This window comes from Schistocerca piceifrons, chromosome 4 (assembly GCF_021461385.2).
Source record: "Schistocerca piceifrons isolate TAMUIC-IGC-003096 chromosome 4, iqSchPice1.1, whole genome shotgun sequence".
Taxonomy (NCBI): Eukaryota; Metazoa; Arthropoda; class Insecta; order Orthoptera; family Acrididae; genus Schistocerca; species Schistocerca piceifrons.
Genome location: NC_060141.1, coordinates 299,454,454 through 299,526,542, shown reverse-complemented (window position 1 = coordinate 299,526,542; position 72,089 = coordinate 299,454,454).

Genomic DNA, 72,089 nt, shown 5'->3' with positions numbered 1-72,089 from the left:
TTGAACGGTATTTTGCATCGGCGAGTGCGCGTGTTAAGTTTCTGATTGCATTTAAATGATTTTATTACAATCCTAGTACAATTATTGTGAGGCATGCATGAGCCTTCGTGTAGTAAACAAGCCAGTCAAAAGCTGTGGAGAAAAAAGTTTCTGGAGGAAATATTGCAGAGTGAAAAGAAAAAGTCTTCTAATTATAATGTGGTATCAGTAGATGAATATGCAGATTTTGTTAAACGAGTAGAAGACGCGCAAAAGTTGGAAAAAAGAACATCATTACAAAAAAGAAGAGTGAAATGATTTGCTGTTTTGAATATTGCTGATGTGAGAAACTCATTGAACCGTGTGAATCATCATCATCATCATCATCATTTAAGACTGATTATGCCTTTCACCGTTCTGTCTGGAGCATAGTCCCCCTTATAAAATTCCTCCATGATCCCCTATTCAGTGCTAACATTGGTGCCTCTTCTGATGTTAAGCCTATTACATCAAAATCATTCTTAACCGAATCCAGGTACCTTCTCCTTGGTCTGCCCCGACTCCTCCTACCCTCTACTGCTGAACCCATGAATTTCTTGGGTAACCTTGCTTCTCCCATGTGTGTAACATGACCCCACCATCTCAGCCTGTTCGCCCTGACTGCTACATCTATAGAGTTCATTCCCAGTTTTTCTTTGATTTCCTCATTGTGGACACCCTCCTGCCATTGTTCCCATCTACTAGTACCTGCAATCATCCTAGCTACTTTCATATCCGTAACCTCAACCTTGTTGATAAGGTAACCTGAATCCACCCAGCTTTCGCTCCCATACAACAAAGCTGGTCGAAAGATTGAACGGTGCACAGATAACTTAATCTTGGTACTGACTTCCTTCTTGCAGAAAAGAGTAGATCGTAGCTGAGCGCTCACTGCATTAGCTTTGCTACACCTCGCTTCCAGTTCTTTCACTATGTTGCCATCCTGTGAGAATATGCATCCTAAGTACTTGAAACCATCCACCTGTTCTAACTTTGTTCCTCCTAATTGGCACTCAATTCGTTTATATCTCTTTCCCACTGACATTGCTTTCGTTTTGGAGATGCTAATCTTCATACCATAGTCTTTACATTTCTGATCTAGCTTTGAAATATTACTTTGCAAACTTTCAATCGAATCTGCCATCACAACTAAGTCATCGGCATATGCAAGACTGCTTATTTTGTGTTCACATATCTTAATCTCACCCAGCCAGTCTATTGTTTTCAACATATGATCCATCAATAATATGAACAACAGAGGAGACAGGTTGCAGCCTTGTCTTACCCCTGAAACTACTCTGAACCATGAACTCAATTCACCGTCAACTCTAACTGCTGCCTGACTATCCATGTAAAGACCTTTAATTGCTTGCAAAAGTTTGCCTCCTATTCCATAATCTCGTAGAACAGACAATAACTTCCTCCTAGGAACCCGGTCATATGCCTTTTCTAGATCTATAAGGCATAGATACAATTCCCTGTTCCACTCATAACACTTCTCCATTATTTGCCGAAAGCTAAAGATCTGGTCCTGACAACCTCTAAGAGCCCTAAAACCACAATGATTTTCATCCAATTGGTCCCCAACTGATACTCGCACTTTCCTTTCAACAATACCTGAGAAGATTTTACCCACAACGCTGATTAAAGAGATACCTCTGTAGTTGTTACAATCTTTTCTGTTTCCATGTTTAAAGATTGGTGTGATTACTGCTTTTGTCCAGTCTGATGGAACCTGTCCCGACTCCCAGGCCATTTCAATTATCCTGTGCAACCATTTAAGATCTGACATTCCACTGTATTTGATAAGTTCCGACTTAATTTCATCCACCCCAGCTGCTTTATTGCACTGCAATCTATTGACCATTTTCTCCACTTCCTCAAATGTGATCCTATTTCCCTCATCATTCCTGTCCCATTGTACCTCGAAATCTGAAACATTACTGATCGTATTTTCACATACATTGAGCAACTCCTCAAAATATTCCCTCCATCTGGCCAAGGAATCCACAGGATTCACCAGCAGTTTTTCTGACCTGTCCAAAATACTTGTCATTTCCTTCTTACCTCCATTTCGAAGACTGCTAATTACACTCCAGAATGGTTTTCCAGTAGCTTGACCCAAAGTCTCCAACCTGTTTCTAAAGTCTTCCCAAGATTTCTTCTTGGATGCTGCCATTATCTGTTTGGCTTTGTTTCAAAATACCTTTCTCTGTCTACCTGAGTTCTATCATGTAGCCATTTTTGATACGCCTTCTTTTTCCTTTTACAGGCTGCCTTGACTGTGTCATTCCACCAAGCTGTTTGCTTCATCCTACCTTTACACACTACTGTTCCAAGACATTCTTTAGCCACTTCTAGTACTGTGTCCCTGTACCTTGTCCATTCCTTTTCCAATGCTTTTCCAATGACTGTAATATGACTACATTCAACTAACTGGTACCTTTCTGAGATCATTGTTATGTACTTGTGTCTGATTTCCTTATCCTGAAGTTTCTCCACTCTTATCCTCCTACATATGGCCCTGACCTCCTGCACCTTCGGCCTCACAGTCCCAGTTTCACTGCAGATTAAATAAAGATCAGCGTCATCAAAGAATCCCCTGAATACACGTGTGTCCCTCACAGCCTTCCTGAATTCCTGATCTGTTACTATGTAGTCAATGACAGGTCTGGTTCCCCTGCCTTCCCAAGTATACCGGTGAATGTTCTTATGTTTAAAAAAGGAGTTTGTGATTACTAAGCCCATACTGGCACAGCAATCCAAGAGTTGTTTCCCGTTCCTGTTGACCTCCATATCCTCTCCAAATTTACCCATAACCTTTTCATACCCTTCTGTTCGATTTCCAATCCAGGCGTTAAAATCACCCATGAGCAGAACACTGTCCTTGTCCTTTACTCTAACAACTACATCACTGAGTGCCTCATAAAAACTATCCATCTTATCTTGATCTGTCCCTTCACAGTGCGAATATGCTGACACAATCCTAATTTTCTTGCTAGACACTGTCAAATCTATCCACATCAGTCGTTCGTTTACATACCTTATTGCAACTACGCTGGGTTCCATTTCTTTCCTGATGTAAAGCCCTACACCCCATTGTGCTATTCCTGCTTTGACTCCTGACAGGTAGACCTAGTATTCTCCCACTTCCTCTTCTTTCTCACCCCTTACCCGAATGTCACTAACAGCTAAAACGTCCAGCCCCATCTTACTCGCAGCCTCTGCCAGCTCTACCTTCTTCCCAGAGTAGCCCCCATTGATATTAATAGCTCCCCATCTCATTACCATTTGTTTGCCAAGTCGTATCTTAGGAGTCTCTGGTTTGTCAGTTAGAGGTGGGACTCCGTCACCTCCAAAGGTCCGAGGCATTTTGCTCTGATTGTTGGTAGCATCATATCTAAAGTACCAGGGAAGCAGGTTGCTAGTCTTACTTGCCCCGAGTCCCGTTGAGTTTTACCCCTAACGGTTGAGGCACTAACCGGTGGATTTGGTAGTCTTTGCCGTATGAGCACAAAGATGACCACGACTCAGAATAGATCCGAGATGCCCAGCCTTATTCCAAAGTAACTGGTATCCCGACTGTCGGGACCACTTACTTGGCCACTCATAGGTTGCCCGTGGTTCATGAACTACGACATGACTACAGGAACCCACACCATGAACCACTAACATGTGAAAGGAATATAAAATACTTTGTTCCAGCTGTTGAATTTTATGATGTGATTGGCGCAACTCATGTAGCTGTGTGTCATGTTGGTCGCGATAGGATGCTAGATGAGACATAAAAAAAAATCCATTATCACAAAGGAAACGATATGCCTCTATTTACCAACGTGAGATGCTGCCAACAAAAGAAGACAAAAAGAAAAGAGAGCTAGTTTCAAAACCAATTATTCATTCGGAAATGAATAGCAGATGTCAAGTCGATCTGATTGATTTCCAAACACAACCAGCCGGGAATTTAAAATTCATTCTAGTTTGCCAAGACCATCTCACAAAATTTGTTCTCCTTCGTGCGTTAACATCAAAGAGGGCTGAAGAAGTGGCTTATCATTTGACTGACATATTCATAACTGTAGGGGTGCCGTGCATTCTTCAATCTGATAATGGCAGAGGGTTTGTCAATACTGTTATAAGTGAACTCGCAAAGCTTTGGTCACAACTGGAAATTATGCATGGAAAACCAAGGCACAGCCAAAGTCAGAGTTCTGTTGAACGTGCCGACCAAGACATTGAAAATATGATAAGTCTTTGGTTAAAGGACAACAATTCGACGAAGTGGTCGGAAAGATTAAGGTATGTCCAATTCACGAAAAATGGAGCTTACCACTCTGGCATAAAACAATCACCTTGCACAGCATTATTCGGAAACGAACGTAGAGTAGGACTTTCCACTTCCTTGTTGCCTCAAGAAATGATAAATGATATTCAGGATGAAGATGACCTAAAGAAGGCAATCGAAGATAACAGAACAGTACGAAGACAGCAATGACGATAACATTGTGAAAATCGACACAATCGAGATTCAAAATGGTAGAAAAATTGCGACAGAAAATTGAAAAAGCCAAGTTAAAAGAATAAAAGCGTTCTCTGATAATCGCATCCACTAGATGACATCGAGACAATGTAACCATATATATTCCAGAAGTAGCTAAAAGCACAGGTGACCTTCGAAACATAATTGGGGTAATACTTAAAAAGACTGATGCAAAGGGCCTCTGCAAAGTTGGCACCAAACATGGCGTACTTCAAAAACATTATTGCAGGTATAATTTTATAAAAATTTTCCATAATTTTTGTATTAAAATACTAAAAAATATTTGTTTTAAATTATTTTTATTTTTTTAGAACTGATTTCGACGTCTGCAACAGAAGTTTTTAGATATGGGAGGAATTAACTTTTAGGATATTGAAATATCTTTAAGGACTGCAGCCACAAAATATTCTGTTGGAGCAGGGCAATACTTAGTGAAATGCAGTTTGCAACGGTACTTTCGCGTTCTCATCAATACTGTACCAGAACGCTTAAGATCCGCGATTCGGAATGTCAGAACTGTGTAGTAAGTAGCGGCAGGAAGACCACCACAAAATGTCACAGCACTAACACTCCAAACCATCGACTTTTGGATAGAGATTTTAACCGTGTTCAACCTAATGGTAAAGTATCGAACTATTTTTCTCCGAATCATACAGTTTGGGGGAAAAGCAGTGAGAATAATTATTTTTGGAAACCTTTTATCAGACAAAGCCTGTTATAAAAATAAACTGTTTCGCTTAATAAAACGGTCGCCAGCCCAAATCGGGCACAGTGTCTACACAAAAAGATGAAGTCAATTTTCGACACTGAATAAATAACTACTTTCGCTTACTACGGTCGCTTGGCAGTAAGTACTATTAATCCCACTTTCTGTTACTTATGAAATTTACCACTATACTTTAATAATTATTTAAAGAAGACACACATATGTTTCAACAAGGATACAGAAAAAAATATTAACTTATAGCTATTACTCATATCACCAAAACTATTATTTAACACGACTAAATTTCATTTCTTTTGGACTGTTATTTGTTAACGTTTTACTAACATCAATATTTGTCTGGCTTTCTTTGACATGGAGAAGCAACACGAACAATTACTGTTAAGATTATTGCAGTTAAACAATTATGTTACTTTACGTTCAGAAATACTATTGAAAACTTATCCTCATGGCCACGCAAAGCGGTGGCCCTTAAACTGATACGTGCAAACTTTAGTATTTAATAATGATTTTCAGAATTTACTACCAAAACAGTACTCTTGCCAGTAATTTACTATTATTCGAGCTTCAATAAACATCAGGATACTCGGAATAAATTCGTTTAGGTAAAGACCCTACTGAGGTAAATGACATATGAAAATCACGGTTAAACACAAAGGTACATTTAACACTTATATTCCACTGATTGAAGGTGGATGGTTTACACTGTGATACACTTCTAAATAGAGTACTTTGCCTGTTACTGATGTCGAAGGTGGCGTGAGGCGGTGCTGTGTAGTAACATTGCGCAGGTACGGCTCTTGATGTACATAGCTCTGTCTTCCTCTTGGTGGCGACGATAAAATTGCAAATTTCTGAGCTATTAATTTATTGCCGTACTGCGCCAATCATGTAGAACACGTCCGAGACCAAAAACCCAGTCTTGCAGGTAAATTCGGGGACTCTAGTACTTGACCACCGTGATGCGTGTTCATCACTTGCAGGGCAGCTACCGACTATATGAGCCACTTGCGCGCCAAATCTCACTCACGCGACCCACCATCTTTTCCATTCCACCACAGAACGGAGTTCCGTTCTACCTATGATCCCTACACCCTTCTGCTTATAAAAACCCTAAGTATGAACCATCTACAATTGCATGACAGCATATACATACAAAATTGACATAATTAATTACTGTTGTACTTGAAATATTACATAATTATTTACAAAATATATTTGAATACGTTTATTCCACCTACGTCAAAGAGGTTATTTTAAGTAGATAAACTACACTTAACAAAAGCTTACTCTCGTTATAGTAGTTTCTTGATTTTTCAAAATTATTATGGAACAAATAAATTGCAGTATTATATTTACAATAGCTTTACAAGTTGCACGAAAAACTGTACAACAAACAAATGCAATTGTAAGAAAAACAAAGTACTCTGCAATTCTAAGTGCCACCAAAGTAAACCATGCACAAATAAGTAAATGAGCAAATTGTAGATAAGGTGATTTTTTAGGATGGGTATATGTAAGATCATTTAGTGATAAATGTGAAATTACTGATTAGTGAATAAATAATTTTAATGAACCATATTGACTATTTTATTTCTACACCTTTATTCAGTTTACTTGGAAAAGCTTGTAGAAGATACAAACTAGGTGAATTTAGTTCAGACTAGGTCGTACCTGTTTATACGAAAGCATGTATATTCTAACTAGGATAAACCGATTGGTCCTAGGCTAAACTGTTTTATCCTATCGGCAACAGGATGAACAAGTTTGAGCTAGGCGAAACTAGTTCATCCTAAAATCGGGTATGGCCACTAACATACAGGGTGGTCAGAAAATGTCTGAAACGCTTGTAATGATGTTGTAGGGAAAGTTATACTGAGACATAAAGATTAAGACAAAAATTCGATACGTTGCGCCGTTTCCGAGTTATTTAGCATTGAAGTTAGCCAATCAGATTGTCGCACGCGTAAAATCAAGTTCCAGCTAACGAGACAAAGCACTCGTTGGGCAACACCGCCCCTGGCAGGCCGCTTGAGTGTGAGCGCGCCACGCCCCAATTGGCTAAATTCTATGCCAAATAACTCGGAAACGGCGCAACGTACCGCATTTTTTTCTTAACATATATGTCTCAGTACAATCTGCCCTACAACATCACGACAAGCGTTTCAGACATTTTCTGACCACTCTGTATACACTCCTGGAAATGGAAAAAAGAACACATTGACACCGGTGTGTCAGACCCACCATACTTGCTCCGGACACTGCGAGAGGGCTGTACAAGCAATGATCACACGCACGGCACAGCGGACACACCAGGAACCGCGGTGTTGGCCGTCGAATGGCGCTAGCTGCGCAGCATTTGTGCACCGCCGCCGTCAGTGTCAGCCAATTTGCCGTGGCATACGGAGCTCCATCGCAGTCTTTAACACTGGTAGCATGCCGCGACAGCGTGGACGTGAACCGTATGTGCAGTTGACGGACTTTGAGCGAGGGCGTATAGTGGACATGCGGGAGGCCGGGTGAACGTACCGCCGAATTGCTCAACACGTGCGGCGTGAGGTCTCCACAGTACATCGATGTTGTCGCCAGTGGTCGGCGGAAGGTGCACGTGCCCGTCGACCTGGGACCGGACCGCAGCGACGCACGGATGCACGCCAAGACCGTAGGATCCTACGCAGTGCCGTAGGGGATCGCACCGCCACTTCCCAGCAAATTAGGGACACTGTTGCTCCTGGGGTATCGGCGAGGACCATTCGCAACCGTCTCCATGAAGCTGGGCTACGGTCCCGCACACCGTTAGGCCGTCTTCCGCTCACGCCCCAACATCGTGCAGCCCGCCTCCAGTGGTGTCGCGACAGGCGTGAATGGAGGGACGAATGGAGACGTGTCGTCTTCAGCGATGAGAGTCGCTTCTGCCTTGGTGCCAATGATGGTCGTATACGTGTTTGGCGCCGTGCAGGTGAGCGCCACAATCAGGACTGCATACGACCGAGGCACACAGGGCCAACACCCGGCATCATGGTGTGGGGAGCGATCTCCTACACTGGCCGTACACCACTGGTGATCGTCGAGGGGACACTGAATAGTGCACGGTACATCCGAACCGTCATCGAACCCATCGTTCTACCATTCCTAGACCGGCAAGGGAACTTGCTGTTCCAACAGGACAATGCACGTCCGCATGTATTCCGTGCCACCCAACGTGCTCTAGAAGGTGTAAGTCAACTACCCTGGCCAGCAAGATCTCCGGATCTGTCCCCCATTGAGCATGTTTGGAACTGGATGAAGCGTCGTCTCACGCGGTCTGCACGTCCAGCACGAACGCTGGTCCAACTGAGGCGCCAGGTGGAAATGGCATGGCAAGCCGTTCCACAGGACTACATCCAGCATCTCTACGATCGTCTCCATGGGAGAATAGCAGCCTGCATTGCTGCGAAAGGTGGATATACACTGTACTAGTGCCGACATTGTGCATGCTCTGTTGCCTGTGTCTATGTGCCTGTGGTTCTGTCAGTGTGATCATGTGATGTATCTGACCCCAGGAATGTGTCAATAAAGTTTCCCCTTCCTGGGACAATGAATTCACGGTGTTCTTATTTCAATTTCCAGGAGTGTATATCAATTTATCATTAAACTAAAACATAGAGAGGGGACAAGTCACGTTCCAACTCGGTAGCATAAGGAACATAAGGCAGAAGCAACAAGGTTTTAAATCCACAACACTTTATTACAAAGGCTTTAAATTAACGAAATAGTTGTACCTGAAAACATCATTATTTACAAGACTGTTCAACCAGCTGTTACAAGAGACGGAAACAACATCCCCAGACTCCGTATTGCTATGACAGCTGCCGTCTACAGAACATGGTCGGTTTACAGGGTAGATCAGGCGACATCTAAAACAAGAAACGATAATTTAAAGCGTACACTATCAGGGATCAAAACCCGCCCAGAGCTCAGGAATCGGAATGAAAAAATAAGGGACCATATTCTAGCAGTTGTTAATAAAGAATGTCTCGTGCACAATAAGAAGCTTTACATTTCCTTAAATCAACGCTTTAAATTGAAATACACGACAGCTACTAAATGGTGCCCCAATAACTAATCATATAAATTACTCTTTGGGGTGGACATCCAAACTTTTCCTAAAATTTTTCATGATTAATAAATCCGCTCCAGCTGTACTTGCCAGATCCTTTAATTCGATAAAATCGTGGCACTGGTTGACTAAAAGCACCTTGTCACGCTTCACCCACATGGGATCTCGCATGCTACTTGATAAGTTTGGTAGATTTTTTTATGTGGCTGGAAATATTTTCTCGCACGCAAGCATCTTATGACCTGAAGCTCACATTTAAGAAATCAAGCTCTAGTGGTAACCATCCACTACCAAAAATGTTACGGACGATCACAGACATCAATTAATGTGCAAATGTTTGCAAATTCAGAAATTTATTGACAGTCTCTTTATTAAACACCGGTATCGTTAGATATAATAGGGGTCAGTGAAATGAAATCGAAAACAGACAGGGATTTCTGATCTGATGAGTATAGAGCAATATCAACAGCAGCAGAAAATGATATAACAGGAGTAGGATTCGGTATCAGTAGAAGGGTAGGGCAAAGAGTGTGCTGCTGTGAACAGTTCAGTGATAGAGTTGTTTTTTATCAGAACCGATAACAAACCAACACCGACAACGATATTTCAGGTATACATGCCAACATCGCAAGCTGAAGATGAAGAGACAGAGAAAGTATATGAGGATGTTGAAAGGGCAATACAGGAATCTAATAGTCGTGCGGGACTGGAGTGCAATTGTAGGGGGAAGGAGGAGGAAAAGTGTTACAGGAGAACATGGGCTTGAGACAAGGAATAAGAGAGGGGAAAGGCTAATTGATTTCTGTAATAAATTTCAGCTAGTAGTAGTGAATGTTCAAGAATCATAAGAGGAGGCAGTGTACTTGGAAAAGATCGGGTGATAAGAAAGGATTTCAGTTAGATTACATCATGGTCAGACAGAGATTACGAAATCAGATACTGGATTATAAGGCATACCCAGGAGCAGATATAGACTCAGAACACAGTAGTGATGTAGAGCTGGCTGAAGTCAAAGAGATTAATAAGGAAGAATCAATAAGCAAAGAAATGGGATACGGAAGTGCTAAGGGATGACGAGACACGCTCGAAGCTCTCTAAGGCAAAAGATACAGCAATAAAGAATAGATCAGTAGGCAGTACAGTTGAAGAGGACTGGACTTGTCTAAGAAGGGCAATCACAGAATTTGGAAAGAAAAACACAGATACAAAGGAGGTAACTGCGAAGAAACCAAGGGTGGCAGAAGAAATACTTCAGTTGATCGATGAAAGAATGGAAGAACAAAAATGTCAGGTATAGTCGGGAATACAGAAACACAAGTCACTGAGGAATAAAATAATTCGGAAGTGCAGGGAACTAAGACGAAATGGAAGCTTGAAAAATGTGAAGAAATCGAAAAAGAGGTGGTTGTTGAAAGGGCTCACTTACCACATAAGAAAGTCAAAACAATCTTCGGTAACATTAAAAGCAAGGATGGTAGCATAAATAGTGCAATGGGAATTCCACTGTTAAATGCAGAGGAGAGGGCGGATAGATGGAAAGAGTACACTGAAGACCTCTATGAGGGGGAAGATTTGTCTGATGTGATAGAAGAAGAAATAGGAGTAGATTTAGAAGAGATGGAGGACCCAGTATTATAATCATAATTTAAGAGAGCTTTGGAGGACTTAAGGTCAAACAACTCTTCAAATTTGTGTGTAGAATGTATGAGTCTGGCGACATACCATCTGACTTTCGGAAAAATTTCACGCATTTCCAAAGACTGCAAGAGCTGACAAGTACGAGAATTATCGCATAATTAGTTTCACAGCTCATGCATCTAAGTTGCAATTTGCACCTCAAATTGCCTGCATAATGTGAAAAGCATTCCAGTGATTGAGCCCAGTAAAATGATCTTGCCTTCCCCTCATCCCAACTTGGGCCTTCTGAAGAACTTTGCAAAACCTATGGATGGAGGAGGTTGGAAATACAGAAGAATGGAAAAGAAAATTGTAGATGTGCTAAATGACAATCAGTTCGACCTTCGAAAAAATAAAGACACCCGAGAGGTTATTCTGACATTGCGGTTGATAATGGAAGCATCAGGATCTGTCGACCTGGAAAAAGCATTCAGCAATGTAAAATGGTACAAGATGTTCAAAATACTGAGAAAAATAGGAGTAAGATACAGGGAGAGACGGGTAATGTACACCATATGCAAGAGCCAAGAGAGAATAATACGAGTGGGCGACCAAGAAAGGCAACTTGCAAAGTCGTCGTTGCCCAAACGACCCTGACAGCTGTGTGTGTGTAAAGCTCATCCTAAAATTTCAGAGAATACCAGTCTCTGATAGTACAAAAAGACGTATATACTGTATTTTGATTGTTCTGTTGGAGATCAAGGTAAAAAATTTGCATCTCAAATTGCCTGCATAATGTGAAAAACATTCCAGTGGTTGAGCCCAGTAAAATGATTTTGTCTTTCCCTCATCCTAACTTGGGCTTTATGAAGAACTTTGCAAAACCCATGGATGGAGGAGGTCGGAAGTTCAGTCATTTGAAAGAAAAGTTTCCTAAACTGAGTAAAAAAAACTGCAAACAGGTTTACTTTTTTGACCACAAATAGGAAAATTAGTGAAAAATGCAACCTTTGATTTCGAACTCATAAATACCGAATTAGCTCCTTGGCAATTGTGAAGGGCTTTCTGGGCAATATAAGAGATGTCACTATTCAGTTTTCACTTACCCAACTTGAAAATTCTTTTCGGAAAATTTGGGAGCCGGAAGGACTGAACAATGTGAAAGCTTTCACCAAGACATCCGTACCGTGGGACACCATTATAAGGTCAGTGAAAGCTTTCAATAACGAGCGACTAGTGTTGGGTTGTTGTGAAGAAGAGTGATGACAAAATAAGAAAAACGATTGTCATAATTTCCGAGGGACAAAGAAGATCAAAGAAAATATTTATGAAATTATTTAGATTTTCTACTAGCGTCATGTCCAAGTGTAAATACATATTAAATAGTATGGGATGTAAAGTACTGACTAAGTATGTCAGCGTTCACCAGTACTGTTTTTTATTCTACTCTGTGTGTGTGTGTGTGTGTGTGTGTGTGTGTGTGTGTGTGTGTGTGTGTGTGTGTGTGTAAGAATCGTGATATGATAGAGAATTCGGCATCCAAAAATAGATAAATGCATCAATTTAGAAATCAGATGCACAAAAAAGTTGTTGACTCGTGTTGTAAGATACCGAATAGCCCTAGCAATTGCTACGTTACACCCGTTATTCCAAATACTCCCAGACGTTTTAAATGAGATTAAGATCGTGTCATCTAGCGGAATAGCCAATGAGCGATAGGGTGTCTCCGTGTTCGACTAATTAGTGTCATATCCGTTCAGTACTGTAAGCATGCTTGTGGTCTTCTTCCAAGACGGGAGCGTCCACGATATATTCATCATGAAGATGTGGAAGCATAGCAAATGATTTGCGAGAAAGTTGAAACCAACTTCTTGATTTATTATGACAATAATCTGGAGATATGAATATATAATCTGAGTGAGTGGCCTCAAGTCATAGTATGGAAAATACATCCAGCGTATAAGAGGTAGTGAAATGAAAACCGAACATCCGCCACAATGGGATCGTGAAATGCTTCCATTCAAAAGAAGTCATCACCCACGTTAAGACATTTATCCCACTGGGGGACGAGACAGTCAGTTTCTGTTTCGTAGCACGCGGTCGGCCGCTGAGGGGTCCAGAATCGCACCCACCCCTGCACTTCCTCGTCCGATTGAAACCGACATCCACTCTTGTCTTTCTTCAGGTCGCCAAAGATGTGAAAATCACATAGTGAAAGGCCAGGGCTGCTCGGAGGATATTGAAGAGTTTCCCAATCAAATCGTTGAAGCGTTGCCTTCTTCCAATTGGCAGTGTGGGCGGAGATGTTATCGTGCAACAGGATGATACGGTCCGGCACCATCCTTGGTGTTTTGACGTTACGGTGCGTCGAAGTTTCTACAAAGTGTCTTAAAAGCGCTGCACGTCGTTTGTCTTTCCACGCTCGAGGAGCTCTATATGCAGACAGGCACTAAAGAAAGAGGTCATAATGACCTTACCGGAACTTGCGTGAACAGCTTTTGATTTCTTTGGCGGGAGAGATGTCGCATGTCTCCACTGTTAGGTTTGCCGTTTGCTCTCGGGCTGTCGGATCAGTTTTCTTTGTGGTGAGTGGTGAGTGTTCAGTTTTCATTGACTGTCTCTCATATATAACACATCTCGCCAGGACTACGGCTTCTATACGCTTCGGGTGAGACGTCTCGTTGGACTTTCGGTGCACTCGATGCGTTGCTTCATTTGAAAAGAGGCAAACTCGCTCCAGGACTATACTACAAGTCTTCAGTTACTTACTGTCCACTTTCTGTCTTGTTTCGTCAACTGAAGAAGTAGTGTTTTATATACAGCTGTGGGTGATGTGGTAGGAGAGTGATGAGCTGCGAGTGGAAGGTGGGAGTATTTTGAATCGATGCTGCACAAAAGCAATAAAATATATACAAATTTATTGGCGCGTGATTTGACAACAAAAATATAAAAATTAATCATGTGCCACACTGCCACTTAAAATAATGTATAGCAACGTGCGTTATTGAACACAGTTTACAATACGGAGCTGGCCTTTGGCAGTAAGAGTGAATGTGTACATCGCCCGGAAAAATTATGTAACCTGGAAATTTCAGGCATTAAATTGAGCGCGTATGTTAATTACACCATTAACACCATTAAAAAGCTCTTATAAACATTGAAATGGACAAAATACAGGTTGATTCAAACAGAAACAACAGATTTCAATTATTTACTACAGACAAATTATGAAAGATAGAAACACATTGTGCATGTGACTGGATGGAGGAAGATATTCGCACGATACCATTCACTCAACATAAGCACCATGCGTTGCGTGAGAAACATCGAAACAGTAATCCATGTCGTTCCAATCATGAATCATCAGGTCCCTGGGAATCGACAGCTTTAACAATACTATTTCTCAGATCTTGAAGAGTAGCTGCCTTAGATGCGACAAATACGCTGCCTTTTATGTATCACCACAGAAAAAATCGCAAGGTATGAGATCTGGTGACCTTGGAAGCCAAAAGCAATAAACAAGACCTTGTTGTCCTCCTCTTCCAATCCAACGTTGCCGGATGGTGTTAAGACAACACCGCACCTCAGCGTAGTCATGGAAAAAAAGTCATTGGAAACAACCAATTTTGCTGAGCGTCGAGGTATCACATAATCGTCATAGTTTGCTCCGCGAAGAAGAGAGGTCCACAAACTTTGTGAACGGAAACGGCACAAAACACATTCAGTTTCGGCGAGTCTCTTTCACGTTCGACGACGACACCAGGGTTTAACGCCCCGAAATTCTTACAATATGGCGGTTTAATTTATCTGACTGATAAAACGTCAATTCGTCGAAAAAGATGAGCCTTTCGGGAAAGTGTCCTCTGCTATGTCCCAGATAATAAAAAAGCAAAATTCGTACCTTATGTTATGTAATTGCTGCAGTAACTGCAACTTGTAGGGCTTCATATGCAGGAATCGTTTCAGAATGGGCCACACCGTTGAGAAACTTGAAGTTCCGGCCTGCCTATCTTCTTGACTTTCTAGGGCCCCGCGTGAATGCATCTCGGATACGCTCGATATTTTCATCAGACGTCCGTGGACTGCCAGTGCTCTTCCCTCTCCATATGCAACCAACTTCCAAGAATTTTATATGCCGGTCATAAATATACCTGTGAAGGCGCGGTTTCTTGCTCTATCGACGGTGGAATGCACTTTGCACTTGAAAAATGGATTAAGTACGCTCAAATTCCAGCACACTCAATGACTTCTCTTGTGGCGTAGTCGCCATGTTGCTGCAAAAAAAAAAAAAACAAAAAAAAAAACACTGGAGTTGCGTCAAAAGTTTGAACCTTTCTTTTGCTAGTGACATTCGCAAAGTATTTCTTTCGTTTATCGTTTGTCAGTAGTAAAGAATTGAAATCTGTTCGTTCTTTTTTAATCACTCAGTACACAAAATAATAAGAACATGAAACAGACAACTTCGGATTACACAAAAGCATTTAAAAACCATAACTTTCAAAGCTCCGAATAAAAATTTACAAATATTTGACAACATTAAAAGAAAGCACTATTAACATTTCAGAACCAAAGAACAGGCAGTAGTCAATGCTGCTGCCAAGAAATAATTAGAATAACACGTAACCCACAGTGCGTTTACGTATATCCAACGCTTATTAACCCTATGGTTGTGATTTAAAAAATATTAACTCTCTGGCAAGGGAGATATAATTATTAATTATAATTATTTATAACGATTAGGAAGGGGAAAAAACAGCCAGAGTCAGACCGCACTGTAACGATGCTGAAGAAGCCAACGAAACTTGACATGTTAGTTAAGGTTCGTCTTATACGACAATGCATGCAAACATACAAATCGCTCTTCTGTGATACACAAGAAAGCGGAAAGCGTTTGTTTTAAAGGGCTTCTCAGCGGGTTTTAATCTTCTTCGGTGCTCCGCTGCGCTGGCGGTGCGGTGAGCAAAATAGACAATAGCTGGTTCCTCAGGCGCAGCTGTGCCTCGTTTCGCCACTAGCCTGCCTTTAAGACTACAGCATGTGCGGGCCGTGGAGGCACGAAGACTCAATATCACTAGTCAGACGCTAGCGCCCTCGCTGCTAAGTTACAGCTTCAGAGATGTAACTGAACGAGGGCTACTACCGGAAAGAAGATCTGAAGACGTTTGTAAAATAGTTGGTAAATTTAATGGGTTCCACTAATATCTCGATCTCACTATAGAGCTCGAAAATACTGGCCATATTTCGTTCTTGGACACTGAAGTAATGAGACAAGACAAAGATTTTCAGGAAACGAACTGCTGCAACAGTTGTCGTGATTCCCAACCAGTGTCCCCATGCGTAAATTTATAAAGAAATGGCTTTTAGAAGCTGAGTGAATCGAGCCAATAATGTTAGCATCAGTGCAGCATATATGTTAAATGAATTAGACATTATTAAACAGATAGCAATAAATAACAGGTTAGATGTAAAGATAGTAAATCGTCTTATCCATAGAGGCAAGAGATAACAGAAAGAGCATATACCAACAGATAAGAAGATCGTCACTCTACCATACTTCGAAAAAAACTCACAGAAACTGGCTAACATTATTCTGCCATATAAGATCCATTTGGCGTTAACAGCAGGAAACATAATGAGATATAGCTTAAAGAATGAAATTGGGAACAGGATACGTAAATTTGAACATAAGGAATTACATCGTGTGAAGCGAAATATGTAGGACAAACAGGTAAGAAGTTTTGACAAAATATAGTGAGCAGGCAGGGGCTGTTAGACTAGTTGTCTAGTCAGCAGATCGGCAGTTGCCAAATATGTGGATGAGACTAGTCACCCCCGAAAGCCACAGAAGAGGACGTAGTGGTCATACATGTGGATAAGGAATAGTAGTCCACTGAGTTAAATCTGACAACGTATTTCCTCCACTAACTGGCGATAATGGTAATGCCATCTTCAATGGTTGCTTAGGTACTTTGTAAAGGTTATATTAATACGATAAGTGTGAACGATTTGAGTAAGATAACAGTTAGTATGGTGTACCTTCATACATATGTTTACTAACTAGAAGAGCACAGAGAGGCAGCTGATGTGACCGTCTTACGGAATCAACACTTCGGAGGATATGCGGTAACGTGGATAAGTGGAACAGGGAATCTTGTGATTCCATTTTTAAAGTAAGACGAGGACTTCATATCTGAATAATTTTATTTGTTTTTATATTTTGGCTTTGAGAGTTTTTTCAGTGCATTTTATGTGTGATAAACTTAGATAGCCAGAGGATGTGAGGCTGAATCCCGAAAAGCGTTGCTGTGGGTTAAGTTCCTAATGTTAGTGGCTGTATGACGAAATATTTAGAACGGTTACGTTAACGAGCACTACCTCCGTTTCTTAAGACGAACAACATTAGATAACTGATAATTATGTTAGAGGGCATAACATTGGATGCCATGTTACCCAGTCATCATGTGTGGAAGCATACATCCAGTTAGAAGTAATGTCAGTATGCCAGGAGCGAAGCATTCAGAAACGTCCCATTAATGCATGCATGTCACTGTTGTGTTAAGTTCATGAAAAACTTGAGGAATTCGATGTTATAATAATAAATATTCATGGGCATGGAAATACCAGAGGGAACATGCCGTTTCTGCCACTTATAAATAGAAATGGAAAAGTAATGTTTGCTCATGTGTAAGAGTGAGGAAGATGAAATTAAAATATTCAGACCTGGGGAAAAACAAACCAATGCAAAAGATATTTTATTATCTATACGCACTTCTGATATTCAACGTGCAAGAATAGCGTGAGAACCGAAAGAGCGCGCATGGCATAAGCGGCTTTTTGTTTTCAATGCTAGTATATAAAAATACATCTTTAGGACATATCGACGTATATCAGATAAAAAGAAATATGTCTGCACTACTCTCGGCAATTATTGTTGCATTAGAAGCATTCTTGTAATTGGGACCACAGTTTCATTAAAAATGTAGTGTCAAATTAGAGCCGTAATGAATTATTCTGATAGGGGAAACTAATGGAAATTTCCTTCAAACGAATTCAGCTTATAGCCGAAATTCATGTTTTGATACGTTCTCGGTGATCACATGTGCTTCCCTAATAACGTCTTCAGATTTTCATTTTGTCATCGTCTTTTGTTCTTTGTCAATCAGTGTTCATTCTATTAGCTAGGTATCGTTTGCCCTCTCCCTGCATACGACTTCATTACCATACCGAATATATCTTTCCCTCTAGCTTGTTGGCTGATTCATTTGATTGTTTTCTTGTAAATGCTAGTAATTTACAATGTGCTGCTCTCCACTACCTTCTCAACAGTATTCATTGCATGCATGTGTTATGTGTCTAGCAATTATTAGGTTACCAAAAGAACTCCTGACCATAATCATTTATCTCTTTTTTGTTTATTAGCGTTCATCTTCAACTGCTTTAAAAAGTGCATTAATTGAGTCTATAACTTCACTGTTAATTCACATTAATTTATTTTCCATGTACCGATTATAAATTACTTTAGCATTATCATTTTATGCATACTATGTTCAGGCCTAATTTCAAACTTTCTCCTTTAATTTTTCTCTTTTACTCTCGACATTTATCTGCTCTAAAGGCAAACGATACTGTTCTTTTTACCAAATTAAGGAGTATAAAATTCTAAAGGGTTTCTGAGTGTAATGTTGGTGGATTTCACACATTCTTGAGACAGTCTTGTGGAAGCTGTAGCACTGACGCATACATTCTTCAGCACACTTAAATTAATTGAATTGGTGCCTATTTTCTCAGTGATTAATCGTACATCTTTTGTTGAAACTGAGTCCAAGAATTTCTGAAAATCTGTGAAACCTATATACAGTGCACGACCTATGAGTGGTTCATTGTATTACATCCACTTCTAATCCCGTCCTCTTCCTTTGTCTGACTACAATACAATATTTATCTTCCCTGCTGGTGATAACTGTAATGAATGTCCCGTGCATTGCGAAGAAGCGCAGATGATTTATAGTTTTTTATGTATTTTCCACCTCAATTAGCATTATTTCATTTCAGTTAAACATCTTTCTAAGAAAAGTTTGCTTTTACATTCTCAGTTGCATGACACACACGAAGCATTACATGTGTCGACCATACGTCATGATCATTTTTATATTTAAAAAGAAAATAACAGTAATCAATTGAAAGAGGTTTAAAAAATGAGAAACGATTTTTATAAATGTAAAAATCTAATTTTAAATGAGGTTTCACAATTGGTGATCGGTCAAAATGTTTTATGTGAAAGGAATCAATCAAGAGCTTTACAACAATGAAATTCTACCACACAGTAATCAAACCATACATAACAGTTTCCGTAACATAGTAATGTCTGCACAGACATATGCGACGTGTTGTGAATACTCAGATAAAATAAGGGTTCCAGTATTTCGTTAAAAGTTTTTCCTTTTCACAACTGTTGTATTGATACTGTCTTGATCACAGAAATCAATATCATGGTTGACCTCTTTCATCTGCCAAATAGACGCCATCGGAATTCAAAAACAGAAAAGGCAGAGTGAAACCACACATCGTAAAATATGAAAAATAAGAGTGCGTACATTTTGGTGAAAAAATCTCAGTAACCTTGTAACGGGCTAACGCGTGAAGGTAATGGTAAAAACATTACAAACTGCCCTTCGTAATTTTGCATCACCTTATAAGTAGAGAGTGCAGGACGATAATCGTTTACATAATTTAAGACAATCAGATAAATACGAAATACAGAAGCGAAAATAAACTGACAGTAGAACTCAAAATAATGTCACAGGAAAATTTATTACCCGCTAATGGGAGTGTAGTCTACGAATGGACGAGGCTATTATGGTAAAAACAAACCTTAAAACTGCAATAAATGCTACAAGAATTCGTTCGAGATACGTTACGAAACTTATGACGTGACGCAAACTTGAATAGGCGTCCTACAGTGGTCGCCGTTTTCGAAGTGGGCTCTTATTTTCTTGTTATTGTATCCAGTTGACAGCCTGCTATACGGCGAACGCGGGCAAACCTCGAGTATGCTGCCCACCGTGTCAACCAAACCGCACCAACAAACCAGGAGCAAACAGCAACACATCTCTTCCATGTCCTGCAGACGGCACATGTTTGTGCTATAAATTTCATTAGGAGGTGAACTCCTCAAAAGATATAGCAATAAAAGTTTGATTAAACTCGCTTTGTTTGTTAGAAATACGGTCAGGGTGTTTCCTCTGGAAATTGACTACTATTTCTCATAACACATTATGCGGTCTTCCTTTAGATGCGGTAGATGAAATTTTCATATGTTGCGCCCTATCCATAACGGAGTGTTTTAAGCGATCCGGGTCGTTTCAATAAAATATTTTTGAATATTAGGTCGCGTACTCCGTGAAAAAGTCTAGTTCTATCTCTCTCCCTTTCTTTACGTATTTAAGACGTATTTATTGTTACTTTATTTTTAGTTCTGAAGATAGTCATTACAAGATATCGAAACTAGTCATCGATCACTTATGTCATGGAACTGAGACTGTAAAAATAAACTTTTCTTTAAGTATGTATTGGCGAAATACCTTTCTTTATAAAATATGTGTTTCTAATTCATATCTTTCATTACACGAACATTTAAAGAAATTTACGAATATTTCCATAATTTGGACTCTGTTGTTGGTTACTCTGCCACCTGCCATCTTAACTGTACGCTCAACGGAGGTTGCTTTGTTGTTTTCTAGATACTTTTATTTTCGTTTTGTCTGCTCACATCGTCTGTAAGGCATTTAAAAATAATTTTTGGGTAATTCAGAGTATTTTAACATGTTCCTATTATCGACTGATTTCGTCTGTGTTTGCCAATCCCAATTCCTGTTTGTTTCCTTTTGGAAGAATGTCTCAAGGGTAACTTCTACGCATGTATGACGTCTATCGTTCCTCGTATAATATGAGAACATTTCTATTGAAGAATAGTTCCAAGATTTTAATTTTGGTCCTACTTTCGCAATAAAATCATCATCTTTTGCCTAGATTTTCAGTAATTTATGCTCCCCTGTAGCTCTTTGTTGAAGTCTTACACCTCTTCACTAGCCTGCAATAAAACTGCCTCATCAGGCACTACGTTTTAATTTATTACTTATTTACTACTAACCCTATTCACAACACATTTGGAAGCACTTTCCAGATGTACCACTGAATGTAACTGCAAAATTATATCATTGTATGACACATAGTTCAGGATGTATGATGTGATAAACACTGAATTGCGTGAAAAACTAGCTTTTGCTTAGAACGGAGCACGTATTATCAATGCCATACTCGACCTGCGTTTGATAATGAGACCACTTAGCGACTTACAATAAACGTTGAACAGAATTTCAAACCTTTTCGAAACTTTTTCTCGCTTACGTGCTTAACGATAAATATTTAACACATTAATTCTATCTGTGAAGTAACCAGAAGTTTGAGGCAGTTTTATTCGATTTTTTAAGGACTCTGATGTTTACTGGTACAAAAGAAACCAACAAATTTCACAGATACACAATTTCGGCTTGTTAACGTTGTAGTGGAGGTCGTCACCCAACAATGTAAGTCCTGACGACGAATCTGTTATTTCGAAACGTACAGTGCCGTACTAAAATCGCTGTAGAAAGAGAATAGGCAGATTGTAAATTTTGCAAATATTTCATTAAGAGGGCAGTATTGGAAACTCTTACTGTTTTCTTAAATGCATATTTTTGCTTAAAAACTTCCGTAAATAGATAATTTACACCGTCCAGTGACGTCCCGTCAACAGCCTAAATAACCATCTTTTGCACCGCGGACCCGTGTGGGAAGAGTCTCAGTGAGGTTCTGGAAGGTACTGACAAGGATGAGGAGCCACGCCAACAGCAGAGCCGTGCCAGACTGCGGTAGGTTTTGTCAGTTGAGGACCCATGGCGTGAAGAATCCGATCGGTATCAAAGACTTTCGACTGGGTTTTAATCCGTGGAGTTTAGCGGTCATGAAAGTACGGTAAACTTATGCAGGTGCGCTTCGAACCATGCACGTAAACTGTGAGCCGTGTGACACTTGCAGTGTCCTGCTGGTAGATTCCATCGTGCCGAAGAAGAATGGACAGCATGTGGTGATGGACATGGTCTCCAGGGTAAATATATGCGTGCTTGTGTTGATCCACTGTCCATTAAGGAATGACGACATCGTCTAGGGAATGCCCTCCGGCATGTCTGACGACTGTAGCAGGGTTTTTGCTTTCAGACGTTTCACGTCGTACACGCCATCTGTCTCATGGAGCACTAAACGAGATTCATCTGAACAGGCCACTCATTGATAGTTAACGTCCAGCTGCGGTACTGGCGTGCAAATTCCAGACTTCGTTGAGGGTGAGCAGCAGTCAACATGTTAGCATGTTGCGGAAGCCCGTATGCAGCAATGTTTGCAAAGTGATCGTTGAATGGCCATTGCTGCTAGCCCACTGGTTCATCTGGGCGGTTATTTGCTCAACAGTTGCACGTCTATTCTCCCTTATGCATCCCCGGAGCCGTCGTTCACCCCTGTCATCTACGGCTTGCGGTGCACCACAGTTGCCTTGGGGCTAATTATGTGTAGAGTCATTTCGCCATGCGCGGTATACTTTAACCACGGCGGCCCGCGAATAGTTCCCAAACTTAACTGTTCCTGAAATTCTTCCACCCTTGGCCGGAAAACCAATGGTCATGCCCTTTTGGATGTTAGAAAAACCACTCGCTTTCCGCATTGCGATAACGACTGCACTGTTTCGCATGTCTCCCAGTCACGCTTTATACAGGTGTTACAAAAAGGTACGGCCAAACTTTCAGGAAACACTATTTTGTTGAAAGTCGAGATGTTGAGAAACGTGACTGTTGTACTTAAGGTTTATAATTTATATAAAAAACAGCTACCAGCCACATGTATGGTTTAAAAAGGTTTATTATCTTCAGACCATGACCGGTTTCGGATTTTTCTTTACAAATCCATCTTCAGATGACAGTTACAAGCATTCTTAGTAGGACCTAGTTTTGTTTGTGTTATTCGTTTGCTGCACTGGGAAAGAAAAGAAATATTTTTGTTGCCATATCGTTAATGGTATTTTTACGAAAGATTTACTTCTTTTACAAAATCTAATTGCTCATGAGATGGTTTTTATAAACATTAGTAAACTTGCAGGTTAGTGTACTTTCGAGCTGTGTAGTTCTGCCTGACGAAATATTCGTGCGTTTATGTTTTCGAACGCAAGCTTAATACACTTTTCAATATGCACTATGTGAGTGCTATTCGAGTCAATGGACGTCACTTTCAACCTCGTCATCTTAATTACACACGCAGCACACACGAATAACGTTTACAGAACGTGGCACAGCTTCACATTACAAACGAGAACAATATTTGCAAAGAGCTTACAGTCATAACGAAGTTAACTTACAGATGCTGTATAGTCGATATGGGTACAGTAAAATATCTCTCTGCTATTGTATGAAATTAATCTAAAACGGAATAAATAAGATTACATACAAATAAAATTACAAATATAATATGTAGTACAGAATTACTGTGTGTTACTAATTAGTTGTTACAATAGTAGGAGATAAATTCTAATATATGACATAATAAGCAATGCACATGTTTTCATTATGCAATTTTTCAATGACGTATAAGCAGTTTTTGGGGCCTGTATACTGAATGTTTTTGATGGAATATTAGGCTTAAGTTATTTTAAAAAAGTGAAAGCTTCTTCAAAGTTATTTAGGAAGGGGGTGTTAACTGACTCTGTCTGTTCATTCAAAATGAGATCAGGGAACCTGTTTTTATGTGTATGAATCTCGATCTCCTCTAGGAGATTCAATGTGAAACCTTTGTCTTTGAGGTGTAATATCTGCAGGTTGTTTTCTATATTCTCAACTGTATGATTGTTTTCTGCATGATGGGTGGCAAAAGCAGATTTGCTTAGGTTTTTCAGACGTAGGGCATCAAGGTGTTCCTTGAATCTTGTTTCAAAAGCTCTACCTGTTTGGCCAATGTAGAATTTAGGACAGTTGTTACACTTGAGTTTATAAATTCCAGATCTTTTATGGGGTATGCTATTGTGTGGGAGTGAGTGTATGACTCTTTATTGGAGTTTGTTATTGGTAGAGAAACTGATTTTGACATTCTTCTTCTTGAATAAGTTGGAAATTTTATATGATAGTGGGCCTATATATGGTAAGGCTACATATTTTAGTGATTTTTTTGTCTTTCATAGTTATTGTGGCTGTTGCTTGTTGCAAAGACTTATTGCTAGCAATTTTTTCTTTTGTTTTTTGAGAGAGTGTGTCTATGATTGAAGCATCATAGCCATTATTTTGGGCAATTGATTTGATTATGCTGATTTCTTTGTGCTGTTCAGTGGGGGGAGGGGGACTTTATGCATACGATGTAGCATTGACCGGAAATTAGCCATCTTACGTTGGTTCGGGTAGCAGGATGTGTTACTGATGGTAACATCTGTGGTTGTTGGTTTTCGAAAGATACCAAAATGGTGTTTGTTATTTATGTTTGATATTTTGAGATCCAGAAAATTGATGCTATTATTTATTTCATGCTCCACTATGAATTTGATGTTGTTGTGTAATTTACTCAGATCTTCAGTTAAGGCAACAATTTCGCTGCTGTTACCATCAAAAAGTAACAGAGTGTCATCTACGTATCTCTTGTAGTAAATTATTTTACTATTCATTTGGTTATTGGATGAGAAGAACTTTTGCTCGAGATGGTTAATGTAAATATTGGCTAATAATCCAGCAAGACTGCTACCCATTGCAAGGCTATCATTTTGTTTATAGACTTTATTATTGAAGGTGAAGTAATTATTAGACAAAATGAGTGTGAGGATCTCTATTAACTCATATATTTCTGGTAGATTGATCTTTTTGTGTTTTAAAAGGTTACTTTTTATTATATTAATTGTTTCATCTACTGGGATGTTAGTGTATAGGTTTACAATATCTAGTGAGGCAAATCTAGCTGTTGGTGGTATGTGGATGTCTTTGATATGTTCTATAAGGTCCACTATGTTTTTAACTGCATAACTATGTTCGAACATGTAGTAAGTGATAAGGAGACCCTTCAATTTTCTGCTTATGTAGTATGCAGGGCTGTTTCTTGAGTTCACAACAGGGCGTATGGAGAAATTTTCTTTGTGGATCTTAGGCTGTGACCGAAGTTTCGGTGCAGTTGGAATAACACAAACAAAACTAGGTCCAACTAAGAATGCTTGTAACTGCCATCTGAAGATGGATTTGTAAAGAAAAATCCAAAACCGGTCATGGTCTGGAGATAATAAACCTTTTTAAACCATACATGTGGCTGGTAGCTGTTTTTTATATAAATTATAAACCTTTCAGGAAACATTCCTCACACACAAAGAATGAAAATATCTTATGTGGACATGTGTCCGGAAACGCTTACTATCCAAGTTAGAGCTCATTTTATTACTTCTCTTCAAATCAAATTAGTCATGGAATGTAAACACACAGCAACAGAACGTACCAGCGTGACTTCAAACACTTTGTTACAGGAAATGTTCAAAATGTCCTCCGTTAGCGAGGATACATGCATCCACCCTCCGTCGCATGGAATCCCTGATGCGCTGATGCAGCCCTGGAGAATGGCGTATTCAGTATTGTATCACAGCCGTCCACAATACGATCACGAAGAGTCTCTACATTTGGTACCGGGGTTGCGTAGACAAGAGCTTTCAAATGCCCCCATAAATGAAAGTCAAGAGGGTTGAGGTCAGGAGAGCGTGGAGGCCATGGAATTGGTCCGCCTCTACCAATCCATCGGTCACCGTATGTGTTGTTGAGAAGCGTACGAACACTTCGACTGAAATGTGCAGTAGCTCCATCGTGCATGAACCACATGTTGTGTCGTACTTGTAAAGGCACATGTTCTAGCAGCACAGGTAGAGTATCCCCTATGAAATCATGATAACGTGCTCCATTGAGCGTAGGTGGAAGAACATAGGGCCCAATCAAGACATCACCAACAATGCCTGCCCAAACGTTCACAGAAAATCTGTGTTGATAACGTGATTGCACAATTGCGTGTGGATTCTCGTCAGCCCACACATGTCGATTGCGAAAATTTACAATTTGATCACGTTGGAATGAAGCCTCATCCGTAAAGAGAACATTTGCACGAAATGAGGATTGACACATTGTTGAATGAACCATTCGCAGAAGTGTACCCGTGGAGGCCAATCAGCTGCTGATAGTACCTGCACACGCTGTACATGGTACGGAAACAACTGGTTCTCCCATAGCACTCTCCAAACAGTGATGTGGTCGACGTTACCTTGTACAGCAGCAGCTTCTCTGACACTGACATTAGGATTATCGTCAACTGCACGAAGAATTGCCTCGTCCATTGCAGGTGTCCTCGTCGTTTTAGGTCTTCCCCAGTCGTGAGTCATAGGCTGAAATGTTCCGTGCTCCCTAAGACGCGGATCGATTGCTTCGAACGTCTTCCTGTCGGGACACCTTCGTTCTGGAAATCTGTCTCGATACAAACGTACCCCGCCACGGCTATTGCCCCGTGCTAATCCATACATCAAATGGGCATCTGCCAACTCCGCATTTGTAAACATTTCACTGACTGCAAAACCACGTTCGTGATGAACACTAACCTGTTGATGCTACGTACTGATGTGCTTGATGCTAATACTGTAGAGCAATGAGTCGCATGTCAACACAAGCACCGAAGTCAACATTACCTTCCTTCAATTGGGCCAACTGGCGGTGAATCGAGGAAGTACAGTACATACTGACGAAACTAAAATGAGCTCTAACATGGAAATTAAGCGTTTCCGGACACATGTCCACATAACAGCTTTTCTTTATTTGTGTGTGAGAAATGTTTCCTGAAAGTTTGGCCGTACCTTTTTGTAACACCCTGTATACCCTCCACTGCTAGTGCCATCAAATTCCGTCTCTGAGTGGTCACTGCAAGTTGATGTCGAACAAAGTGGGTGGTCGCATTAATGTGACTGGACGGTGTAGATTCTTTTGTGCGCTAAATATAATTAAACTTCGCCTTATTCTTATTCATGGCCGCGCGGCTGCCCTCCGTCGTAGGTTCGAGTCCTCCCGCGGGCATAGGTGTGTGTGTTGTTCGTAGCACAAGTTAGTTAGGTTAAGTAGTGTGTAAGCCTAGGGACCGATGACCTCAGCAGTTTGGTCCGATAGGAACTTACCACAAATTTCAAAATTTCTTGTTCTTGAAATAAGTTTACATTGCATGTGCTAAACATCTGGCACCTACATTTAGAGCCGAGTTGCTGGCTGGAGTAACGTGCTGCAGTGTTACGTCTGGTACATACTGCGTGGAAATTTGTGGTCAACTATAATCCCAAATGGGCGACAAGCTTTTCAGGAAATTCGTGCCCCACACTTGCTACTCGGCGCATCCAGCTTGATGAGCGTTGTCTAGAGCACTCGCCCTGTCCGCTTTCGCGACCTCTCTGCTCGTCTCTGAAAGACGGTGGCGGTGCTAGCGAGTCTTGGCTCCCGGCGGCAGCATAATAGCAGCGGTGGGGGGCGGCACGGCGCGGCGCTAATCACATTAGCGAGAGCTCCGCAAACGACTACGGCTCTGCTCCCCAGCCTTCGCCCTCCTTCTTTCCCTGCAGTTTATGCGGCCGGCCCATCACGGAGACGCGAGCACTCCTCGCACCCTTAGCATGCTGGCGCGCACAGTGGCTGGCTCGCCTACTTTGCCCCGTTCCCGCGGGGTCGCCCGCCCGCTGATGGCTCGGACGACTGTATGCACGCCGGGGCCTACCAGAGGAGCGCAAATTAGGCGAGATGTTCCCCCCGACCACGCTGTGACCGGCTGGCTGCTAAGTGGTCTCCGCCGCAAATTTCTCCAGCGCGCAACGGCCCAGTTTGTCGCTCCTAATTCAGTTCTCTCGCAGGTACCGCTGAAACATTTGTCACCGCCACTCGAGAAGTGGGACAATTACTTCCTTTGACTGCGTTCTGTAATTCTGTTTTTAGTGGGATGCATGTGGGATGTACACTTACTGAAAACAGATCAGTGAAATGAAAAGTGATGTGAGAGATAATGTCATGAGAACGAAATGTTGCCGAGTCACATAACAGTAAGTTGGCCAGCATACGATTTTGGGTTCAGTAGCGTGGGATGTTCCCCAGGGTTCTTCTCACTTCTTTCCCACTAACACATCAAAAACATACCAGTCATAAAACTTCAGATCAATTTCATAACATGTAAGCTTTCACGGCCGGTGTATTCATTAATTAAAACTTCCGGGCTGAATTGCCGTGGTCCATATATAAAACTTCTTCACATTCCTGACGTTTCGTTGTCTACTGCGGGCAACGTCTTCTGAGGTGAGTCGGCGACTGGCTGCTAGGCGCTGGAGGTCCCGCTTATATAGAACGCTTAGATGGCACCACCAGTCATCACGTGCTTTCGACTTTAAAACTATCTCTGGCTGCTGCCATCTCTCTCGACTACAGGTAATCGATTGTCACTTCGTTGGTACAAAGTCGACTGCCATATCGTGTCTAGTTCTAATCCTTCTTCTTTTTATTAAAATTATTTTCGTGCTTGTATATCTCTATAGCTTCTCTATACATGCGAGTATAATAATGTGAGGTCCTAGCTATCACGTTTGTCTCACTAAATTTTGTTTCGTGATCACCGTCTTTGAGAACGTGGTCCGCTGCAGCTGATTTGTCAATTTGTCCCAATTTACAGTTCCTTTTGTGTTCCGTTAGGCGGGTATTAACACTCCTTTCAGTGTTAAGTGCTAGCCAGCGATTAATAAAAAGCTCTTCCATTCCTACAGAAGATAAAAAATACCTTTGCAAAACGGAAGCTTACCCTCTTAGACTGTATGGGTTACCTAAGATACACAAGCCCAATATCCCACTGAGACCGATAATAAGCGCCATTGGGGCTTCTACTCAAGAGCTGCCTAGATATCTCGCTTCCTTGTTGCAACCGTATATAGCTAAAACTGACACTCATATTAAAAATTCCATGCATTTTATCGAAAAACTGAGGGAGATCACAGTTAGTCCAACTGACATTCTTGTCAGTTTCGATGTAGTATCCCTGTTCACCGTGGTCCCTGTTGGCCGAAGCTCTTTCTTACATAGCTGATATGTTTCCTACTGATATAATAGCTTTGTTTAGCCGTTGCCTATCCTCGATTTCTTTTCAATATAACAACGAGTTTTATGAACAAATTGATGAGGTGGCCGTGGGTAGCCCTCTGAGCCCTGCTATTGCTAATCTATTTATGGAATTTTTCGAACAACAAATGCTGCAGTCGGCCAAAAAATGCCCTTTGAAGTGGTATCGATGCTTGGATGATACCTTTGTGGTATGGAATCATGCTGAAGAGGAACTGAGTGATTTTTTGGTGCACATAAACAGTTTCAATCCAAAGATACAATTCACCATGGAGAGAGAGAGTAATGAACAACAAAATTTGTTGGATGTATTGGTTATTAAACGGGCAGATGGGACGTTAGGACACAAGGTATATAGGAAAGACACACACACCCATCGTTACCTACATAAGGATTCGAATCATCATCCTAGGCAGAAGAGATGCGTCATAAAAACTTTAGTGGACAGGGTTAATAACATCTGTGAGCCAATTTATTTGCAAGACGAATTAAGCCATTTGCGAACGGCTTTCAAGAGAAATCCGTACACTGACAACGAAATAGATCGAGAACTCCACCCTAGAAGAAATGTGTTCGAAAATACACGACGACAACACCTGTCGGCTGGAAAAGTTTTTCTTCCATTTATTCATATCATCACGGACCGTATTGGGAACGTTTTGGCCAAGTTTCAAGTGGAGACAATCTTTGGACCTACGAAGAAAATTGGTGAAATTTTACGATCGGTGAAAGACGCACGACACCCCTTAGCTACCCCAGATGTGTATAAAATTCCGTGTAGCTGTGGCATGGTTTATATTGGAACAACTAAAAGGAGTGTTAATACCCGCCTAACGGAACACAAAAGGAACTGTATATTGGGACAAATTGACAAAACAGCTGTAGTGGTCCACGTTTTCAAAGACGGTGATTTTTTTTTCTCAGCCAGTTTCGGTTGAAAAATGCAGAATTTGTTGTGGAACATCGTGGATTATTCAGCCTCTGTAATTCCAAGAAGTTCCGATTGGTGTTGGCGTCCTTCAAAAGGGCATCCGTAATGGTAGTGCGTTCCAAGCAGGTCTGCCATAGAGTTTCTTTTGGCAGATAGTCAGAGCATCGCAGATATTTATAGGCGTTTCCAGAATGTCTACAGACACCCGACAGTGAACAAAGACGCTATTGCTCGTTGGGAAAGGTGTCTATCATCATTCGCAACGAGATCGCGCAAACCTGTTCCCTCTCATGCCAGCCGGCTAACCACACACAGTTGTAATACCTACAGTGTTGGAACGTGAGGATTAGAGATATCCATGGATCACAGTCAGACACGTCACTGCTCAATTAGACGTCTCTATTGGTAGTACTCACGCAGTCGGCCACCAGTTGGAGTGAGCCCTCTGGGTTACTCGCCGCCAAACACAAGACCATAAAAAGCAACAAAGGATCATCTGTGCGGAATTTCTTCCGCGTTACGAAGCTGATAGTGACAATTTTTTGATGGACATCGTTAAAGGGGATGAAATATGGGTTCATCACTGCAAACCGGAAACAAAACTGAAAAAAAATGGAGTGGCGCAAGTTACCTCTCCTCCGAAGAAAAAGCTGATGGCGACGGTCTTCAGAGACTTCGAGGCGCTTATTCTCTTTGATGTCCTCCCTCGTGGTGCAACAATCAACTGTGAACTATGTGCCGGCCGGAGTAGCCGAGTGGTTCTAGGCGCTACAGTCTGGAACCGCACGACTGCTACGGTCGCAGGTTCGAAACCTGCCTCGGGCGTGGATGTGTGTGATGTCCTTAGGTTAGTTAGGTTTCAGTAGTTCTAAGTTCTAGGGGACTGATGACCTCAGAAGTTAAGTCCCATAGTGCTCAGAGCGATTTGAACCATTTTTTTTTTGGAAGTGTGTTGTGCTACCCTCAGGAAAGAAGAAACGACTTCAGGTTGTTCGTCGCCACAGAAATGCCAACGAACTTCTCCTTCTCCATGACAACGCAAGGTCTCCCACAAGTCTGAGCACGAACCCGAGAGGACCTTACAGACTTCACTGCACTCTTTTTACTCATTCACAGTACAGCCCAGATCTCGCGGCTTCAACTGCCATCCGTTTGGCCCAATGAAGGATGCACACGCGGCACTATGGGACTTAACATCGGAGGTCATCAGTCCCCTTGAACTTAGAACTACTTAGACCTAACTAACCTAAGGACATCACACACATCCATGCCCGAGGCAGGATTCGAACCTGCGACCGTAGCGGTCGCGCGGTTCCAGACTGTAGTGCCTAGAACCGCTCGGCCACCCCGGCCGGCACACACGTGGGAAGCAGTAAGTGGATGACAGGGCGGCTATTGGTGCAGCATGACGTTGGCTCTGACGTCGACCAATAGAATGATACTATGCAGGCATTCAGCTACTCTCAGTATGGTGGCGCAGGTCATCTCATTGAATCGAGATTATGTTGAAAAATAGGTAGCCAAATGAGGGAGGAATAATGCAGTATATCAGCACACTGAATAAAAGAAACCTGCTTTCAAAATATTAATAATAATGATAATCTTGCACTACTTATTGAACGCCACCCGTATAACCCTTACAGATTCAAGTTAGACAATGTATAATATAAGGCATGTTCTTTCGCGGAGAAACGACTCTACATTCACAGCTAATAGACTGACTTATTTGTGCTTAATACGTTCATTAAATTCTGCTTAAGTGGTGGTATGATAGCGAAGCGAAATGTGCTCGAATTGAGCTTCTGTGTCTCGAAGATCCAAATGAATGCATTCTTGTAACACATGACCTTCCTTTAGAAACTGAACAGAGCAATCTTAGCGATTACAATTTTGTGAAACAGATAAACAAAAAATTCCATAAAGTTCTTCGGGGTATGTCAATATATGAAATCCCCGAAGTTGTGGCCACTGTTGCAAATGGCCTTCCTCAGAGTCTTTTGCTTACTCGGCTGCAGAAGCCTATGCTTACAAACTAAAACGAGTTTTCTTGTCATATTTTATACCTTGATATTATACGGGATAATATTTTGCAACATTCCAGTTTGTCTACAAATATTGTTGGTCAAAAGCATGCATCAAGGCCATTACTGGTGCTAGTTCAGGAACCTCACGTAGGTCTCTGACATACTTGAGACACTTACGCTAGTATTAAAGTACATCTATTGGCCTATTAATGTGGCCGTTCACTTGAGACTAAAAATCGGCGAGTTGCTATCGAGAGGCCTTCTAGTGCAAAACTCTCTGAAAACCGTAGCTTAGAAGATGTCAAAACACTAGTCACCAGAAGAAATTGTGGAACTCATAGGAATTTATGAAGGTAATGAAAGCCTGTAGAATAAAAAACGTGCCTGACAGCGTGAAAATGAGTTTTCTGACTTACCTTTCTGGTGCCAGAAGCAAGATACGAGATCTCTGTTCGTGGGACCGTCAGGAATCACTCATCCCATCACTCACGTAAGGGGACGCGATTTGAGTCCGTAAGAAATTATCGAGTGCACTTATAGTCAAGCCTATGTTTAAAACAGTTCCTGCATTCAAGAGCACTGGCTTGTGGTGTATCCTAAACATGTTAACTAATATGACAAAACTGTTTTGAATAGCTTGCTAACTTCTGGGGAATGTTAATTAGAAACATCTTTAGGTATTGGGTGACCTCTAAGACCAAACGGTTACAACAAAAAAATTCACAATAAAAATGTACGGAATTTCAACGAAGTGGTACACGATCTGGCAAGTGAGTACTTACCTGTTCTAGCTTCTTACTCGTCCATGAACTATTCGCCAATTCCACCCAACTTCAGTACGAATGAGTCTATAATTTGCATCCGTCACTGCCACTGTAATATTCCCTGTGATTATCTACAATTGTAAAAAAGACTTTCACAGTTTTATAGAGCTTGAATGGCAAGTTCATCTAGCGGGCCAAAACACTGAAGAAAATTCCATCGATTCTCCGAATCTGCTGCCACCTTTAGCCAGGTTTTTGTACTCTGTGGGATCTGTAACAAAACCAGTTTTTCATGGGAAAAAGATGTCTGTAGACTTAATTATTTACGATCTCACTTTCGCGAAACTGTAACTTCTTTCAGGCATCAATTATCAGTACGTATGTTTAATCGGAAGTTTGTTTGTATTGTGAGATCACTTACAAGCAATTTCTTTGCGTTGTAAGACCACTGTAACAGTAATACGTACAATATCCAGTAGTTCGGGGGTGCAGCATCCGGAGCAAATGTGCTAAGCAAAAGGCACCTCCCCTTTACTCACCAGAAGGGAGCAGAATTAATTCACAGATTTCTGTTGCAGATTTCCCTGATCAGACTGCCAATTCAGATACACAAGCGTGGACTGCATTGCAGAACTATTTCATGAACCACTAAATTTAAAGCAGAACAGTTCTTAGAAACATAATTACAAAAACCATAAGTACTAAGGGAGACTGGGTTGCACCGCAGAAAAATTATCAAAAATATGCTTGTCCGACCCACAGAAAATCGGATATACAGCAGGCAGTAACACGAGGAGCAGTATAAACAACCCCGTAGTTTAAAACCACTGAATAAATTGAAAGATTTGGTCACACCGCAAGCTTCTTGCACTAAGGCCACAACACACGGTACAACGACATTGGTCACCGGGAAAGTTCCAAAATTCGCCCACCCGTAATAAAACACGCAAGCTGCTAGAAAACACAAGCTGGCATCCGTGTGAAGCCGCCTTCCCCCAGTGGCAAGACTCCCTCTCTGCTAGTCTCCGCCCACACGAATGCCGCTACGGTAGTAAACGGTAGGCGGCTTTCTCGTTGCAGTCGGACCCACTCTGATCCGTCCAAATAGCCAAGTCCAGCACGCCAACCATGGATCCAGAATATGAGGCAATTCGAACCAAAGAGTGAAACTGGGTCATCACTCACTGGCCCTGTACCTCAGGCAACCTCACTGTCCCACATTGAGGGAGCGAGGCCACTGCTGATCCGACCTGTCAGACCGCGAGTCACGGCCTCTGGCCAGAGATGAATATTACCGAGCGCGAGACGCCTCTTATCGATTCGCAGTACGGCTCAGTGGTGTCCTCTATTTTTACCACACAACCCACGGAAGGTCATGTGAATGCCCTTCTTCCCCCGCCCCGCCAAGAGCATTATACCGCTCCCACCGTTGTGTGTTTGTGCAAGTTTCGAGCAGATGTTCGCCTGGATACGGCGTATCCCAATATAACCATCGACCTGGTGTAACAAGAAACGTGATTCATCCATTCAGGTGACACGCATTCATTAATCCATGGTGCAATCTCGATGATCGTGAGCCCACAGATGGTCGTAATAGATGATGGTGTAAGGTCAACAGGGGAAGACGTAGGGGTCGTCTCTCGAGTCCCATGTTTAGTATAACTGGCTCACCAATCACACAGTTATGCAGGTGTTTACATACACGTGTTAAAACTATTTAATATAGAACTAAATTTTTTTTTGTGGTGGTGCTGAAGTCTGATCAACTTCGTTGATTTTTACTTCTGTAGGGAATGGAAGGGGTAAAAATTTTCTCTTTATTTATTTATTCTTCTTTCTGCTTTAGTTTGGGCACACAGAAGGGTCCCTTAACTCGCTGCTTTTGGTGTGTGTTTGAAAAGATGTGTGTAGAAGTGCTAAAGGACGATATGTCCTTAAATTATGGAGAATTACGTAGGGATATCATTTACGGAGGCTCAAATACTATTGGCTTCGGTACTTTATATTTGTGGTTGCGTAAGGGTTCTACCACACCTACTGTGGTGAATTGTGGTGTACTGTCACGTATCATGTTGTAACGGAACTGAAATGATGGTGGGCTGACAGTAATTTGGAGCCCGCGCTTCGGAAACGGGCGCGCTGGTGTGAGACTGCCAAGGAGTGCACCCTGATGCCATCTATTGGCGAAACTGGGAACTAGCGCTGCCTGTCAGACAATGCACTAAGCTCTCGGAGTCAAATGTATTCTTTTTCTTGGTAATTATAAGTTATTAGTGTATGATTTAATGTTATAAGGCGCTAATAGTAAATTATTATGACTGGTATGAACTCCAGGGTAATAAATATAAATATTCTTAAATACTAAATGATTTCGGTGAAAAGGTGGTAGGGGAACACCCCCACTCTTGGTGATATGAGCGTAGTTAGAGGTAGCTGGAGACACAGGGACTGAACAATGGAATGGCCTGGGGGGTGTTGACGTGACCGGACGTGCGTAACTGTGCTCACGCAAAAGTGATTGTGCAACAGCGAAGAGGCGAATATCGTCGCCGTTTGTGGAGTAGAACGCGACGAATGGTAGTCGAAGCCGTCTCTATGCCACTGGGGCTGATTGTAAGAGTTCCTGCGCCCAGATTTTATGGCGGACGTGCAGTAGCTTATACGAGTGCTACAGCTCGTAGTTCCAGCCGCCATTGAGGGCATGAGGCGTGAAGAGCTGCGTTAGCCACATGCATCTCACCACCAGCACCGACACGTCTACCCAAGGCAAGACTGCTTGCAATTGTTAAGTCGAACTTTGTATACATGTAAAAGGAGAATACCAGTTTTCTTTTGTGCAAGTGCAGAGGACAGAATATAGTAATGAGTAAAATTACGACGCATGTTGTTCATTGTAAAGTGTAGTAACCTCAAACATAGTGTAGTGAAATCAGACTGAGGCCATCATCGCCTCTTTCATTTGCAATTCTTTTGGGTGTAGAATACTTTAGCGTATAAGAATGTTGAAAAGAGCAATGGTCACACCAGAATGAGTCGCCTATTTATAGTTACTTAAATTTTTCTGAGTAACCTTTCAAGTAAAGTCACTTAACTAATCCTATATCAATGGTCCAAAGAGTAATATCCAAAATCATTAAATAAGTTGAAGGATAGAATTTTGTTAACCTAAGTTGCATAAATTGTCTTGGTGGTAATTACCAAGCCAACTCACAGAAATTGAGAGAGTATTTGCTTTGTAGAATCACCTAGAATGATCAGAAATAGTAATATTCAGAATTAAGTTTAAAATTCAACTCAAGCCGTTTCACTTTGAAACGAGCCAAAAAATTGATTTATTCTTTTGCTCCTTCAGAGCTGGCGACCGTAGTTATAAGTATTTTCAGGAGGATTCGACGGTAAGTCTGCTGCTCTCGTCGTGCTGATAGGATTATCCACTGCTGCTAGCAGTGGTGATTGGATACATAAGCTCACTACCAAGTTAAGTGGGTCAGGTAAGCAGTGTTACCGTGTGAACTGTAGGGCACTGTAGGCCGTGGATCGAACCCGTTCAATCATCACAGCTCTTTGGGAAATAGTCCGGTTAGGAGTGTACTAATCATTAGGTAAATACTGGCGAGTAACGGTCAAAAATGTATACGCAAGTGAATTTAGCAAGGTCCATGTAGCACCTAGTTAATGTGGTGCAATGGCGATGGTAGGAGTGGAGTAAAAGTGAGCTGAGCTTGAGGCAGCTGTGCTGTCTCCAAAGATTAATAACGTGAATTCACTACTACCTCTTACCATTAGGGCTGAGCTATTTACAGTTAAAATACGTAGCAGTAAGCGCAAAGGCGTGACAGCTACAAGTCCGTATTGGCTTTATACATACGGAAGTAGGAAGCGGGTCATTCTGTCAGTGGAGGGGTTAAAACAACCGAGTCAGTTGAGAACATACCCCATTTACTGATGGAAAGACTCGGCGGTTCGGTCGCAATGTCCAACTTCCGAAATAAGGTCCGTGCCTTCTCCTTGACCTTGTCTGAGAGGTAAGATTCGCTTAAGGCTCGATGAATGTCATGATTTCGGATCCACCATTGGGCTCCTGTGATCCATCGTAGGCATCTGCTTTGTACAACCTGTAACTTCTTGTAGTTAGTGGCACACGTAGTACACCAAGAGGTCGATCCATACAAAATAGATGGTTCGACTGTGGCATGGTACAACTGGAGTTTCGTGCGTTGGCTGAGGTATGAGCTCTTCAGAAATGGGAGGAGAGCTCCCAGTATTTTGAGGCCAGACGTCTTCTTCTCCATAATGTGATGACTATACAACAGTTTGGCGTCCAGATGCACTCCCAGGTATTTTACAGTTGTTGCCCAGGGGAGTGGCTGGTCTGATATCCGTAGGCGTTCATTGACAATGGGTCTCCGACGTGTGAAGACAATAACTTTGGTTTTCTCTGCATTGACCGTTATTTTGTTCATGTGGGTCCAGTGGTCCACTAAATCTAGTTGGCGCTGCATCCGTGTAACGAGGTGGTCCACTCTGGTGCCTGCAGTCAGGAGCGCTGTGTCGTCGGCATAGAAACTGGCAGTAACATGTGGCACCGTCGGGAGGTCGTTAATATATAAATTAAACAGCAGTGGAGATATGACCGATCCTTGTGGAAGTCCTTCAAGGACAGGCCGCGTTGTTGAATTCTTGTCGTCAATGCGAACATATAATCTGCGATCCTGAAGAAAATTATCGAGAAGTTTTAAGTAGCAGTCTGGTAGGGGAGTGGTACGTCGGAGCTTGACGATCAAGTTGCGTCGCCATACTTTATCGTAAGCCTTCTCTATATCGAGAAATACTCCAATAGTATGTCGTTTCTTGTTGAAATTGTCTTGGATAGATTCCGTGATGCGCAGTAGTTGTAACTCAGCCGATAGCTTCGCCTGGAAGCCAACCTGCTCCGGTCGGATGATATTGTGTGCCACAAGGATGTCCAGCATGCGTTTCAGTAGGACACGTTCCAGGACCTTTCCCAGCATCGGCAGTAAACTTATGGGTCTGTAGCTGTCAGGGTGTGAGAGATCCTTGCCCGATTTTGGTATTGGCACTATTCTGGCAATCTTCCATGCCTCTGGGAAGTATCCAGTCCTGAGGCAGCTGTTCACTATCCGGGTGAGAAGCACAACAGGCTTTCTCGGGAGGTGTTTCAGTTCCGTGTTGCTGATTCTATCTGCTCCAGGTGAGGTGTGTTTGCTATACTTGATAATCCTCCGAATTTCCTCCGGCGTTGTCAGCCGGGGCATAGCGTTAGTCGGGGCGTCCCGAATAGCTTCCCATTCCGCCGCTGTGTCCTCCTCTGCACGGTGGAGTGCATCATCTCCATCCTCCGTGGGGGGCGTAGTCATCTGTTGTTGGTATGTGTCCGCATACAGCTCCGCCTGCGCCAGTGAGTCGTACAAGAGGCCATGGGGTCCGCGAATTGCCCTTTTGGGGGGCTGTTGCTGTCTGAGAGTTTTAACTATTCGTCATTCATCTTTGGTGCGTAATAGAAAGTTGTCCATTTTGAGTTCCCACGTGTGTTGCTTCCAGTCCTGAACCTTCCGCCGGAGTTCTCGGGTTAGTCTGTGAGTCTCCCGTCTATCATCCGGATGGCGGTAACGGACCCATCGTTTCCTAAATCGATTGCGCCTTGTCTTAAGTTCCTGCAGTGGTGGTGGAAACTCGTCATAATTGACTTCTGGTTGCAGGTGCTCCGTGAGTGCTCGTTGTTTCGCATTGTTAATCTTCTTCGTGAGTACTGCGACTGCCACATCAATCGCTTCTCTGGTAGTAACAACCTGGGTTGGTCGCACATTGTTGTTGAGGTACGCTTGGAACTGCTGCCAGTCGTAAGTTCTTGTCGTCGGCAGTGGAAGTTGCAAAGTAGCCCTCTCTATGAGACCTAATACGGGTCTGTGGTCCGATGAAAGATCATCCAGCGTCCGCAGTTGGAGATTCGGGTTGATGTTCTTGATTACGGCGATGTCTAGAACATCAGGGTCTTGTGTCTGGACGTAAGGTATCCTCGTCGGTTCCCGTGGTCCATGGACGGAAACATGTAAATTCTCAGCCAGTGCAAACAACATATGTCCTTTTGGGTTAGTCTTACGGGAATTCCAGGCAACATGTTTACTATTAAGATCCCCTCCAAGGAGGATCTTGTCGTAACCCTCTGTAACGGCGTAAAGATCTTCTGGGTGGAGAGGCTTCTTTGGGCTAAGGTAAGCCGCAATACAGGTAATGTTTCCGAGCGTCGTGTGGATTGTTACTGCCGTGGCCTCTAAAGTATGGAGTTGGGGTAAACGTTCTTGGTGGTGACGAATGCATTTTTTGATCAGAACTGCGGTCCCTCCACCCCGTTGGTCCCGTCTGTCCGTCCGGTAGATGTGCATGTTCCTCAAGCGGAGGTCGGTTGACTCGCGGAGATGTGTTTCGGAGACAAATTCTACGTCTATCTTGTGGCGATGTAAGAAGTCCGTGAATTCTATTTTCTTCAGTTTCAGGCCATTGGCATTCCAAATGCAGAAGTTAAGATTCCTTGTGTGATGCCGTCTATCCATTTAGGGTGTGTGAAAAGCTGTCAGCACGCTTTCTACAAGCGAGAGGATAGACGTCAGCTTCTGCTGGAGGGCGGTGAGTAGTTGAAGAATATCTGTTAACGCTGGTGTAAAGGTGGTCGACCAGGCAGATGATGTCTCCGCTGGTGTTGGCGTCGGTGGATGGACATGTATTGCTTCGGAGTACGAGCGCTGTTGTCTTGTCTGTCGTAGAGTCACTCTGGGTGCCGGTTGTGGTCGAGAGGCGATTCTTTCCACAGGGAGAGGTGCCGCTTGTCGGTTGGGTGGCCGGAATCGCTGCCATGGCCGAGTTCTTAACAATTATAGGCCGTTGTGGGGTCGACTTCTTTGGTGTCCTTCTAGTATATTTCCGTAGGAGTTCTTGACATTTGGGGCAGCCACGGAAGGTCGCTGGATGTTCTTGATCACAATTGGCGCACTTTGGGGGCGCCGTCCTAGGATGGGTACAATTCGATGATTTATGGGATCCACCGCAGCGGACGCAGCGTGCTGGCATGCTGCAGTAGTTCGCTGTATGCTCGAAACGTTGGCAATGTCGGTACTGGACTGGTCCTTCTTTACTATTATAGGTTTCTATTATCACTCGTGTGTAGAGCAGGTATTTGACATCATAGAACTTGTCACTGTCTTTTCCGGATGGGAGGGTGACTCGGTACACAGGTTGCGGTATCAATTGTTTCGTCTTCTCGTCGCGTTCCTTAAATTGGTAGACTTGTAGCACTTTGAAGCCTTTTTCCTTGAGGGCAAAGGAAAGTTGTTCTTCGGTAACTTCCACCGGAAGGCGTTTGACAACTACTTTCAGTTCCCTGTCGTCTGGTGCTTGATGCGTAAAATAGGAGAAGCTGTGGTTCGTGAAGAATTTTATTGCACGCCTTTGGTCTTCGAAGGACTCAAAGTGGTATTTGATGCGGTCCTTTTGGTATATAGCTTTAAGGTTGCTCTCTAGAAGTCCGTTGAGCGTTTCATTGAGGTGAACGTAATCCTTTGTGTAATAAATTGTGACTGGGGGCACTTTGCGAAGCACATTCTTGTCTCTGTTCACGGCTTCTGCGGCATTAGGAGTTTGTGCCTGCGGCTTGTTGGTGGTTGATGGAGGCGCAGCTTGAGGTGCCAGTGGGGCGAATCGGTTTGTTGTGGGGATGGTCTCCGTTCGTCTCTTAGCCGGGTTGGCTACGTCCTTGGCTAATGCGTTGCTTCTGCGCCGTTTGTTGTATACGAGCGTAAAGTCCCCCTCTGGGTGTGGGGAGTCGTTGTCGTTTTCAGCTGGAAAGGCCGCTGCAATCTCCGCGTCGTCGACCGTTTGGTGGGAGTGCTGTGATTCGACATCTGAGTCCACAGATGGAGATGCCAAACAGGTGTCGTTATCCTGTTCTTGCGTGTCCCGTGAATAGCGGATAAGGCGTTGTATGTCCTTCAGCGTTTCTTTGTCCTCCTCCCGACATATATCGAGTCTTCTGGCGTAGTCCTGGCGGTCGTCTTCATTGCTGCGTCCGTCGTGATGTATGGCCGACGTCCGAATACGGTTTCGTCGTGTGGTGTGTAGTCTTCTGCGGTCGAATAGCGCCTGTCGATCGTCGTTCTATCCTGTCATGAACCGGTGCCGTAGCCTGGGTCGTCAACCTGGGATCCGTTCAGTGTGGAGCGGCCGCTGGAACGTCCGGCGGGCCAGGCCCAACCGACCGACCAGCGGCCGACTCCGGCGCGTCCGAGGCGGCTGCCCCGGCCGCGCGCGCATCGTCCTCGCTCGTCGGCATCGCGAACTCGACCTGTCGATATATAACTAAATGAAAAGTATAATAGTCCGCTGTACCTGTATTTATTTAACGCGATTAGAGACTCATACATCCGGTTTCGCAACTTTTACGTTGCATCTTCTGTTGTATATCTCTACAGAAAATGTTATAAATTAACACTTTGATCATCAGTAAATGTAGTTATCTGAGATTTCTTAAAATACTGAGTGAACAGACTTAAACAAGGAAAAAAAAAGTTGTGCTAGTTAGGAAACTAGGTGTGGATCACACACCACGCAAAGTACTTGCCTATACATTTTTGATGAATAAGGTTTATAATTTCTGACCAAAAGTAGGTTACTTACAAATGATATATCATATTGTATAGGGAGCTGTCGCAGAATGACGCAGAGCAACAGTTGACGTGGCCAGGCAAAGTTCTCAGCCTTCCTCAATCGATAAAAACTATTATCAGTAATGAATATCCAGTCTGAAAAGTGAAGGAACAGAATATGTGCTAAACGATTTACTGTGAAACACTTTTTCCTGCACTATCGTTATACTGTCATCAGATGTGCCGTAGACCTCGCCTATCTTGCTTTTCAGAGCAGGCGAGCCTGCGACCTCCGCATTATTCACCGTCTTGTTGTACAACTGTCTTTCAGTCGCTTTCCACAGATGCTAACAACACTAATACGCAAACTGGCTACCAGATCAGCCGGTTCCTAGATACTTGTTCCGAGGTGGTACGTAATGTCAACTTGCTCTACGGCGAAGTGGCTACTGCCAATGTATTTCCGAAGTAGCGGCTTGTGTTGTCGCTGGAATGATTCCTCGGTCTCCGCTCTGCTTACGTACTTTCTTCACCACGCCATAAACTAGCATACAGTCTCTCCGCGGACAGTTGCCATAATGTCGTGGCTCATCAGCATGGTTACGTTGTGCCGTGAATATTTAATTTACGGCATATCTAGTTTTCTGCCCCAGTCAGACTCTCGCGTTAGTGCTTCTGTGCCTATTGCTTGGTTAGCGGCCACTGTCGGCGGTGTTTGACGAGCTGCTGGCGCTAATCCAGACTTGGCGTGACAGTCACCTGCTCTGCTTCGAAAGTGGTGCACATCCCCTGGAAACCAGCATCGTGACTGTAGTCATCGCTTGCAGCGTTGTCAACAGCACAGCTTGTGGAGAGATTGGGGCAGCGGCTGGAATTGGTGGCTCCGACTGAGCTTGATGTGGTCAGCGAAGTGTGTGTCTTGGACTGACCAGCAAACGAATCCAAAGGAGCACGACGGACTGTGGGGTGTCCGTTCAAATGGTTCAAATGGCTCTAAGGACTATGGGACTTCTGATGTCATCAGTCCCCTAGACTTAGAACTACTTAAACCTAACTAACCTAAGAACATCACACACATCCATGCCCGAGGCAGGATTCAAACCTGTGAGAGTAGCAGCCGCGTGGTTCCGGATTGAAGCGCCTAGAACCGCTCGGCCACCACGGCTTGCCAGCTGCAGAGCCAAGTACTGGAGCTACAGAATATTTAGTTTATCAACCCCGCAGTATTTGCACCTTAGTAGCCCCTCCTCTTGTTCGCGGTAGCTGGCACCTGAAGATGAGGCTTTAAGCTAAACAAAGAAAATTATTGGCAACTGGAGCGGATTTTTATTCTATAAATGGGAGCTACAGGCTGGTACGCTGTCGAGCTGTCTAAATGACGTCACTAACGGTCAGCACGGTGGGTGGAGGGATGGGGTAGGGGGGCGGGGGCGGCTCGCTGTGTGGACACAACAACCTGAAGGAGCGGACGGCGATTTCAGTGCAGGTGATGAAAGGGACTTCTGCTTGTCAAGAAGAGCACTACCTGCATTCATTTTTAGCTGACTGTAGCATTCTGCTGGTTGAGTGATCTCAACGCTTTGTACAATCAGTGCATTGAGTGTAACGATTTTTTTTTTTTTTGAGCCATAAGTCATCTCACTGTTTTGATGCGGCCCGCTACGAATCCCAATCCTGTATCAACCTCCTGATTTCACTGTAGCGTTGTGTCTTATTTCAGCTTAAGTTTTTGAAAGCTCTTTTAAATTCTGATCCCCTGTCTCTTTTATGTAATGGTTAGCGAGCAACATTATGTACGGGAGTCCGTGATTATTGTGAGAAAAGTTGTTGTCGTTTGATGGAACGCTCTGCATGCTTGTGTATTGTCTGGAAACGAAGGCCATTTCGATCTTCTAAATTACACGCCCTGAGCGTGATTGGCTTGTATTATACAGAGACTGATATTGTTGGTACTTCGCCGTGAACGTGACTGATTTGTTGGTAGCGTTTTTACAAAGAAAGTCATCTCGTTATCTGCTCTGTGTGAGTGATCAGTATGACAGTTACGTGGTAAGTAGATGATCTTAATTAAGTCTGAGAGTTGTTTTAGTATCTTTTGGTTAACTGCAGGACTTTTATATCCAGTTCGTGGTCAAGTGCCGTATATTGTAACTGCTACTGTTATTGCTTAATATCTGTGCGATGGCGAAAGGTTTGATTTTAATCCCGTGTATTGCACTATAGACATTTTACGCATGTTCGTTTGTTTGAGCACTGCTTTCAAAACCATAGAGGGCTGCAGAGTAAGTTTTGTATCACTGTTATTGTATTACTACTGTGCTATCAAGAAGAACTTCATATCTAATAAATTAAATTTTAATTTGATTCCAGGCTTGCATAACTGCAAGCCCAAACTACACCCAAATCCAATACTACAATACCTATCTGGTCATAAGTTCAACTCCTACTAAACGAGAGCCATGAACAAATCAATTAACTGTGTGTTGATAGACAAGAGGGTTTGAACGTTGCTAACGCGGCGTATGTGACTAGTATCCAGTTAGGACGCAGCTCTAAGAAGACCCACTACTACACTGATACTCACAAGTAACAACTGTGTAATCACCGCTGACCATGATGCCCAAAAAACAATCCTGACCACCACGAGAGACATTAACACATTGTGCACTGCGGATGGTAGGGTGCATGTGAGATATCTGCCATGTCCATTATTTAGATTGTATCTTGTCATTGGGATTAGTTTGTTAACAGTCAGCCTATCACTTGTCTGCATATACTATCAGATTGTTGTAGAACGTAGTCTAGTTCATAGTAATGAACTATAATTTAGCGACCATCATGAGATATAATCCGAAACTGGAATACGCAGAAGGAGACTCTGTGCTGTATCATGGGAGGGGTGGTACCGTGAAAGGGCTTTACGGCGAGTGGCTAATTAGAGCAAGTAATTATCTCTGCAGATTACAATAAGCTGTTTCATTCGCGTAAATAAAGCCCTTGACTGTGAACAGCAGCTGACTGGTGCAGTCATCTCAGGTGCTGCGTCTACAGTTTGTGAAAGTTTTACCAGTGAAATATCACTATAATGGAAGGCAGCACCTAGCCACAATTTCGCTTAAATTATTACATTTAAGTAAAACTGTCACTTATTGGATATCATTAGTATCACTTTCTGACTGCGTGCATACCGTTTTCATTAAACTCCACTAACGCGTCTACTTACATCCGTGTAGACAAATTAACCGTTTGAAACCTATAAAAGTAATAAATAAAAAATGGTGTAATTTCCTTTCTGCGTTTAAAAGCTTGTGATACATTGTGACTCACATAGTGACTTGGTCATTTGGAAGGATTCTAGTTGTTATATTTAATAAACTAAATTAGAATCAAATTAATAACAGACTTCTTGCATTTTAAGGAGCAACATGACAACGTTTTCAAGAACTGGATTTCGTTGGCAGTCTAATATCACCAAGTCCATTCAGATACCAACGGCGTAGACTTAGTCTAGTGTAATCAGAACACCCATATTTGTTACAAATTAACTAATCCATTCGGGTGTTATGAAGCTGTCACAAGTCGAAAATACTAAGAGCAGATGAGGCGACGATTTGTAAAGTCGTAAATTGGCTAGCTATAATGTGGCTAGGTAACAGCAGACATTAGTCTTACAAATGTAAGAGAATAGGAGGATAGGGGGTAAAGTGTTGCCGTCTATGCAAAGCACTACACTATATACTTGTTCCAGTTAAGGCCGTAATAATTATCATTAAAACATTATGCAGTAATCAGTTATAGAATCATGCAAACGTATTTTTGCTGGTACTTGAATGGAATTTCCGACTTCAAACTTCTGAAAAAAAGCTGTACAAATTTGTGGCTGATTGCTATGTGTTTTTAATTTTTGTTTCTTTATTTTTTTTTAAATATCTGTTTTAGATAACAGGTGCAAGGGATGAGTGCGTGGTATGATATATCACCATAAAACTGTATTCCGTTCATTACCGTAAAACTTTTACTTAACTCCGCAAATAATAACCATTTGTAGACACGAGAGGAGTAGTATTGGTAATTCGGATCAATATTATTTTATCATTTGTTAAAGAACCGGAGCCTTCTTTGAAACTGTTTCAGCTTTCGTTGTTTCATTCCAGTAGGAAAAGATTGCAAATTATTCCTCTGTTCAGACGACCTGGATGGGATTGCCAAGGGGAAGGACTCCGTGAGAAAAAGATTGAACGATCTACAAAAGCCTGACATACTTTCAGAAGTTTCAAAGCGACTGGAAAGATGGTGTTGTTATGGTCTTCAGTTCAAAGATTGGTTTGATGCAGCTCTCCATGCTACTCTATCCAGTGCAAGCCTCTTCATCACCTAATAACTACTGCAACCCACATCCTTCTGAATCTGCTTACTGTATACATCTCTTGGTCTCTCTCTACGATGTTTACTCCCTACGCTTCCCTCCAGTACTAAACTGATGATCTCTTGTTGCCTCAGAACGTGCCCTACCAACCGATGTCTTCTTCTACTCAAGTTGTGCCACAAACCATCTTCTCCTCAATTCTATTCAGTACCTCCTCATTAGTTATGAATTCTACCCGTCTAATCTTCAGTAACTTCTGTAGCACGTAATTTCAAAAGATTCTATTCACTTCTTGTCTACACTGTTTATCATCTGTGTTTCACATCCATACATGGCCACACTCCATACAAATACTTTTAGGAAACACTTCCTCAAACTTAAATCTACATTCGATGTTAACAGATTTCTCTTTTTCAGAGACCCTTTCCGTGCCGTCGCCAGTCTGCATTTCATATTCTCTCTCCTGCTACCCTCATCACTTATTTTGCTGCCCAAATAGCAAACCTCATCTACTAATTTATGTGTCTAATTTCCTAATCTAATTCCCTCAGCATCAACTGATTTAATTACACTACATTCCATTATCCTCGTTTTGCTTTTGTTGATGTTCTTTTATACCCTCCTTTCAAGACACTTTCAATTCCGTTCAACTGCTCTTCCAAGTCCTTTGCTGTCTCTGACAGAATTACAATGTCATCGGCGAACCCAAAGTTTTTATTTTTTCTCCATGGATTTTAATACCTACTCCGAACTTTTCTTTTGTTTCCTTTACTGCTTGCTCAGTATACAGATTGAATAACATCGAGGAAAGGCTACAACCCTGTCTCACTCCCTTCCCAACCACTGCTTCCCTTTCGTGCCCCTCGACTCATAACTGCCATCTGGTTTCTGTACAAATTGTAAATAGCCTTTCGCTCCCTGTATTTTCCCCTGCCACCTTTAGAATTAGAGTATTCCAGTCAACATTGTCAAAAGCTTTCTCTAAGCCTACAAATACTATATAAGTAGCTATGCCTTTCCGTAACCTAGCTTCTAAGATAAATCGTAGAGTTAGTACCGCCTCACGTGTTCCTACATTTCTACAGAAACCGAACTGATCTTCCCCGAGGTCTGCTTCTACCAGTTTTTCCATTCGTGTGTAAGGAATTCATGTTAGTATTTTGCAACCAAGACTTATTAAATTGATAATTCGGTAATTTTCACTCCTGTCAACACCTGATTTCTTTGGAACTGGAATTATTATATTCTTCTTGAAGTCTAAGAGTATTTCGACTGTCTCATACATCTTGCCCACCAAATGGAAGAGTTTTGTCATGGCTGTCTCTCCGAAGCCTATCAGAAGTTCTAACGGAATGTCATCTACTCCTGGGGCCTTGTTTCTATTTAGGTCTTTCAGTGTTCTGTCAAATTCTTCATGCAGTGTCATATTTCCCTTCTCATTTCATCTACGTCCTCTTAAATTTCCTTAATATTGCTCTCAAGTACATATCCCTTGTTTAGATCCTCTATGTACTCCTTCCACCTTTCGGCTTTCCGTTATTTTGGACTGGTTTACCATCTGAGTTCTTGATGTTCACAAAGGTGGTTTGCTTTTTACCAATGGTTACGTTGGTTTTCCTGTAGGCGGCATCTACCTTGCCCCTAGTAACATATGCTTCTACATCCTTACATTTGTCCTATAACCATTCCTGCTTAGGTTCAAATCCTGCCTCGGGCATGGATGTGTGTGGAGTTCCTTAGGTTAGTTACGTTTAAGTACTTCTAAGTCCTAGGGGACTGATGACCTCAGATGTTAAGTCCCATAGAGCTCAGAGCCATTTGAACTTTTTTTTTTTTTTTTTTTTTTTAGGTATGCAGTTGCGTAGCGTCAGGGTTGTTTCCAGAGTAGTTTGGATATAGCCTATCTTCAGAGACAGTCTTTCTTTCCTTCGTGTTCTGACTTACTCTAACTAATTCAAGAGTAGGAATTCAAGTGTAATATGTAAATGTATAATTGTCTCCACATTTAATGGGAACTCTTTGTTTGTAAAAGTTTTTAGGCCTTTCAGTAAGTTGTAGGTACCTGCACTCTTTAAAATTCCAGCAGCTGTTTTGTTCGCTCTGGCATCTTCTCTCTAGCGTTCCCATATTTTGCAGAGTGCACACTCATAAAGATTTTCTCTAAGTGAGTTCAGTATTACTTGCGTAGATGGATGCATGGCTTTTAGTTTAAAGTTTCTGTTCTTTCAGACATTCATGAATGTCTGAAGGAACAGAGATTAAAAAATAAATATTACAAGCCTAGAAGGGCTAAAGACGACAATAGCGTTGAACACGAAGTCTCATTCTCCCTATTGTTGTAATCCAAGTAATGTTGCATAACTGGGGGATGTAGGTTGTGCGGTAAATATGAGGTCTGGATCGGAACAGAGGGGTGTACACCGCTATCCGAAGAGCTTAAAGCGATAAGCGGGAAATCCGCTTTCGAGTCCAGGTGCGGCACAAATTTTCATGTGTCACCAGTAGGTAGTATATCTTTGCCTAATACAGCTGACATCGCACCAAACAGACGGAAAGCGCACGTAAAGTTAGCGAGGCATTTTAATTAAAAATTCGCTTTTATGCTAAGTAACGTAACATCCTCCCCACAGAAGGATTGCCTCACGGAAAATAGTCACAGGCTGTTGTTTGCAAACGTTTACGTCGGCTGGTTTAAGCTTCAACATAAACTGAATAAAAACACGGTTGCCCTTCTTATTGCAGAAGTTTATTCGCCCAGATCGCATAAAAATGCATGGTGATTACTAATTTCAACGAAATTAAGTCGACAGCTTCAGATTATTTAACAAGAAAAAAATTACACATTTACATTTCGTCAACTATTCACATTAATTGAACACAATTGTAGTGTACATAAAGGAAAAATTATGGAAAGTTCTAACGTCAAATGCCTGCAAATTCGAAGTAAACATACCTCATGTAGACGATTTTCCATATTAATGTCTCTCGTCATTCAATAGCTATGCGAAAAGTGCACAACAGTCACAAATAAAACACATAAGATGTCTATAAAATTCTTTCATGTTGTGTCCTTGTCGACATCTGACAGGAAACTTATGAGGCAATCAATGGAATACACTGTGCTTTGAGGTGACACCAGATGGGAGCATTCTTTTACAACATACGATTGTATCTTCGAAATTGAACTAAAGAATTTTATATTTTTCATATTCTTTATACATATAAAAATCTATAAAAGTAAAAAGATATATACCCGTTTTTCCTGATGTATACGTCAAAGATATTACTGGAGCTGAATATTACTTGCAGTAACATGCACTTTATGCATTGCACCATAACCTAGACCTTGGGCTCTGTATTGCAGTTTCCTAGTTTGCCACTATGTACGGCCTAGATCTCGGGCTATGTATCGCATAATCATAGTGTATTACAGTAATGATGAAACACTGAATTACAGTTTTGCTGTTCATCTGTTCTTATATTACATTACTTCAAAAGAAATGGCTGTTTAATAAACAGTTATGGCTATAGAAATTTCAATACGTAATAGTAAGTATACTTTGTGCAATCGTGACACCACTTGTAACTATTATTACTTGGCATATTCTACGAAGGTGACACTTTTATTGATATTAATGTGATCTGATACCTGGTACTGTAAGCTCTGTAATGGTTTTTTTATGTATTGCATTGATAGTTTATTTTAAGATATTCTTATCTGTTATTTCGTCCACATAATATATGTTTTCTTTGAATTTGTATGCATTTGTCGTTAGAATTTTCCATAAATGTTCCTTTACGTACATTACGGTTGAGTCTAATTAATGTGAACAGTCAACGAAATGGATTTGACCTGTAATTTTTTTTTCTATGTAAATGATCTAAAGTTAGCGATGTAATTTGGCTGAAACTAGTAATCACTGTGTATTTTTGTGCGATCTGGATGAATAAACTTCTGTTATAATAAAAACAACAGCCTCCAATACAGCTGACAATGTAAGGTAATCATCATGGAGTGATTGAGGCAGAATACTCACTTGTACCACAAACATGTTGCTGGTGTAAAAGGTACCTACGAATGGCCTTAAGGCTTATCCTAGATTGCCAATTGCGCTAGCCTTACTGTTTCGCGTCTGCCCACTGAGGGCGTGCTCATGATTTGTCAGTTGAGTATTTCAGTGATAAATGACATTAAATGAAATTTGTAAGTAACCTTGTAATGTGAATTTAGTGTTGTTCAAGTCATACTTAGAAAGAGGATAGTGTGGATAAAGTATTCAGTACAGCTGGAACTCCGTTAAAACATTTAAACAGTAAATATAAAAATCAAAGTTGTGCGCTTGGTTTCAATTGTAACAGATGAATCATAGCTTTACCTATGCACGTTTCAGCACGACTAGGCTACATTCGCACGCTCTTCGGACATCTGTCATCCGTAGTGTGAGGTATTATACTGATATTGCCTAGTCGCTAAGTTTTAGCAACGGGAGACACTGTGCACAGTATGAACAAATAACTGATAAAACAGTCTGAACTGGGGCACACATTTCACATTTATTCACGTAAATACTGTTTTCATGTTTCATATATCGGTACCATGTGTTCTGAGACGAATATGAAATACCCACTGGTAGAAAGTTAAACAGCTGTGATAAATAAAGCAAAAATCACACACAGGCCATCCGAAGTTCCAGATGAACGACTGTTCGTTCAGTGCTTGCATTGGTTACGAGTCTGGATGACATACCTCTTTCGACAATAAAAGCTCTGAGTTGGCACGACGTTCAAACAGGTCACTTGTTCTGACTCACAATCAATTTATTTGGGACAAGTATTTGATAAGTACAGGAATAAAAAAATGGTTCAAATGGCTCTGAGCACTATGGGACTTAACATCTGAAGTCATCAGTCCCCTAGAACTTAGAACTACTTAAACCTAACTAATCTAAGGACATCACACACATCCATGCCCGAGGCAGGATTCGAACCTGCGACCGTTGCGGTCGCGCGGTTCCAAACTGAAGCGCCTAGAACCGCTCGGCTGCACCGGCCGGCAAGTACAGGAATGGTTGACTCTCTGTGTGGTACTGCGATAACGAGCTTGTTACAGAGGTCCATCTCGCTGTTTATGGCCGCAGTTTTCTAAATAACAGTAGCGATTTTTTAAATATAAGACAGCATGTTTGGTCCCTTGTTCCTTCGTCTATATTTTCGTTACAGAACAATTGGGATTAATAAACTCAGCAATATTGGATAATGTCTCGGAATCCACATCAAGGAGAGCTTTAGCACACTAAGTTGATTCCAAGATACTTTTGTTCGTAAAAATGGAGCGAATTCCTCAACATCAGTAAACATTTAATAAGTACGTACGTACGAAATCCTACCACTACGGTCCCTTAAGACGTATTTGTTTTCCACGAAAGAAGTCACCAGCATTCAGCGATGGTTAGTTTAAGTAAAGATCGCATCATGGAAAGTCAAGTGCTACAAAAATTAAGGCACTCAAAGATCACGCAAGGCAAAATTCATCATCCGTAGTGCAGTTCGAGTTGAGAAAACTGGTTTGCAATAAACAGCGGAAAGGCATCAAAAAACTTAATCGGGTCATGATGCATGATATGAATCCTGACCAGAGTAGGAACACTGTCGGGCCTGACTGAATCTGGGTAACTAATAGGAAAATTATCACTCGCGAGATTCTCTAAAAAATGCTTCCGAGTAATTAATTAATAGTTATAGAAACTTCCTAACACGAAAAAACTAACTGACAACCAAAATCACACTCCAATTTCACACAGCGGTGGCACGTCATACTCACCAGATCCAAGAACAATGACTGCCATATCTGAGAACTAATTTCAACGTGCCCACCTCCATGAACGACACAAAAAAAAAAGATTGATGGTGGCGAATTGACCAGTCGGCACAGCTAATTTGTTCTGGTACCATGCGCCTCCTCCAGTAATCAAATAACAAACACAACGCCTGGTTCATCTGTTCAAAATTTCCCACCGACTCCATGTCTAAATCTAAACGACAGTTGTCTTTGTACTTGGGTCTGAGGGAACCTCGCCACGCCGCGAATTATGTCTAATACAGTTTAAATAACCATATACTGTGTAGTTGAAAAAACATAATGTCCAAAATTATATTGATTAAATTAAACTGTGTCGTCATTTCATAGAGAAGTAATATTACCCACAAGATCGTAATTTTATTTTGATATATACTGCATTTATGGTACGGTATAAATGCGATGTACAAGCTGTGTAATATCATAATATCATCAGATGACGATGGATCGTGGAATGGATCCCTTTCTGGTACGGAACGATGATTTAGGTCAAGAGATAAACAGCTAGGGCACGAAAATATTTAAAAAACTAAACAGTCGAACGGATTCTGACTGGCTCCTTGGACAGTTAAGGCGTAACTAAAGAAGAGAGAAGGTATATTGTAAAAGATGCAAAATATAAAATTTTATAGTCAGCCAGATTCGACCAAAAATATCCCAGATAGTGAAAATCTAAGGATTTCTTTTAACAACTGAGCAACAAGACCTTAAATACTGAAATCCTTAAGTTTAGCACTAGATTAAAAAAAACCTTTAAAAACAAGTAACCATAAAAATAAGAAACAAGGAAAATTTAAGACTTGTGATCTTAATGAACTTTTTAAGAACATTTAAATAACACTGACTTACTGGTAAACTTCAGTTCATGCATTTAACTTAGCTACACTTTATCGCAACATAGTAGACATATGATTTATAGCAAACATGTTACGTACTTATGATAGTGCACAACAATTCATAATGAGGGAGACAAGATATCTAAGTTACAAAAATTACGGTTCGTGTCAAGATTAGTGTTCAACAACTGAGAAGATAAGCAGAAAGCAAATAGGCATCAGAAACTGATAATTAAAACCCCAAATATACAAATGGTATTCAAGGTGAATCCACAGGACAATAATATGCGGAGAAAGTGTTCCAGACAAGTAGCTCGTTTTCAAGGGAACAGCTTATGCATCGAACACACCCGTTGCTCGCCTTTTGCAAACAGCACCTTGCCAAACGACGCGTCCCGCGGTTTAGCGCTTTGGGTCAACAGTTTCCGCAAACGACCCCTCTGATCTGCGGCCACCGTACTGCAGAGTATACCAGGTCACATATCATCCAAAACAGCGAAGTACGCCCAAAAAATGACTAAGCTCTTGAACCTAACAGAACTCGTACATCAGCGTTGGCACGGCTTCGCCCACGCTCCTTACGGACTCTGCGACAACAAGTCACAGCCATGGGGCAGAACTTCACTGTTTCGCTGCGTGAGTCGACTCGTCGCGAGAGTGTCCGCGCATCGTTGGAAGAAACATCGCCAAAATCCACGGCTGCACTACTAGAGGGGGCTCTGCCGTCATCAGGCGAATGATAGCACACGTAAAATCAAATCTAACTATCGCACTCGAGATTGGGTTTCACCAAACTGGCTCACTTTCGCCGTACTGAAAAACTTGGGACTCATTTATCAGGAAACTCTTGACGTTTCAGCTGAAGTGATTCAGCACCCCATCTTCCCGATAATGAGGTTGATGAATACGGCCCCCTTATTTTCAGTGAGAAGTATAACCAGATGTGTACCCCAGGTTATCCATATGTGCATACAAAACTGATGTCGATGAGGAATCAAGGGCCATTCTCCATACTTGCCATTTAGTGTTCGATGTGGACTACGGCTGCCTTGATTCCTGAAGAAGAGATTTCGCAAAGACAGCGAAGTGAAATTTTGCATCACTGAAGATAATATTCGACAACATTTGCATAGAAACTTTAACTGCATTTTAACTAATTTCTCCTGTGCTCAGTCTGCACTGTTACGGATACATGCAGTGTGCATACGAGACGGTCGTCTGCGTAATACTGAATTACACTGAAGTTGCATACACTGAGATGACAAAAGTCATGGGACAGCGATACGTACATATACAGATGGATTTACTTTCACGTACACAAGGTGTAAAACGGCAGTTCATTGGTTGAGCTACCATTTGTATTCAAGTGATTCATGTGAAACGATTTCCAATGTGATTGTGACCGCACAGCGGGAAAAATAGACTCTGAATGCTGAATGGTATTTGGGGCTTGACGTTGGGACATTCAATTTCTGAAATGGTTAGGGAATTCAATATTCCGAGATCCTCATGTCAAGAGCGTGCTAAGAACACCAAATTTCAGGCAGTACCTCTCACCGCGGACAACGCAGTGGCTGACGGTCTTAGCTTAATGACCGAGAGCAGCGCTGTTTGCCAGTGCTACCACACAAGCAACTCTGCGTCAAATAAGTACAGAAACTGGTGTGAGACATATGACTAGCGTATCCGTTAGCACAATATCGCGAAATTTGGCGTTATTGGGCTATAGAAACAGAGGATACACACAAATACCTTTGCTAAGGAAAAAAAAATGTTTCAAATGGCTCTGAGCACTATGCGGCTTAACTTCTGAGGTCATCAGTCGCCTAGAACTTAGAACTAATTAAACCTAACTAACCTAAGGACATGACACACATCCATGCCCGAGGCAGGATTCGAACCTGCGACCGTGGCGGTCGCCCGGTTCCAGACTGTAGCGCCTAGAACCGCACGGCCACTCCGGCCGGCCCCTTTGCTAAGAGCCTCCAGCTTCTCTCCTGGGCTCATGACCATATTAGTTGGATCCTAGACAACTGGAAAACCGTGGCCTGGTTGTAGGAGTTCCGATTTCATGTGGTAAGAGTCCATTGTAGGGTTAGAGTGTGGCGCAAACCCCACGAAGCCACGGACGAAGTTGTCAACGAGGCACTGTGAAAGCTGGTGGTGGCTCCACAATGGTGTGGTTTCTGTTTACATGGAATGAATTGGGTCCTCTGGATCAAATGAACCGATCATTGACTGGAAATTGTTATGTTCGTCTACTTGGAGTCCGTTTACAGCCATCCATGGTCTTCATGTTCCGAAACAACGGTGGAATTTTCACCGGGCCACCACTGTTCGCGCTTGGTTTGGAACATTGTGGACAATCTGATCGAGTGATTTGGCCACCTGTATCACCCGACGAATTCCATGGAACATTTATAAGACATAATCGAGAGGTCAATTAGTGCACAAAATTCTGCACCGGCAACACTTCCGCAATTATGGACGGCTATAGGGGCAGCATGGCTCAATATTTCAAGTCCCACGACTTGCCTAGTCCACGCCACGTCAAGCTGCTGCACTACGGCGGGGAAATGGTAGTCCGACACGATATTAACTTCTATCGCACGACTTTTATTACCTGAGTGTATGACACAATCTACACTCCTTGCTTTGTTCCACTGTGGCTTCAGAAACTTGGGAATGTCCAGTTCCGTCTGTGTGTGAACTAAAAAATGAAAATCCGCAAAAGATTGGAAAAAAGAGATAACTGGAGGCGTACTAAGGGAATAGTTAGAACGGTTGGTTCGTAAAAAATGAGCGCATTGCTTTAGTGCTTGCAACACGAAATCACGCTCTGCAGCTGTTCATATTTTTGTACTTAGTGAGAGGAGCTTGTACTACGCTATTAAAAGACTAAAATGTTATGTATTTGCTGTATCAAAACTAAAACATAAATAAGAAGTCAGTGTGACATATGTGTTTCCTGTGATGCATTATGGTACTCAAAGAAGTACACATAAATGCTTAATGTTTTCTTAAACGGCGGTAAAACTTGTTTCCTTGAGTCAGCAGTTTGTATAGACTGTGTTAAAGTTAATATTTATTTCTATGCAGACTCCCATTAGCTGAAAAGTTCACCTCGTATGCATGCAGGGCGGTTTACAAACAATCTGCGTAATGTTCCCTCTGGACAAACACCAGTTCTGTTTAAATAATTACATGAGGGATTTCAGGGACGACTACAACACTCTTTGTCGGCAAAAAATAAAAGCACTGTGGATATAATTTCAAAGTTATTTTAAAATCAAGCTTTTACTGAGTCTGAATATTTTGCATTCCTTTTTAAAGCTGTAGTGCCAGCTGTAGTGCCGTCTCCACAAATCGCAATTAAGGTCGTATCACGGTGAGCACTATTCACACTGATGACCACCTGCGCTTTTGTAACGCAACACACTGGCGATTCTGCGTAAGTTCCGAAGGTACGTGGAGCCGGATATCTATTGCAGAAGTCACGAAAGTCACGTAAACTACGGACCGGTGGTTTGTAGGCCGGAGCAGTCACACCAGATAGCCTTCCGTCCTCAAGGTTGTTTTTTTTTTATTTTTGGTGGGAAGCGTGAGTTCAGTAACGCGCTTGTCAAGCCACTGAAGCGTTTTTCTGACCTTGTGAAACTGGTAGTTATCCCGCTGGAAGGTGGCATTGCCATCGGGTGATTCAGCGGGCTGATCGACGTGCGACAGAGAATCTAGAATCTAAGAGTCCAGTGCATGAGCCCTTTGAACACTCTTCTTCTCATCTTGCAAGACATGGGAGTTCACGGCATACTTATCATGAAGATGTAGAAGAAACAGCACACTTGGTCACCGAGGATGTTCACTTAAATATTTTGCTTCACGTTCGCGGTGGACTGAAATGAGTGGTTTTAAGTCATAGTACGAGAAACAACCCTGAAACATCACAGATCTATCTGTGATCGGAACTACTGCCTCCATGCACGACAGGTGTGGGCTGCCGGTGTACTCGAGTCCTTGAATTATTTAAAAGGAGGCAAAATAGTGACTGATCGAACCACTTTACCCAACTTCATTTAGCTAACATCCAGTCCCTGTGTTGTTTGATCCACTGAAGAGGTGCAGCTTGATGTATCGCTGTGAACAATGGCCTTTTACGAAGTACCTGATTACAATTGTCCGTTGCAGAAACTGACAGAGATGGACTTCTCTTCGCTGCCTGATTTGTCACCATCAAGGTTTTTCATTCGTCTCCTGTCCCTGGCGCTCACTATTTTTTAGGGTCTATTTCAGGAAAGAAAGCTACACATTATTGTGCAGATCAAGTAATTTTTATTGAGTGCAGCACTGCACTTCAGTATGACGCTACTTGTAGACGACTTTATTTTTCGGAGTAGTCAACAAGTCACTATAGCGACGACCGGAACTTCTAGCAATCATTCAGTTCCCCGTTGAGAGAAACCCGCTCCATGGTGACGGAGCTTTTCGAGAACCGCTTTGTGAACGTTCTTATCGCTGGAGAATCTCTTTGCCGCCAGACGTTCTTTCAAATAGCTGAAAAGACGGAAATCGCGTTGGGCAAGATCCGGATTAGGCAATTTAGCATCACCCACGTCTGTGGGGCGTTGGTCAAAATGTTGCGACCATTTCACTAAGACTGAACATGAGAGTGCTTTTGGTCCGTAAACAGCGAGAATGTCAAGGCGAATCTGTGTGCACTTTAGGTGTTTTGCCCACAAGACTACACTACTGGCCATTAAAACTGCTACACCGAGAAGAAATCCAGATGATAAACGGGTGTTCATTGGGCAAATATATTATACTAGAACTGACATGAGATTACATTTTCACGCAATTTGGGTGCATAGATCCTGAGAAATCAGTACCCAGAACAACCACCTCTGGCCGTAATAACGGCCTTGATACGCCTGGGCATTGAGTCAAACAGAGCTTGGATGACGTGTACATGTACAGCTGCCCATGCAGCTTCAACACGATACCACAGTTCATCAAGAGTGGTGACTGGCGTATTGTGACGAGCCAGTTGCACGGCCACCATTGACCAGATGTTTCCAATTGGTGAGGGATCTGCAGAATGTGCTGGCCAGGGTTGCAGTCAAACATTTTCTATGTCCAGAAAGGCCCGTACAGGACCTACAACATGCGGTCGTGCATTATCCAGCTGAAATGTAGGGTTTCATAGGGGTCGAATGAAGGGTAGAGCCACGGGTCATAACACATCTGAAATGTAACGTCTACTGCTAAAAGTTCCGTCATTGAGAACAAGAGGTGATCGAGACTGTAAGGTGTCAGGCACATCCAACATCTTCCATGAAAACCCTAACATGGTAGGAAAATCCAGTAGTATTTCACACAGCTCTGAATAAATCGTGACATTAAATTAACCAAAGTAATACGAGTAACGAGTGAGCAAATGCAATACCACAGACTAACACACGAATGCCTAAATGCATGTCATACCTTCCCACAGTGAGACAGACGCAGTTCCGAGGGGAGAAACGAGAACAGAAGCCGAGAGCAGAACCGTGTTAAGCTAGAAGGCCCTACGATAAGGGACGGACACCCACGTCACCAGCTAACCGACAGGACCACCCCCCCCCAGCCCATGTTAAAAGCTAGAGCCTTCCAAAAGAACAGTATAGATCTTACGATAACACTAAAAGGACCACACCAGAAGCAAGTTTTAGCGTGAGACTTTTTCGCGTCTCTGTTACGTTGCAAACTTTAAAAACATTGCCCCACCACGAAAAGTATAACGTTTCTCATTGGATAGACAGAAATTTTTGTAGGCGGAGCTTAATGTTAATATTGAGACCCTGATTGGTCACATGAAAACACAGCCAGATAGTTTTTTTTAAACCAACTTCGGTAAATTGTAGTAAGGAGAACTTAGAAAGGAGTTGCTTCTGAGACGGTGAGGTGTGGGGAGTTGTGCCGTCCTCCGCCCCCGACAAGGTAATGAACGCACGCGATGCCGCATGTTTGAGCGCATAAAGCTTAACTCTAAACTGCAGTAGTCTCATCTGTTACATCCCCTTTTTACGTAATACTAGTGTCGATCGTCAATCGAAGCTCATGGGATTCACATTTGCTACGTAAGTTAAAATCTGAAAGGCAATGATTTTTCTGTTATATAATTATTGAGAAGGCACATCAGCCACTGTAATTTACGACAAGTTACAGAAGTAATTAAAGATAATTGAGAGTCACTGTAGACCATTTTGATAGTTTTCTCTTTTGTGAAACTTAAGTTAAACCTAGATTATAGATGTGATATGGCATAGGTCATCCTTCGATCCATTGTAGAACTTGGAAACCCATTCAGGGAATATTCGTTCACATTTTTGTTGAACGCTGTTGGTTTTTATCATCCTGTATTAAAACATTTCCTTTCATCAATAGTGCAATTTATAAACAATGTTTTGTGAGTAGAATAAAATTTCCAATGGTAAACTTAACTGCTTTTTCGACGTTATTTTACCAGCTAACTAAAAATAGGAAAGCCTTGAACCCCTTCCACTAAATTTAATTAGTATTAAGATTCTTTTACAGGGAGTGCAGTGGAGCTGATGCTGAAATCATCAAGTATTTGGTTATATCATCGCTAGTCTCACTGAACTCTTCTGAACTCTACATGTCGTGTGTGGTCCGGCGTCTCCTTACCAGCAACAGGTCCCAGGTTCAAACTAGTCAATTCCCTAAAAAACACGCTCAGAGCGTCGTTGCGCGAAAGTGGTAGGGAGGCACGACTTAGAACAAACAGACACCACGCAGAATGTTAGAGAATGGCGACCCTGCCAGGATGGTAAAATACCATAATTGAAGGTCGACCACATGCCTAACTAGGTCAGAAAAATATCCTGTTAAAAATTTTTCGTAATAAAAATAGTTTTTTGAAAGGCACAAATAGTTGTAAACAGTAGCTGCAGCGATAGACAGTAAAAGTATTCAATAGAAAGTGAGACATTCTAGCAGAGACAATAGCATAATTAAGTTATTAATTTTAATAATTGTTAGAATTAAGTTTTCTCCTCAATGCAAGCGCACAGGTCGCGGATACATCGTTGACAAGTTGGTTCTGACCCAACAAGTGAGTGAATGGATTGTCAGTCTTGGGTATAATAAGTGTCAAGTCGTGTGAACAAAATTTTATGAAACGCGTGAAATCGTATGAGCGCATGTTGACTCGAAGTAGGGCGCGTGAATTGCTTTTAAAACAGAAAATAAGGGATTCGGAAAGATTAGCAATCGCAGATCGAGACCTTGACCGAATTGAGGTAGAGACCGAGCATGAAAATGGACAGAGAATAGAGGACAGTACAACAGACGATGCAGTATTGCGAGAAATAGGACATATAACGCACCATAACGAGGATAATGTACGTCAAGGCATAGAAAACGTATGTCACCATACGACAGAGGAGCAGGAAAGTAGAGAGAGACAGTCGATGAGGATTCTAACTTGCGTCTTAAATACGTAGAACCCATAGTACAAGTAATCAGACTCCCTCACCACGGGGTACAAGGAATGCGAGCAGAAACGTGTCACAACACAGATCAATGCCGTCGGTTGCGAACCAACACTGGGGCGAAAACACAGAGCATAGGACGTCGGAAGAAAACGCAATAGGACCCACCAATCTGGCAGAATTATTACAACAAATTACGGAAACCATGTCAAGGCAAAATAAAGACATAGCGAACCAAATTCAAATTCAGAATGCAGAAACCACGAGACAAATGCGTGAGATTAAAGAACAAAACAAAAAAATTCAGTTACACCTAAGTCATATTGAAGACGAGGCAAAAGAATCTCTAGAAGTGATAGGAAACTTAATAACAGGTCACAATCAATTGAGAACAGACATTGACAAGGTACAAGTGGACGTACAAACATTGCGTAGTGACACTCAGGACGAGATCAAAACATTACATAACAACACTCAGGGAGAAGTCAAGAAACTAGAGAAACAGATAAACGAAATTACTAGACAAGCAGCAGGTACAGCGCGTGAAATTGTTGAAAACAGTGTGTTACACAAACGTATCACAAAATCAGCGCTGAAAAGATATGATAACCACATAGTCAAAATAGAAGCGCAAATGAAGTGACAATTTTAGAAATTGCGAACAGAGATGTTGCAAACCATTGAAGAGCGTAGTGAACAGGATCGAACAAGCACAGAGTCTGCAACCACATACGTATCTGTAACAGCACCGGAAAAACAAGCAATTAACGAAGATATTATTCATTTGCGATTCCAATCACAGGCGGAAAATAACATACGTGAAATCAGACAGCCTGCACCGCAACAAACACGTTTCGAAATTCTTGATGAACAAACGGCACCACAAACACATGCGGAACCACAAATGTACGTTTCAAGACAGTTTGGATCGTGCAATGAAGTGGCAAGGCTAGCCAGACAAGATACCCAACCAATACCTGACAATGGAAAGCCAGGTCGCGAAGAGTACAGTGCAATGCATTCAGCTACACGTTCACAACCGATGGAAGAAAATTATTGCGTACCACTCCAACGATACTACGCAAGGGTAGGCGAAGGTTACAGTGGAAAATATCCAATGGATCTACCACAACCGGAAAGAACGATGGGAGAAATGATCAGAAACTAAAGTGGCGAAGAATCGCGAATTTCATGTGGTACTATGACGAAGTACGACAACGATCATTTCCTCACAGTCAGAAAATTTCAACACTTTCGAGAAGGAAACTCATTACATCCACGAACTTTTATTGATCAATTCCGAGCAGGATTACCAGAACACTGGACGCTAGCACACAAATTAGACTTTCTATGTGCACACATGTCAGGAACAGTCGCAGAAACCATGCAGAATGTTGCAGCGACATGCCGATCGTACGAAGATTTCAGAGAGAAGTTTCTCTCACGATATTGGTACAGAGAAGCACAGAACAGAGTGAAGTACGAATTATTACAGAACCCATATTTTGAAAATTCAGGAGAGAAGAGTCCCGTGAAATTTTTCGAATTAATGGCAAAGAAAAATCAATGCTTAGATGTACCAGACAGTGACGGAGAGTTGATTAAATTATGCGCGATGAAGTTACCATTGAAATACCAGCAATCATTAGTAGGTCGCGGAGGCAATGACGTCGAAGCATTTAAAGGTATTCTAAGGGAACTAGAGTTCATATTTTCGGAAGATGACGCAAGAAAAAGACGAAGCTCACGTGAAAACGAAAGCAAAAAGCAGTGAAATCCACAAGACACAGTACGAAGAAACAACAATTACGAACCACGTGATAACTTCGCACCAAGAAACGACAATAGATTTCAACAAAGAACCGGTTATGGATTTAGAAGACAATATGGCAATAACTATAATTCACCCAGGAACGGCAACAACTATTACAAAGGGAATAACGACAACCGGAACGGGTACTGGAGCGCCAATAGACCGACAAATTATCAACAAAGAAACCAATATCAACAAGCGGAGCAAGAAAAGAGAATACAGATAGAAGAGGTGGAGGTAAGACCACCAAACCCTGAAAAACGTTCGAATTGACAGCTAAGCGCCCATGCCAAAGAGAATGACGCACCGACCCAGGACAATTGCAGCACCTTGAACAGAGAAGTAAAAATCTTATCAAGAGAAGAGAAGAAGGAAGAAACAAATCCGCTGGGACCAGATGAAAACGAAGACAGGAAAATAACAATATCGTGTTGGGACGAAATTAATTGGGAGAATACTGACGAGGAAGATGAATTACCACAGGCATGCACAACGAATGTAGGAGGAAAGGACGAAGTAATGAGTATTGCAGGGCTATTTGAGATGGAAACCAGGGAAAGCGAATTCAATGAGGATAATGTGCAGTCGACAGAAGTTGAAAATAAATTACTAGTTGGCACACAACCCAACATATATAATGAAGGAAGTTATGAAGCGATAATTAGAGCATTTAGATGCGATTATGTGGAAGTAGCGACGAAGAAGGAGAAGATAAATGAGGATGAGGAAAAAGTAGAGGATGTTGAAGAAAGCGTAAATGAAGGAAGAAATAGAGAAGAGGAAATAAAAGAGAGAGAAGTAGCAGTCGAAGCTTATCCTACAAAAAGTTCGAATTCACAGGGGAAATTCCTGAAAAGACTCATGTATGATTCAGTGGAGGATTCGTTGATGCAAGAAGAAGAAGAACAGAACCAACCCTTTCAAATTCAACCAATTGTGAAGGCCATGGTAAAGCATATCCCAGTCAATATTGTAATTGATAGCGGAAGTGAACCGACTGTGATCTCAGAAAATTTTTTCATGCAGTGTAATGCCAATGAGGAATTGCCAGTTCTGAAAACATGTCAGATTAAAGTAAGAGGTCCTATTAGAAACAATGCTGCGGAAGTTATGAGACAAACAAGGTTAACTCTTTCGTGTCAAGGTCAAAAGATCGAAGCCAACTTCGTGATTATACCTAAACTAACTGTAGATTTGATTATAGGTGCAGATTTTTTAAATGAGAGACGAGCGATAATAGATATGGGGAAAGGTAGCGTAACATTCGGGAATGTCACACTTCTCTTTGAGCAAAAGCTAAAATTAGAAGAAATACCAGTTATAAACAAACAATTAAGAATGATGTGAGATAAAGAGGATGAAGAATTAGAATGGTATGCACAAAAGGGGGAATCGCCTCAACTCATGTTAGAAGTCCATAAAGAAATCGACGAAAAACTGCAAGAAGTTCAAGGTATTTCGGAACACAGTAAAAGAGAATTAGAGGGTACTTTACGAGATAAAGCAGACGTATTTTTACCTAAGACTGGCGGTATTAAACACTTTCAGTACAATTTTGAAGATTAATTTTATTACTGGTAAATAATCAGCACAATATTTCAAGATTATGTTGCAGATAAGATCGTCAGGAGAAAGAAAAATGAAGAGAGAGGAAGGTGGGAAAAAGAAAGTAGTTTCAATAACAACAAAAACAAAAATAACACCAATAGTACCATAGATTAAGGTGAAGGGATAAAACGTAGATAGTCTAACAGCATGAAATACTAAAATGCTACACACCACGACACTGCACAAAAAATAAAGAAATGAATTTGAGAATTCTTGTAGAAGTTAAGACTCAAAACATCTTAGAATTGTAACATAGAAAGGGCACTGAAATTTGTAAAGCTTTTTAAGAAGGCGTAAAACAATGTAGGTACTAGACATATGTTAGATGATTATAAGTAAAACTTTTTGTAAGAACCATTGTAAAAAATTCCAGCAGAAAACCAGATGCAACGACCCACAAGTTGCAACCAGAGAAGTATCAAGAAAGGAAAGGACGTAATTGGCAAGACACGATTCCTACATGCATGGCAGAAGCATCGAGAGAAGGGAAAGGACAGTGAGACCAACAAAGGGCACTTGTAAATCTACTGCCGAAGGGACTGGTGCAGGGACTTTCACCGCTTGTAAACCCCGGGACGCCCCGACTCAGCAGAGCGAGCAAAAAACGGCCCGACGAGAAGACGGCTTGGGAAAGCCACCACTGGCAAAAAAAATGTGTAAAAGTCACACTACCGCTATTAAACAGCATGCTGATGCACGAAACTGAAGAAAACGTCCACAAAGTGGAAATGACACGCCCAAACAATTTATCAAACTGTTACTAAGAGGAGAACTTCAAAGCGACTAGTTATCAATAAATATTTCCATATCCTGCCCAGAGAAGAACCAAGAATCAAGTAACAAGTAAGAAGCAGAGAAAAAGCAGGAAGAACAGAAGTTGAAGATTTGCAAGATTGAGACCATGAAAGAAGATGGGTGAAGAATAGATGACATACCTTCCCAAATCCCTATCCTATTGTAAACTAGTCGTCTGTGAAGTATTACAACAAAAAACGACCGCTTTCAGCGACACATAAGGATGACCTTCACGCATACAAAGCCAGTAAACCATGAGCTACTGCACTCACAGCTCCATTCCATTATGGGACCTCCACAACAGCAACACAGACTTGCAAAGCCAACAAGGAACGATGAACAAAGCTGCACATCAAATACTTGCCCACATCCATCTCGCTCAAGTACACCACCTTCGTGCAAAAACATTCGCCAACCTCATGCTTAAACATTCATAGGGTTGTGTGAATGTGTGAAATCAAATTATGTGATGTAGGAATTGTGCAAAAGAAACGTGTGAAAAACTAAATAAGTTAAGCACACCAGACAGTTAATAAACTACAAAATAACAGTCATCGACTATGGACTTAAGTAAAAAACAGACTGTCGATAAAAATAAGTCATTAGTTCTGAAATGGACAGTATATAAAGAACAAAAGTAAGGCATAATAAACACTAAAACTATATGCCACTTATTTTCTCCTCATAAAATTAAAAAGAATAACTATATTTTACTTATTTTCTCCTTATAAAAACAAAGAATAAAAAATTATCTTGTTGGATGTTTTCCCTTTTTTCAAACATTTGTACCATTTGTTAGGATAATATCTCAATACTTGTGTATGTATATTTCTTTGTCAAAGCAATTCTTGGAAATAATTCTTATTTGTTAGTGTAACAATGTTGAAAAGAGTGTCTAGAAACAAAAACATTTTTACTTGTACATGATATTTAGAAAATGTGTTACGAATAGATTTTGCTTAATTACTACATTTATAGAAAAAAATATTTCTAAGAAAATCGATGTGAAAGACTCCTCACTTTCGATAACAAACTTCTTAAAAAAAACAAACTTCACACTTAAATAAAGAAAGAAAATAATTAAAAAAATAATAATTATAATTTCTTTTCTCTTGTCAATATAAACATATTTTTTGAGAATAATGTGGAAGAATATAAAATATAAATTAGTAATACACACTAGCATAGAACCAGGATAATGCGGCTGGACAGTAGGCAACAAAATTTAGATAAAGGAATAATTTTTGACTGACTTAGACAAGGATTCAATCATTGTCTAACTTCAGTAAAAAAATTAAGTTCGAAGGGTGGTGATATGTAAGGTGTCAGGCAAATCCAACACCTTCCATGAAAACCCTGACATGATAGGCAAATCCAGTGGTATGTCACATAGCTCTGAATAAATCGTGACATTAAATTAACCAAAGTAGTACGAGTAACGAGTGAGCAAATGGAATACCACAGACTAACACAAGAATGTCTAAATGCATGTCGTACCTTCCCACCGTGAGACAGACGCAGTTCCGAGGGGAGAAACGAGAACAGAAGCCGAGAGCAGAACCGTGCTGAGCTAGAAGGCCCTACGATAAGGGACGGACACCCACGTCGCCAACTAACAGATAGGACCACCCCCCCCAGCCCATGTTAAAAGCTAGAGCCTTCCAGAAGAACAGTATAGATCTTACGATAACACTAAAAGGGCAAGTTTTAGCGTGAGACTTTTTCGCGTCTCTGTTACGTTGCAAACTTTAAAAACATTGTCCCACCACGAAAAGTATAACGTTTCTCATTGGATAGACAGAAATTTTTGTAGGCGGAGCTCAATGTTAATATTGAGACCCTGATTGGTCACATGAAAACACAGCCAGATAGTTTTTTTTAAACCAACTTCGGTAAATTGTAGTAAGGAGAACTTAGAAAGGAGTTGCTTCTGAGACGGTGAGGTGCGGGGAGTTGTGCCGTCCTCCGCCCCCGACAAGGTAATGAACGCACGCGATGCCGCATTTTTGAGCGCATAAGGCTTCACTCAGAACCGCAGAAGTCTCATCTGTTACATCCCCTTTTTACGTAATACTAGTGTCGATCGCCAATTGAAGCTCATGGGATTCACATTTGCTACGTAAGTTAAAATCTGAAACGCGATGATTTTTCTGTTATATAATTATTGAGAAGGCACATCAGCCACTGTAATTTACGACAAGTTAGAGAAGTAATTAAAGATAATTGAGGGTCACTGTAGACCATTTTGATAGTTTTCTCTTTTGTGAAACTTAAGTTAAACCTAGATTATAGATGTGATATGGCATAGGTCATCCTTCGATCCATTGTAGAACTTGGAACCCCATTCAGGGAATATCCGTTAACATTTTTGTTGAACGCAGTTGTTTTTTATCAACCTGTATTAATACATTTCCTTTCATCAATAGTGCAATTTATAAACAATGTTTTGTGAGTAGAATAAAATTTCCAATGGTAAACTTAACTGCTTTTTCGACGTTATTTTACCAGCTAACTAATAATAGGAAAGCCTTGAACCCTTTCCACTAAATTTAGTTGGTATTAAGATTCTTTTACAGGGAGTGCAGTGGAGCTGACGCTGAAATCATTAAGTATTTGGTTATATCATCGCTAGTCTCACTGAACTCTTCTGAACTCTACATGTCATGTGTGGTCTGGCGTCTCCTTACCAGCAACAGGTCCCAGGTTCAAACTAGTCAATTCCCTAATAAACACGCTCAGAGCGTCGTTGCGCGAAAGTGGTAGGGAGACACGACTTAGAACAAACAGGCACCACGCAGAATGTTAGAAGACGTGTAACCAATGGCTTCCGATACCATCACGCAGGGTGATACGCCAGTATCGCGATGACGAATACACGCCCAATGTGTGTCCACCGCGATGTCGCCAAACACGGATGCGACGATCATGATGCTGTAAACAGAACCTGGATTCATCCGAAAAAATAACGTTTTACCATTCGTGCACCCAGGTTCGTCGTTGAGTACACCGTCGCAGGTGCTCCTGTATGAGATGCAGCGTCAAGGGTAGCCGCAGCTATGGTCTCCGAGCTGATAGTCCATGCTGCTGCAAAAGTCATCGAACTGTTCGTGCAGATGGTTGTTGTCAGGCAGACGTCCCCATCTGTTGACTCAGGGATCAATACGTGGCTGCACGATCCGTTACAGCCATGCGGATAAGATGCCTGTCATCTCGACTTATAGTGATACGAGGCCGTTGGGATCCAGCACGGCGTTCCGTATTACCCTTCTGAACCCACTGAATCCATATTCTGCTAACAGTCATTGGATCTCGAGCAACGCGAGCAGCAATGTCGCGATACGATAAACCGCAGTCGCAGTAGGCTACAATCCGACCTTTATCAAAGTCAGAAACGTGATGGTACGCATTTCTCCTTCTTACACGAGGCATCACAACAACGTTTCAACAGGCAACGCCGGTCAAGTGCTGTTTGTGTATGGGAAATCGGTTGGAAACTTTCCTCATGTCAGTACGTTGTAGGCGTCGCCACCGGCGTCAACCTTGTGTGAATGCTCTGAAAAGCTAATCATTTGCATATCACAGCATCTTCTTCCTGTCCGCTAAATTTCGTGTCTGTGGCACGCCATCTTCGTGGTGTAGCAATTTTGATGGCCAGTAGTGGATTACTGTCCTGCGTTCTTCAGCTTTGGAGCACAGGGTGGTTATAATTAATCTTTCGCTACTACAGCCAGCGTAGGCGGAGAACTATTTACCGTACGGGTATTTATTTATTGCACATTTGAAGACCCGTTACCAGATGTTTTAAAACAGGTCGAACATCTTATAGTTCTGGTTTGCCACGTTTTTGTAGTTTTTTTGTTGTGTGTTTTTATGTGCAGCGTTTAGGTCCCCAACTTTTTGGGTATGATGTTTAGACTGTACACTGTAGGATTTGCCTTGTTAGTAGCGTTAGTGTCACGACTTGACTTTACATGCTTTACTGGTACGGCGACGTTGGGTTGAAGCGCAAGCACAGTATGCATTGCAGTTGCAAACAGTCAACACGGATCTGGACAAGATGACCAGGGCTTTACTCGTAAATCTGTTTTATCAAAACTACAGCTATAGTGTTGTTGTTCTTCACGGTTATCGACGCACTAAAGGAATACGGAGAGGTCCTCTTTCACCATCGGGGTTGAAGAACAATTAACTGTCGATTTGGGGATTGCTCGTGGGAGAGACGGACGCCAGTTGCACCATTAACTGTTAAAGAAGGTAGTGTTGTCATGGCTGAAGATGCTGGACGCATTGTGCGCATTGTACACGCTGCGTCACGTCAGCTGAATCCATTGTTCACTGTTCAGAAAGTTCTGCGAACAGCTGTGAAATAGTAGCCGTACAGACTTCCAGAATGTCATGGATGCAGACCGTCAGCGCATTGAGCAACGTTTGTAAACTGGAACGTAAAGTTGATACGTAAATAACAAAATGTTACTCTCTCAGTGGTGTATTAGTTACTTCTCTACCAAATGTCAATAGAAACGTTTTCACAACGTTTCATTATGCTAATGTCATTCACTTTTCAGCAGCGCCGTCTCAAGTAGCGGAAGCTTAATTATAATCATGCTATATCTTTCCAGCAGCCGCGCCATTTCACTCGCAAATTGTGATTCGCCACATCACGGAAGAACTGTGTCTGCGTTAAACATGGAACATGAACTCTCTTCTGACAATGCGTTACGCAATGGTCTCAACGTTAGACGACACATGTAGCTTAGTTTCCGAAGTCACTACATACGACTGCTGCTGTTACGCCGATGTATGCTTGCTAGCGGAGCTGTTCCTTGTAGACACGGTAGAAAGTTCACATTCATACACCAATAAATTGGGAATACTCATTCACGGTGCTGACTTGGGCACATCCTTTCTACTATTCTGTCACATCTCCACGTACCCATCGCACTGTGCTGACTCCGTAGTACCGACTGACACACATACACACCTTTCAGCGCCATTCCATGCTTCAGTGACGATGGGACTTGACCACGTATAGGGTCCTAAAATAACCAGTGTGTTCTTTTAAGGGAGTTACTAATACAGTGTCCAGTCACATTAATGCGAGCACCTGAATAACCACCTTTTACGGTGCAGACTACCGCGAGACGTGCAAGGAAGATAGTCAATGGGGTTCTAGAACGTACTGGCAGGGATATGCAGCCACAACGTTCTCAGCGCATGGTCAGATGTTATAGGTTTCTCGGATGAGGATTTATGATGCGAACAGGCCGATGTAGATGGTCCCACAAATTCTCTACCGGGTTTAAATCCAGAGGGTTTGGTGGGCAGAGGCGTACGTTAAACTCATCCTGGTGCTCTTCGAGCGACGCACGTACGCTTCGAGCTGGGTGACGCGTTGCATTGTCCTACTGGTAGGAGCCATTATTCACGAGGAAAAACAACCTGCGTGTGGGAGGTGGACATAGTCCCCAGGGGCAGATGCATACTTGTTTTTGATCCATTGTGCCTTCCAGAATGACGAGATCACCCAGGGAATGCTACGACAACATTCCCCAGACCATAACCTCCCTCCTCTAGTGTGGATCCTTCCTACCATTGTTACAGAGCCGTACACGCCAACGGCATCTGTCCGATGGAGCATGAATCGTAATTATCGTGAGAAGGCTACCTGTCGCCACTCAGTGGACGTGTCGTTGCGGCATTAGCGTGCAAATTGCAGCCTACGTCGCTGATGCACAGCAGCCGGCAAGCGTACATGAACGAGGCGGCCACTAAACGATCGTTGAGGAGACACTGTTGGTAGCCACTTGGTCATTTGCTCAACAGTTGTGCACCAGTACACATCGCAGGAGCCGCCATTGATCCCTGTCGTGTTAGGCTCATCTTGCACGACTGTTGCCACGCCCTGGAACCGCGCGACCGCTACGGTCGCAGGTTCGAATCCTGCCTCGGGCATGGATGTGTGTGATGTCCTTAGGTTGGTTAGGTTTAAGTAGTTCTAAATTCTAGGGGACTGATGACCTCAGATGTTAAGTCCCATAGTGCTCATAGCCTTTTGAACCATTTTTTGGTCCACACCCTTTTGGAGATAAAGTTCTCTGTTTCCGCATTACGACAAGGACTACACTTTTATCCGCGTCCCCCGATCCTGTTTACGTACCCTCGATGGTCAGTGCTGGCATCCGCCGTCTGTGTGTGGTTATTGCAGGTTAATGTCAACATACGCAGTGATCACAATAATTTGGCGGGACCATTCAGGGTGAAAAGTATTTAAGCCGACAAACTCTGGGGGGTTGTAGGGGACATCAAAACAAATATTTTTCCCTAATGTCATTTTTTCCTATGAGGAATATTTAAACCGGTAGAGGAAGATTTCTCTGGAGGCAAATTAATTTAACCAAGAAACACTTTTCAATTTTTTTGTGGCCAAAAGACAACTCATTAACACAACCCAATTTCAATTACAGTAGATTTTCAAAAATGCCTCCATTGACACGTAAACAAAGGTTACACCGCCGGATCACGTTCTGTCTGACACGGGCGAAAACCGCAGGAGTATCCTGAATTGTTTCTCCTGCTGCTACTATCCGGGCAACCAGATCCTCTTCTGATGCAACAGGAGTTGCGTAAACAAGGTTGCGCATCTCTCCCCATGTCCAGAGAGGACATATCTGCGGATCGAGGAGGCCATGGTACAGGACCACCTCTGCCAATCCACGTTTCTGGGAACCGTCGGTCCAGGAAACGACACACACGACGACTGAAATGTGCTGGCGCCCGGTCATGTTGGAACCACACGCGTTGTCTTGTAGGGAGCGGGACGTCTTCCAGCAATTCTGGCAATGCTCTGGGTGGATAATCAACTGGTTCCAGGTTGTGGACACGCTGTAAGTGAAATGGACATAACAATTGCTCTCGAAGGACTGTTCTTACATTCTTCTGATTCGTCCCCATGTTACGTGCAATTGCACGAGTGCTGATTGAAGGATCCCGCTCCACATGCTGCAAGACAGTTTCCTGAAATTGCATCGTTCTTACCGTGCGACGGCGTCCCTGTCCAGGTAATCTGCTAAATGACCCGGTCTCACGCAGACGTTGGTACACAGCAGCAGAGGTCGTATGATGCGGGATACGGCGATTAGGAAATTGTTGTTGATAAACCCGCTGTGCAGCTCGTCCGTTGTGGTGCGCTACGTAGTTCACACTAACCCTATCAGTGTATTCACTTCAGGTGTATCGTTCCATTAGTAAACAGAAACAATGCACTACTACACTGGTGGACAGCCGAAGAGTGTAATACGCCCTCTAACAACTGAAGATCTTAGTACGGCCTCTAACAACTGAAGAGCGTAATACGGCCTCCACCTGTTTAAATAATCCTCATAGGAGAAAATGACATAGGGAAAAATATTTGTTTAAAAAAAATGGCTCAAATGGCTCTGAGCACTATGGGACTTAACATCTACGGTCATCAGTCCCCTAGAACTTAGAACTACTTAAACTTAACTAACCTAAGGACATCACACAACACCCAGTCGTCACGAGGCAGAATATTTGTTTTGATGTCCCCTACAACCTCCCAGAGTTTGTCGGTTTAAGTACTTTTCCCCCTGTATATTTTAACAGTCAGATTATCTCTGCAGGTCACACAGCAATGGCACATTTAAATGGCAATCCCTCGTCTGAGGCATTAGCATAGGTAGCGGCCTTCGCAGTATGGGACAGCAGCGTTGCTTCGAGG